The sequence below is a fragment of the Bubalus kerabau genome, chromosome 1, assembly GCF_029407905.1.
Source record: "Bubalus kerabau isolate K-KA32 ecotype Philippines breed swamp buffalo chromosome 1, PCC_UOA_SB_1v2, whole genome shotgun sequence".
NCBI lineage: Eukaryota > Metazoa > Chordata > Mammalia > Artiodactyla > Bovidae > Bubalus > Bubalus kerabau.
In genome coordinates, this window is record NC_073624.1 from 20,126,039 (window position 1) to 20,198,127 (window position 72,089).

Consider the following 72,089-nt stretch of genomic DNA (forward strand, 5'->3'; position numbering starts at 1 on the left):
AGAGCCTGGTGGGCTTACAGTCATAGGGTCACAAAGAGTTGGACACAACTGAAATGATTTAGCACACAGCACAGTAAGAAGAAAATTACTTTTTAAACCAAACTAGAAAAATATATATGTAAATAAGAACACTGTCAGATGAAAAAACATCATATTGTATTTATGAAACTCTAAAAGACAGAAAGCTCATTCAGAAATTCTTAGAATCAAAAATAAGGAGTTAAGACAAATTCAAATCAGCAATATTCTTTTTTATTTAATACCCTTGAAAATCTTATCTACAACTTTTTAGTCATCACATTCACCAAATTAATTTTTTTTAAATTCAGCAGCAGTCTTTTGAATACCAGGAGACAAAGGACTGTATTGTGATCTTCAGTGTTGATCCTTGCTCACTCAATAGTCCAGGTCTTCTTCAAGCTGGCTGAACTAAAGACACAAATAGAATAATGTTACTTTTCTCTTCATACGCATATACACACATGTAGAAGAATTACATTATAATTTAATATAATGTATTATATTACCTCTGTCTCGCTCTCACATACACATACTCATTTGCTCACTTACTCACATATATTAAAAACCATACTACTTTCCTAAAGAGGAAACTTAAATGCAATGATCTTCAAACTTCAGTATGCTTAAGAATTATTTCTACTCCAGAGAACTACAGTACAGAAAGGCCATTTTGAAATGCACCCTAGTGTGATTCTGAAGCAGTGACTTAGTAGTGATTACTCTTTAAGGAAAAAGTAGTTTGTTATCTATTATTTATTTATTATTTGTTATTATTTATTTATGAGATAAATATCATATATCAGAATAATACTCATATGTTTGACATTACTAACCAAAAGTCATTCATAGTCCTCAGTTTACAATCTGTTAGAATTTTTAATTGTTTCTTTACTTGTACACACATGACAGTTTTACAAATGCAAACATTATGTTTAGTTGTGTTCAGTAACATGAACACAAAAGTGGAATGATGTTATTAAATTTTGAGCACGATTTTTTCTTTTTTAGCTGGCTGCACCATAATTTTTCCAGCCACTACTACCCCTACTGATTGGCATTCACTTTGTGTCTAGCTTTGGGGCGGTACTAAAAAGGCTGCTTAAAGGAATTCTTGTATATTTGTTCTTATATATTAATAGCTTTATCTGTATGAAAGAAATTTTTAGGGGTAGATTGTTGGGTCAAAAGATCTGAGAAGCATGTTTTTTTTTTCAAATTAATAAAAGTTTCTAAGTTTCTCTCTCATAAGGCTACTACACATCTTGTTTCCAACAGCAACATTTGAAGTTACATTTTCCTCTGTATCCCCACCAACAAGAAATGCTGGTGCTGCTTTAAGTTTTTGTTGGTCTGATTTATATAAAGAATAGCTCATTGTTAATCATACTTTGAATTGCCCAGACATATTGTGAGCATTTTAAAATTATTTAATAGAGATTTATAATTCACTTTGTGAGAACTGCTTTTTTCATATCTTTGCCCAATGATTTATTACATGCTTTGTCTTAACAATTGCTTTTTATATATGCTGCTGCTTAGTTGCTAAGTCGTGTCCGACTCTTCACAACCACATGGACTGTAGCCTGCCAGGCTCCTCTGTCCATGGGATTTCCCAGGCAAGAATACTGGAGGCAAGAATACTGCCATTTCCTTCTCCAGGGGATCTTCCCGACCCAGGGATTAACTCGAGTCTCCTGCTTAGCAGGTGGATTCTCTACTACTGAGCCACCTGAGAAGCCTTTTATATATATAGTATGATACTGTATATATAGTATACATATATTAACACTTTATCCTGTATACAGTTTATGACAACTCTATGTGTCTATAAGCATGATAATAACATTTTACATTTACATAGTTTTAAGTCTAACTTTTATTCTTTGTCTCACTCTGTATTTCTCATATGCCATATAAAATATCAGTACAAAAACCCATACTTCTGCTATATATCATTCCAGAGGAATAGTCCTCCCAAAATTGTTTAACAAAATAGAAAATGTACCCACTAATTCATTTCACCATCTTTTCTTTTTTATGTATAACAACAAATTTCTTGCCTTATTCACTTTTTTATTTTTTTCTTTTCTTATGAAAACATTTTTCTTATGAAAACAAATTATAAAAGCAAATCTGATTGTATCTTGCCTGAACTTAATCTTCCAAAGCTTACCACCTCCCCAGCAGTCCCCGAAATAAAATATGAACAGGAAATACAACAGATAAGACTATTTGTTATTGGGCTCTATGAAGCCTTTCCTGTCTAGACACTCATCACATCCCTCCCCTGACATGGCCTCTCTGTACACCCACACAGAAACTGTGAGATGTTTCATCAAATAGCCATGTCTTTGTCAATAGTATATTTTATCTCTGCATCTTCAGTGCTCAGGACACCACTTGTCACCAAACATACTTTCAATATGTTTTTGAATGAAAGCTTACCACTCCCCAAAGGTGTGATTCTCTTTTATGCCACATTTTAAATTTTTTTTTTTGGAGTATAGTTGTTTTACAATGTTGTGTTTGTTTCTATTGTACAGTGAATCAGCTCTACGTACACATATATCCCCCCCCTTTTTTTTCTTTTTTTTTTGGATTTCCTTCCCATTTAGGTCACCACAGAGCACTGAGCAGAGTTCCCTGTGCTATACAGTCAGTTCTCATTATCCGCTTTATACATGGTAACAATAGTGTATATAGGTTAATCCCAATTTCCCAATTCATCCCACCCTCCTTTCTCTGCTCCCCACCCCATGCCACACTTTGTACATGCCATGTTCTTTCCCTAGAATGGCCCATCTTTCAGTCACCAGATGTTAAATTTGATCATCACATCTTCACGATCTCTCCAAACTCTCAGGCAAGCTTTCCATATGCCTATAGTATCTTTTACTATCTTTATCCTAGCATGCATTATACACCTGTAGACACGTCTTGTCTCTTTTCTGAAATGACTCTTATAATATCTTTAGAAGAGTTATTCATATTTACTTCCCCAGCTTCTCCTTAGCAACATAATAAACCACTGTTATTGCTTAAGATATATGTAACTAAAGGACAGACAAGGGTCATTTATAAAAATTTGTGGCAGGGACTTCCATGGTAGCATAGTGGATAAGAATCCGCCTGTCCATGCAGGGGACATGGGTTCCATCCCTGATCTGGGAAGATCCCACATACCATGGAGCAGCTAAGCCCACATGCCACAACCACTGAGCCCGTATGCTGCAACTACTGAAGCCCATCCTAGAGCCTGAGCTCTGCACCAAGAGAAGCCACAGTGAGAAGCTGTGTACTGCAGTGAAGAGTAGCCCCCACTTCCGGCAACTAGAGAAAGCCTGCACAAAGCAACGAAGACTCAGCACAGCCAAAAATACATGAATAAAAAAAATTAATTTCTTAAAAAACTGTTGCATATTCTGAATATGGATATACATACAAACATAAACATATATGGACATGCATATGTATATACATTCTTTCTTTCTTCTTAATACCAGAGGCATTCTCAAAAGGAATGTGACTGCTTTGAACAACGATGAATAAATTCTTCTTACCTCACCAGGTTACAATTCCCTTTCTCTTTTTCATTGTATGTCAACATGATCTCCTTTTTCATCCAAAAATAGGAAGAGATTTAGACACAGAAATTAGTCCAGCATCATTAAAACCATCTTACCCATTGGAATTTTCTGAAAGGAAGAAAATAATTACTGGGAAATAAATCAGACCTCCCCTCATGTGCCTCGGAAGCTCTTTGAACATTTAAAAACATTGTTCACAATTAGGAAGGCAAACAGTGTCAATTAAGAGGCACAGAAAGTCTTTCCCATGTCTTATATATATTTCTTTGAGTTTTGGCAAATACCAATTCCTTTGCACTGAAGAAGTGAGGCAGATCCCTCTCAGATGGTAAGGAATATTGAGAAGGCATTGAGTCTTCATAAAGTGGATATTGGGTTTTTTAAAGATGTTTATTATTATTGTACTGTATTGTATTGCATTGTATTTTTTAGCCACAGGGCATGCAAGATATTAGTTCTGGGATCGAACACATGCCCCCTGCTGTGGAAGCACAGAGTCTTAACCACTGGGCCACCAGGGAAGTCCTTGGGATATTTTTTACAACCCAGCAGAGTTATGCCTCCTAGAGGCAGAATTGGTGATCTGGTGCTAAACAGAAGTCAGAGAATAAAGAAAGAAGCTTAATGTAATGGGAAATAAGGCTAGTCCCATGAATAGGAATGGCTTCTGATGGGATAAAGACACAGAAAGCTTAAACTTTCAGAAAAATGTAAATTAGAGAAAGGATCGTAGCAGGAAGTGGAAATGGAAGAAACTATGAAAGAGATATGAAAGGTTTAATCTTTCGAAGATCAGTTTCTGTTTTAATATAAAGATGTGCAAGTCATAATATCCTACAATGTAGTTCCTCTGTCAGAAATCATCATGGACCTCTTAGCCAGAGGTCTTCATGATTGCAATTTCTATGAATAATGAATACATATTCATTATTAAATATTCAGTAATGAATATATCTAAGAATAATGCTTAGTTCATTCCTGCCTTTCTTCCTTTTGTGCATCACAGGCTTCTTATTATGTTTGAGATTTCTTTTCACTACTATGTGAAGTAGAATGCCTCTCAGCCTAAGCTGCAGTTCAGTCTGAACCCCAGGGCTATGGACCCTCTAAGAACCCACAGACCTGAGGAATTATATAGGTCCAGATCATCTGCTTTTAGGCAAGAATTCATCTCCCGGTATTGAATTTCGTGGACAGAGTTCTCTCCTCTTGAGGAAACTGACAAAAGAGGTCATAGGTTAAGAGTCAGGGGGGCATAATAAAACTTTCCCTCCCTCTGTATGCTTTTTCTCAGCAGTGCAAGCACACCCAATCATCACCTAAGCCCTTGTCCTGTTTCCATTCTATTCTACTACCAAGCTTCACCCTTGTGAAGCCACAAACACAAATGCAATAGCAATGAAACTAAACCAGGTATCCCATTGCCATCTTATTACTACCCAGTTTCTTCTCCCAAGGCAGCCAGCATTCTTGCATAATTTACTGGAGATTCATCTAAAATCTTTATAAAACTTATCCTTCCCTGTTCATTCTCACTATAAAGTCTTTTTCATCTTTCATCTCAACTATTTCAAAATCCTATCTTTGTCAATAACGTGGTTCTCTTTCAGCCCCTCAGATGTCCAAACAGAACTTTCTAAGAGCCTGTCTGACTACTCTGTCCACTATACCATACTCTTTAATGACTATTAATCTTCTTACCGGAAAATACAGAACTTCACTACTTGTTTCTTCCCCTTTCTTCAGCCTCATCAGGAACTTCTGTCCTTGAACTCACGTTTTACTTACCCCCACAAAAACACCAAATGTGTCATCTTTTAAGCTTCTCTACACTCGCAAATATTTTTTTCTCTCCCTGAAATGCACTCACTAAGTTCTTTGCTCTATATCTTCAAAATTTGTCTCAAAATCTCCTAGAAGCCTCTGATACTCTTTTTTCAGTTAATTAATGTATTTTCTGGGCCCCCTTTGTTCTTTATTCATGTTACTATATAATAATACATTGCAACTTATTTGTTTACATATATTTCTCTTTCGCTAGACTGGAAATTACAAAAAGACAAGAACATTGGAATATCCATGTCTGAGTCATCTTCAGAACTTAGCATGTTGCTTAACAGAACAGTAAATTTAGTAATAAGTATCGGAGAAGGCAATGGCACCCCACTCCAGTACTCTTGCCTGGAAAATCCCATGGATGGAGGAGCCTGGAGGGCTGCAGTCCATGGGGTCGCTGAGGGTCGGACACGACTGAGCGACTTCACTTTCACTTTTCACTTTCATGCATTGGGGAAGGAAATGGCAACCCACTCCACTGATCTTGCCTGGAGAATCCCAGGGACGGGGGAGCCTGTTGGGCTGCCGTCTATGGGGTCTCACAGAGTCGGATACGACTAAAGTGACTTAGCAGCATAGAGTAAGAGCAAATAAATGTTTGGGCAGTAAAGGATTCATCATGCATCACACAAGCATACTCATTCTAAACAATCGATTCTATAAAGTTCAATTAAAGATGTAGATAGACTATTTGCTGTTGTTTTTAGTTGCTAAGTTGTACCTGACTCTTGAACTCCATGGACTATAGCCTGCTAGGCTCCTCTGTCCATTGAATTTTCCAGGCAAGAATATTGGAGTGGATTGCGTTTCTCTCTCCAGGGGATCTTCCTGACCCAGGGACTGAACCCTCATCTCCTGCATTGGCAGGCAGATTCTTTACCACTGAGCCACCAGGGAAGCCCATAGCTACATTACAATAATCATCAATACAAGCAGTACCCCTTTTCTTTTCTGAATTTTTGTTTCTTCTTTTGGGGAAACTGCTTAAATCTCTTCTAGGTTTCCTCTTTGTGGCCATTTGATACTTGAATCTAATTTTTGTTGTTGTTGTTGTATTATTCCAAGAAATTTTTTATGCCATAGAAATATTAGAGACATGATAATTTGGCTCAGACCTGCAAGCCGCTGTCTCTGTCTTCGCCTCAGAATCCACAAGAGGGTTGCGATGAGAAAGGCCAACAGAATGACCCCAAGGACTCCAAGTGCAACAGTGGATGAGTGACCTGAGCACAGGGAAACACCACAAGAGGTAATAACATCTTAGTTAAAAGACCTGGGTCCCCAGTTACTATCCCTTTTCTAGGTCAACTACAGGATTGCTGAAATGAATTTCAGCTTCTTAGAGCTTCTGACCCAGAACATCTTAATAAGAGGGATTCTAAATAATGCAGACAACCAGTCCCATCCTCAGAAACCCCTTGATATACCTGCGGCCTTTACTGATCCTTTGCTCTCTGCAATTTCTGTAGGAGAAAAGAGGAGAGACTCAATTCTGGCAGTTACATACGGAACAGTTATATCTGTTTCCTGTCTGGGGATTTAGCCTCTCAATCAAGTAAACTACTCCTTCCCACCCAAAATTAGAGACCCCTAGTTTTTCCTCCCTCTGCACACGGACACATGTAAGCTAAATGCTTTTCCTCAGTGAAAGTCGCTCAGGCGTGTCTGACTCTCTGCGACCCCACGGACTGTAGACTGCCAGGCTCCTCTGTCCAAGGAATTCTCCAGGCAGGAATACTGGAGTGGGTTGCCCTTCCCAACCCGGGGATAGAATCCAGGTGTCCTACATTGAAGGCAGATTCTTTACCATCTGAAGACCAATGTATAACAACACGAAGGATTCTCTCCCCACCAGGTCGCTGGGTTGGTATTTCTGGTCCTTACACAATGCACTTCCCTGCCCACCCTCTCCTTGTTGCCGCCATCGGAGATTCCAGACCCCTTGCGCTCACCTGAGCACTTCACAGAGGCATCCTCCTTGTGCCCGCAGTCACTGTGTCCCCAGTATCTGGCAGGACAATCCCACAGGGAGGACTCATTGCCCTTGCACTTCACTTCATTGAGCCATATGGGCCCAGTTCCCTGGCCGAACGCTGCCTCTTTTCCTGCCTCCAGAGCTAAGCCACAGCCCAGCTGGCGACACACCACCTGGGCATCGTTAAGGTCCCAGGAGTCGTCACACACTGTGCCCCAGGAACCTCCGTGCCAGACCTCCACGCGTCCAGAACAATTAGTGGTTCCTTCCTGAAGCCTTATTTTATCTGAAAAATCAGAGACATCTTGATCATTTCTGAGATGATAAAAGCTCCCAGGAGGTCACAGGAGAAAACAAAAATTTGAAACTCTTTTTAAAAATCTGTTTTAAAAGATTTTTTAAAAATCTGTTTGCTTATTGAATGTGCATTTGGAATTTTACAACATTCATCTTTCATGGAAGTCCATGTCCTTCCAACAAACTGGGTGTATTAAATATTTCATCCTGGACATTAGAACGTTAGTGTGACTTAGTAAATGTCAATGAGATAAAGTTAGCATTGTAAATGTATTAGGTTGGTTAAAACTTTTGTTCCATAATTATACACAAATGAACTTTTTGGCCAACTCAGTATAAATCCTCTCAAACTGACAGATAAATAGAAATCTTCTTCTGGTTTAAGAAGGTGTAGAACAGGGAGATAGTTCAGGATTGATCTCTCTGCTTCTCTCCTTACATTGAGTGTAACAAGATATTATTTGAAAGAAAAATGGAGCAACTCAATAGTCAAATACTGAATTATATATTCTCTGATCCTAATTTGTTCACAGAGAAAGCACAACTGAATAAAACTTTTGAGAAGGCCATCAGAGTATGATCATCTTTGAGAAAATGGTCACTGATCCTGAATATCCAAAGGCCAAATTAAATAAACTCCGTTACATCATCCAGGTAGAATAAGGGTTAACCAAACCTTACTCATTCTGAGTTAGATCAGGAGATAAGAGTGGAGCAACAGAATGAGATTGTCACACAGGCGCACAGATACTCACCAGCACATGTGATCCAGGTCTCCTCTGAGGGGCTGGCCAGTCTCCTCTTCCACGGAGATGATGGGCACTGCCATAAGGTTTCAGGTCCCTTAGGACACTGGACATTGTCCACCCACATGTACCTGTTCTCCACCTTGTCTGAAGGTGCTGGTCTGATACTCCCTTTGTCAGCACAGCCGAGCTGCCTGCATACCACCCCCACCGTGGTTGCAGACATGTCGCTCTTGCCCACGCTGCCCCAAGCTCCATTGTAAAAAACTTCCAGGCGCCCTGCACAGGTCTCGCTGCTGCTGTCACTGATGAGTCTGAGAGACATGAACTCTGGGGTGAAATAAATAGCAGTTTTGCCTCTTTCCTGAAGATCTAGAGGACTCTCTTCATTTACTCTGATGTGTGCATGTTTTAAAAAATAGGTCAGTGTGCTTCCCTGGTGGCTCAGATGGTAAGAATCTGCCTGTAGTGCAGGAGACTGGGGTTCAATCCCTGGATTGGGAAGATCCCCTGGAGAAGGCAATGGCTACCTACTCCAATATTTTTGCCTGAGAATTCCATGGACAGAGGAGCCTGGCTGGGTATAGTCCATGGAGTTGCAAAGAGGTGGGCATGACTGAGCAAGTAACACTAACATGATCTAACAGGATATGCCATTATTAGAAATTCTTTGGTAACTTCTTCATGATTTGGTACAGTCAGCAAAAACAAGACCAAGAGCTGAACTGTGGCTCAGATCATGAACTCCTTATTGCCAAATTCAGACTGAAATTGAAGAAAGTAGGGAAAACCACTAGACCATTCAGGTATGACCTAAATCAAATCCCTTATGATTATACAGTGGAAATAAGAAATAGATTTAAGGGACTAGATCTGATAGAGTGCCTGATGAACTATGGACGGAGGTTCATGACATTGTACAGGAGACAGGGATCAAGACCATTCCCATGGAAAAGAAATGCAAAAAAGCAAAATAGTTGTCTGAGGAGGCCTTACAAATAGCTGTGGAAAGAAGAGAAGTGAAAAGCAAAGGAGAAAAGGAAAGATATAAGCATCTGAATACAGAGTTCCAAAGAATAGCAAGGAGAGATAAGAAAGCCTTCCTAAGCAATTAATGCAAAGAAATAGAGGAAAACAACAAGAATAGGAAAAACTAGAGATCTCTTCAAGAAAATTAGAGATACCAAGGGAACATTTCATGCAAAGATGGGCTCAATAAAGGACGGAAATGCTATGGACCTAACAGAAGCAGAAGATGTTAAGAAGATGTGGCAAGAATACACAGAAGAACTGTACCAAAAAAATCTTCATGACCAAGATAATTACAGTGGTGTGATCACTCACCTAGAGCCAGACATCCTGGAATGTGAAGTCAAGTGGGCCTTAGAAAGCATCACTACGAACAAAGCTAGTGGAGGTGATGGAATTCCAGTGGAGCTATTTCAAATCCTGAAAGATGATGCTGTGAAAGTGCTGCACTCAATATGCCAGCAAAGTTGGAAAACTCACCAGTGGCCACAGGACTGGAAAAGGTCAGTTTTCATTCCAATCCCCAAAAAAAGGCAATGCCAAAGAATGCTCAAACTACCACACAGTTGCACTCATCTCACACGCTTGTAAAGTAATGCTCAAAATTCTCCAAGCCAGGCTTCAGCAATACGTGAACCATGAACTTCCAGATGTTCAAGCTGGTTTTAGAAAAGGCAGAGGAACCAGAGATCAAATTGCCAACATCCACTGGATCATCGAAAAAGCAAGAGAGTTCCAGAAAAACATCTATTTCTGCTTTATTGACTATGTCAAAGCCTTTGACTGTGTGGATCACAATAAACTGTGGAAAATTCTGAAAGAGATGGGAATACCCGACTACCTGACCTGTCTCTTGAGAAACCTATATGCAGGTCAGGAAGCCACAGTTAGAACTGGACATGGAACAACAGACTGGTTCCAAATAGGAAAAGGAGTACATCAAGGCTGTATACTGTCACCCTGCTTATTCAACTTATATGCAGAGTACATCATGAGAAACACTGGGTTGGAAGAAGCACAAGCTGGAATCAAGATTGCTAGGAGAAATATCAATAACCTCAGATATGCAGATGACATCACCCTTATGGCAGAAAGTGAAAAGGAACTAAAAAGCCTCTTGATGAAAGTGAAAGAGGAGAGTGAAAAAGTTGGCTTAAAGCTGAACATTCAGAAAACGAAGATCATGGCATCTGGTCCCATCACTTCATGGGAAATAGATAGGGAAACAGTGGAAAATGTGTCAGACTTTATTTTGGGGGGCTCCAAAATCACTGCAGATAGTGATTGCAGCCATGAAATTAAAAGACACTTACTCCCTGGAAGGAAAGTTATGACCAACCTAGATAGCATATTCAAAAGCAGAGACATTACTTTGTCAACAAAGGTCTGTTTAGTCAAGGCTATGGTTTTTCCAGTGGTCATATATGGATGTGAGAGTTGGACTGTGAAGAAAGCTGAGTGCCGAAGAATTGATGCTTTTGAACTATGGTGTTGGAGAAAACTCTTGAGAGTCCCTTGGACTGCAAGGAGATCCAACCAGTCCATCCTAAAGGAGACCAGTCCTGGGTGTTCATTGGAAGGACTGATGCTGAGGCTGAAACTCCAATACTTTGGCCACCTCATGTGAAGAGTTTTCTCATTGGAAAAGACCCTGATGCTGGGAGGGATTGGGGGCAGGAAGAGAAGGGGACGACAGAGGATGAGATGGCTGGATGGCATCACCGACTCGATGCACATGAGTTTGAGTGAACTCCGGGAGCTGGTGATGGACAGGGAGGCCTGGTGTGCTGCAATTCATGGGGTCGCAAAGAGTCAGACACGACTGAGCAACTGAACTGGACTGAACTGATGATTTAGTAGATTTTCTTAAAATATTTGTTCTATAAATACTTTCAGGTTTTCTAATCTTGGATTTTGTAATTAGGGACCTCTAAAATGCCAACAATGACTCTAAGTTGACATCTAAACCTCAATCAAAAGTTTACTCAGAGCCTTTAATGAATTACACAGTTTGGGTTTTTTCCTCTCTAAATTACTGTAATTTTGACTTTGTAACCCTGATCTGTTCATTTTTGGACAATTGTCCTTGACAGTTAAAATTTAGTGAGATACTCAGACACTCAAACCAATGTTTTGCATGCATTACCTTAAAATACAATAGTTCCCTTTCTGACACTTTGAAAAGTGAAAGTGAAAGTTGCTCAGTTGTGTCCGACTCTGTGTGACCTTAGAGACTATACAGACCAGAATACTGAGGTGGGTAACCTATCCCTTCTCCAGGGAATCTTCCTGACCCAAGAATCAAACCGGGTCTCCTGCACTGCAAATGGATTCTTTACCAGCTGAGGTAGTTTTGTTTTGTATATCGTCTACCATATTTATGTCATTAAATGTGAGAGCAAAATCACATCTGGCATTTAGAATTTTTCATTTTGCTAAGTCATAGCACCATTTTCCCCCCAATACATTACAATTGAGTACATTTCTCTAGTTCACAATGCTTTCCAATATCTTATCGTGTGTGCAAAACAAGAGCAGTATCTCATTGTGATTCTTTGTCTGTCATAAAAAATTACTTGGGCATGGCGGTCTTTTTATCTATAGAATGTGGTACCAAATGTATTTCTTTTTCTCCTTTAAAAAAAAGAAAAGTTTTATTTATTTTTGGCTATCCTGAGTCTTTATTGCTGCACATGGGCTTCGTGTGGTTGCAATGAGCTGGGGCTACTCTCTAGTTGCAGTGTGTGGGCTTCTAATTTTGGTGGCTTCTCTTGTTAAGGGGCATGGGCTTTAGAGGGTGGGCTCAGTAGCTGTGGTACATGGGCTTAGTTGCCCTGTGGATGTGGAATCTTCTCAGACCAGAGATCAAACCCATGTCTCCTGCAGTAGCAGGCATATTTTCAACCACTGGACCACCAGGGAAGTCCTCTTCTTGTCATTTTTAATCTACCTTATTAATACAGTAATCATTGTGTGGTACACTGAATCCTTAACCAACATCCAGCACTCTGTATGTTTATAAAAGAATTTCTCATTATTAGTTTTACTGTCATTTTCATGACATGCAAACTCACTTCTGAATTTTCCTCTTTCTGATGTCATACTACATACTACATACTTACATACTGCATACTACATACTACCTTGCACGTGTGTGTCTGTGTGCTTTCTCGGTCATGTCTGACTCTGCAACTCATGGACTATAGCCCACCAGGCTCCTCTGTCCATGAGATTCTTCAGGCAAGAATATTGGAATGGGTAGACATTCCCTTCTCCAGGGAAACTTCCGCACCCAGGGATCAAACCCAGGTTTCTTGCATCTTTACTGACTGAGCCACCAGAGAAGCCCACTTTGCACCTGAGGTAGCACTAATGCATCAGATCCACACTTCTGGCAGTCTGAATCTCACAATTGTTCCCTCTGAACCTGTAGTTCAAGGAGTTTGCTCAGATTAATATCCTCCGTACCCACCACCCCACCTCAGCCATTTCTTCCAAAACTGTAACCAGTTGTAATTTTGCAGAACTCACCTGAGCAGATAACTCCTGCATCCTCCTTATGCCTGCAGTTCTGCCGCCCCCAGCCATGGGAACGGCACTGAGAAATGCGAGATTCTTTTCCATTACAGTTCACCTCATCCAGCCAGATGGGCCCTGATCCTTCCCCAAAATGAGCAGAACCCGTGGCATTAATGGCCACACCGCAGCCCAGCTGCCTGCACACCACGTGGGCATCATCCAGGTCCCAGCTGTCATCACAGATGGTGCCCCAGGAGCCCTCATGAAACACTTCTATTCTCCCGGCACAACGCCCACCTCCATTTACCAGGCGGAGCTGTCCACTCCCTGAAAGAGCAAATGAAACAGTGATAAATGCATTTCTGAGGATTTGGAAGTTATTCTCATGGTTCGGTCACCGATTCTCACCTATGCAAGGAACACCATTTTCTTCCAAAACAACGGCGCTTTCCGGATCCGAAGATGATGAATTGCATGGATATAGTGTCTGACTCCGATTTCCTGCAAGCACCAAACATTATCCATCACAAGAGATACAAAAGGATGGAATGAAGAGAGGAGGTCAATTGGTATGCTAGATAGATGAACTCAGGACAAACATAGCTTTAGAGAAAGGTGTCTGGGTCAACCAGGCTAAGAATTAATCAGATCCTCTGAGAAGGCACATGTGTGCCTGTGCTAAGTTACTTTAGTCATGACTGACTCTCTGCGACCCCATGGCCTGTGCCCACTAGGCTCCTCATCCATGGGATTCTCCAGGCAAGAATAGTGGAGTGGATTGCCATGCCTTCCTCCAGGGGATCTCCCTGACCCAGGGAAAACCTGTGTCTCTTATGTCTCCTGCATTGGCAGCTGGGTTCTTCACCACTGGCACCACCTGGGAAGCCTGAGAAGTTACATGGTAAGTCCTAAATGGGATTCCCTGATGGCTCACATGGTAATGAATCTGCCTGCAAGGCAGGAGACCTGGGTTCAATCCCTGGATCAGGAAAATCCTCTGGAGAAGGGAATGGCTACCCACTCCAGTATTCTTGTCTGGAGAGTTCTCATGGACAAAGGAGCCTGGTGGGCAGAGTCCATGGAGTTGCAAAGAGTCAGACATGATTGAACGACTGACCCACACACATAAGCTCTATGTAACTATGAGGTCCATGAAAATCAAGTTTACTTTCCACTAAAAAGACAAATGAAGTTAATATACTGGTACACCTCTCATAATCTCTCAAAGTAGATCATTTCCTTTTACTCCCATTCTTTGCTATAGGTACACCCGCTCCTTTTTGGAAGTATAGTTGATTAACAATGTTGTTAATTCCTGTTAATTCAGCAAAGTGATTCGGTTATACATATATATATATTCTTTTTTTAATACTCTTTGGTTTATCATAGGATATTTTTATTGGAGTATAATTGTTTTTTAATGTTGTGTTAGTTTCTGCTATACAACAACATGAATCAGCTCTAAGTATACATACATCCCCTCCCTCTTGAGTCTCCCTCCCACAACCCCCATCCCACCCCTCTAGGTCATCAGAGAGCAACAAACTGAACTCTCTGTGTTAAACAGTATCTTCCCACTAGCTATCTTTTTTACACATGGTAGTGTATATACATCAATGCTGCTCTCTCAGTTCGTCCCACTCTCCTTCCCCGCCCCCCGCCCCCGCCCCGCTTATACCCACTCTTAAGGCACACCACCATGGGAGAGGCTTCTCACTGACTGCCCTTTATTCTCTTACCTGAGCAGATTACAGAGGCCACTTGCCCTTCAGGACACAGCGATGCACCCAGAGCAGTTACAGGACAATCACCCATGTGCTGTTCTGTCCCAGTGCAGTGGAACATGTGTCTCCAGGGCTGCCCACTTCCTTTCCCAAAAGGTGCTTTTCCTGGGATAGAAGTAGCAACTCCACATTTAAGCTGCTGGCACAAAACGTGAGCATCTTCCATGTCCCAGTGAGAGTTGCAGAGAGGTCCCCAGGTCCCAAGAATCTTGACCTCCACTCTTCCTTCACACGGGGTATTGCCACCCACCAAGCGAACTTCTGTGTATCCTGGAAGGAGACAGGGCTTTAATAAGATGTCTGTGACTACCTAACCCTACCCTCTTCACAATATGGGGACAAAATGAACATGTTGTCTGGGTCTCACTTGAGCAGACTACTCCAATGTCCTTGCTGTGGCTACACGTTCCATCTGGGCGGGGTGCAACAGGGCAGAGTGAAAGATGGGACTCGCTGCCCTCACAGTGGAATTCTTCAGCCCAGATCTGTCCATTTCCTTCTCCAAAGTGGGCTCCCCCCAGGATGGAGACAACGCTGCCGCACTCTAATTCCCTGCATAGCACGTTGGCCGATTCCAGAGAGAAGTCAGAATCACAGATGGTGCCCCAAGTGTCACCATGTTTCACTTCAACACGACCGGAGCAGGGAATGTCCCCTCCGACTAGTCTGGGTTCCCTGTGGGCTGAAAAATAATATTTTAGTGAGATTCCAAGATCTTCCCTTCTGCTGGGAGTGAGGCAAGGAGTCAAAAGTGAGAAAAGGAAGCCATTCTTTGCTCTTGGATTTTCTGCCTGGAGTTGGGCTTAACAATTTCCAGACCTCCCCATCCTTCACTGGACTACCGTATCAGATAATTCTGGAACTTTGCTTCATAGAACCCATAATTTCTGGAGCATGATTACTCTATCCTTTCAGTATTTTGCCTGTATTATCCATCACTTTGGAGCCCACAGATAATGTGTGTTCATTCTCTCTACATTTTATCACTGTATGCACCCACTGCAATCTGGAGTCTGCCCCAACCGTTTCAAGTGGTTCTAGGTAAGACTTTTAATATATCTACGTCCTATTTCCAAAATGAAAAACAGACTTATTCTTTGATATCTCTCATACTTGATACATGAGATACTCTTTTCCCCCTGTTTTCTCCTCCTTCCTGCCTGACAGTGCTTTATCAGAACCTGTCACGTGTTCCCCAATCAAAGTTCTGTCCTCAGCTTTCTCATCTCCTCAGTGGGCATTTTCTCTCAACTGCCAGTAAATATGCTTTCATCTATATATTTCTCTTTAAATTTATAGTCATAAGCAGATCTATTTGGACATTTCGAACTTAAGGTGTTCCAAATTGAATTAATTATGCACTGACAAGGCCACCATAGTCTTTATTCAATTAATGGTATCCAGGACCAAATTAGAACCATCTGAAATTGAACCCCTGTGTTTATCTCCTCAGAAATAATGGTAATAATGATAGCAATGAAGATTAAGTGAACACCTACTATATATGTATATTTGTATGTGGCATTTTGGGCTTCTCTGGAGGCTCAGTGGTAAAGAATCTGCCTGGAGACCCAGCAGCAGACCCGGGTTCAATCCCTGGGTCGGGAAGATTCCCTGGAGAAGGAAATGGCAAGCCACTCCAGTATTCTGCCTGAGAAATCCCACGGACAGAGGAGTCTAGCAGGCTACAGCCCCTAGGGTCATAAAGAGTTAGACACAACTTAGCAACTAAACAACAACAAAAAATATGGCATCTTAGTATTTATTTAGCAATCACTATTTCATCCTTATTATTGCCTTAGGGTATAATTATTAAGACAAGGAAACTAAAATGCACAGAAGTGAAGTAATTTGCTAAGGTCACACAGCAGGTTAATGAAGGGACAGGATTTGAAGCCAGGCAGTATACTATAGAGCCTAGACTCTTGACCCTCACAACACACTGCACATGTGAAAGCCACCTGCACCAGCTGACTGACTCTCCAGCACTTTTTTTCTCCATACTTACTGCCACTACTTTGATGTAATTTGTCACCATACGTCATGTAGACTTCTGCAATAGCTTCCAAAGGGGTCTCCTTGCTTTTAAGTCCTCTTTCCAATAAATTTATGTCATGACCACAAATACTAAATTTCAAATATTTTCACATAATTTCTGTCTAGGAGAAGTCAATGTTTCTTTACTGTGCATACAATAATTCATCTTTTCAACAAATATTATTAAGCACTTACAATGTTTTAGGCATTTGGATGGGCTAAAAAATCTATCACAGATTTCAGTCTCTCAGTAAGGATAGATAATTCTAGTACTACTAATAATAATCATAACCATAGTAGCTAACATACATTGATCACTTGCTGTGCAATTCCCATGAAGGAGTAGATATTATTACCACCATTTTTTTTTTTTGAGGAAACTGTAGCAGAAAACTTTGGCAGCTTCCCCAATAGCACTCATCTATTCAAATTAAGAAGACATAATAAGCATTATTTTAGCATACTCAAAAAAACTCTATGATGTCACTTTAAAAGCCTTAACATCTATTACTCTGCCAATCATACTTGTTACCCCAGCCTAAAGCTTTTTCAAGCTTCTGTGTCTCTGCAGACACTTTTTGCTCTACTTATATTTCCCAAACTTATGTTTGGGGGACAAAGTTACTTCTTTCAAGGATGCTCAATTTTTCACTGATTTCTCTCTCCTTCAAGAACACATAATTTAGTAGAAGATATACATGTTCATGTAATGAGTCCAAAACTAGATACATGTTTTAGATACAAAGCTAAGGAAGGAGTTATCAGTTCTATTTGGGCCTTTGTAAGAAAACTATAAAGAATACCATAAATCTGAACTGAGCTTTGAAAAAAGATGAGAAGTTTGCCAAGTAAATGATATGTGATATGGCATTTAAAGAATACAATCATGAGACAGGATGATCTAATTGAGGGATTATGAATAATTTAGTATGGATGGATTTTAAAAGGTAAAGAAAAGACATACAAGCTATATACCTGAAAAAATGGAGCTCAGGCTTTAAGGGCATGCTTCACTAGTTTGAGAGCCACTCATCAAGATAAGTAAGAGCTGCTTTTAGCATTTGTTGTTCAGTCTCTAAATTGTGTCCAACTCTCAGCAACTAGGAGGTAATTCAAGTTACATGGAAGATACAAAGTATTTTCTTTAATTCATCTTAAAAGAGAGGAAAGAAAGAAGAGGCATATGGAATTGGGATTTCTAAAAGGCATAAGTCTTTTAGAGATGCCTGCTGTCAAATATGACTACTCCTTTTTTTAAATATCACTAATTCTTAAGATCCCTTGACATTACTATCAGCATGACACAGATATACCATCAGCTCTTGCCAATTTCCTAAAATGTTCTAGATCTGATGATATTCTCTATTATAGCAATATAGAATAACTCAGCCGTGCAAAAATTTCACCACTTATCCATTCAATATGTTTGAAGCAAGCTCCATCCAAATTTGAGTTGAATAACATGTTGCTTTTTAAACAGAGCTAAGACTTTACAGCAAATAATGCCTCTACAACACAGTGACTGGAGTTGAGTTTAATTTTGTTGAATCATTATTTGAGAATGAAATTACTCTAAGATATCATTAACTCTTATTCATATGATCCTATTCCACTTTTGGACAGACCTAAGTCTTTGGATAAAAAGAGTTTTCTTAGATTTTTTCTTTTTTCTTTCTTTTTTTTTTTTTTTTTTTAGATTTTTTCTTTTAACCTCTTGCTCTCTCTAGACTGATCTTGAGCAAATAAAATACAACCAGTGAAAAACAACTTCCCCCTCAAAAAAGCAAAACAAATAGATATCCTCCTATTTCCTTAGTCCTAAAACATTTGAGTCCAAAGCAAAAGAGAAATCCTTCTTCTAGAAATGACTTGGAGACTCCATCCTCAGCTTTATTTCATTAAGTCTGCTAGTAACACATTAGTCTACACCACAGAATGGCTTCCTTATACCATTTACTCTGAGTACATGATTAGAATATTGGTAATTTACTCCTTTAAGGGATTTTTTTTTCCTGTTACGCCTATGACTGCATTTTTTAAAATGTATTTTTAAATTGGAGTATAATTGTTTTACAATGTTGTGTTAGTTTCTGCTGTACACAACATGAATCAGCTATAAGTATATATATATATATATATCCCCTCCCCCTTGAACCTTCCTCCCACCCCAACCCCCATCCCACCCCTCCAGGTCAACACAGAGCACTGGGCTGAGCTCCCTGCGCTGTACAGCAGCTTCCTACCAGCTATCTATTTTATACATGGTAGTGTATACATGTTAATGCTACTCTCTCAATTCATCCCACCCTCTCCTTCACACCCTGGGTCCACAAGTCCAGTCTCCACATCTGTGCTATGACTGCATTTTAACATAAAAGCCATTAACTGAATTTTTGTGCCTGGATTTAGCCCCTTTAATCAATAAATTAAACTTTCCCTGACATCAGTAACTAAATCTATTTTTATTTCTTTCTGAAGAAATGAAGAACAAATATAAGAAATAATTAGAGGTATTTCCTTTTGTTCGGTAATAGATACAATACAGTTTAAAGAAGCACTAATGCATTTTCATCATTTATTCCTTTCCAGTCTCTGAAAAAGTATAGCTCATTCTAATCTCAAAATCATCTTTCAGATTTTAGTAAAATAAAACAAAATTCAAATGAACAAGTTATTACATTCAAAAGTGCTCTACAGCACCTATACAGTCATCACAAACAAAATGTCTGGGATTCAAAGCAATTTTGTGCCCAAAACTCTTAGACATCTTTGTAGCTATCTTGTCTAAACTACAAGTCAGGGGTAAACAGTTGCTTTGTCTTTCTAGTCTTCCTGCTTTACTGAGTTTTTCTGGCCCCTATTAACCACAATGCCTTATGCTTTATAAAAGTCTAAGAATTTAAACAGACTATGGAATTTGTAGTTTGAACTTGACAGACACAGAGATGGTATTTCCATCATTTTTTTCCTGAAAATCTTCTGAAAGAATCAAGTAAATCAAAAAATAAAATTACAAACTCTATTTCTAGTAAAACAAGGACAGAGCTAAAGTCTTGGCCCAAAAATTAGTAGAAGGGTTTCAAATGCTACAGAAATATAATAAGAGAGTTTACAAAAGAAAGCAAAGTGCACATATGGCAGATAGCAAACAAAAATATGATTTTGTAAAGGGAGGGAACCCATGTTAAGTTGCAAATTTATGCTATTTGGGATTTTTATTATATGCAGCTAAATAGAATCCTGGGCTTCCCTGGTGGCTCCGACAGTAAAGAATCTACCTGTAATGCAGGAGACCTAGGTTCGATCCCCGGATCAAGAAGATCCGCTGGAGAAGGAAATGGCAACCCACTCCAATATTCTTGCCTGGGAAAGCCCATGGACAGAGGAGCCTACAAGCTACAGTCCACTGAGTCACAAGAGTCAGACACGACCTAGCAACTGAACCACCAATAGAATCCTATATAATTCAGAATGGGTTATCACAAATAAGGTACTCTAGTAATAAAACCTAAATTTTGGATGTGGTTGGACAGAACTCATGGCTATAATATACTGATAACATAGATATTGTAGGCTGGAAAGCTAATAAGTATTGTTATCCGTGGAAAAATATCTGGACAGATATCACACTGAAAAGAAAATTATATGTTCACTAAAGATGAAAAATGGATAACATATTGGGAAAAGTGTAAAAAAGGGAAAGTATATAAAAAAAGAAAAAAAAAATCCTCCTTGCCACTTTTAACATTTAGTAGAGAGATGGGCTGAGACTAGAAGCCAGTAGACTACAAAAAGAAGTGGAAGGAAAAATACTAATTTTGTGAGGGAGACATCCTCTGCCTGCAGCTACTGCGTGCATGCTAAGTCACATCAGTTGTGTCTGACTCCATGACCCCATGGACATAGCCGCCCCAGCCCCTCTGTCCATGGGATTCTCCAGGCAAGAATACTGGAGACGGTTGCCATGCCCTCCTCCAGGGGCTCTTCTGGACCCAGGGATAGAACCTGAGTTTCTTGCATCTCCTGATTGGAAGCTGATTATTTACTGCTGAGCCACCAGGAAAGCTGCCTACAGCTATTAGATATAGTTAATTGAGAGTCCTGTAATTTGAAACTTGCAGAATTGAAAAAAAAAAAAACCTAAGTATCCTGTCCCCTAAATTAAGGTAGTGATAAAACTTCAGATTTAGCAGAAAATAAAATTGATGCTCTGCATATAAAGACAATGAGCCTACCAGCAAAGATGGGATTTACGTGTTGCCTTCCCTCTCAAACCCATGGTTTCAAATGACCTTAGGGCAGTGGCTAATAAATTGAGAGGAAGGGTCTGATCACAGGATAGATCAAAATATGTAATTTATTTTTTGATGGTGGTTATTTTCACATGACGTTGGGTTAAAGCAAATAGGCAAGAAATCTACTAAGTTTGAAGAGAATATTTTGCTGAATTTGAGGGTGACTGATATCAGTTAATGAATACTCAACCCTAAACCAACCCAAGGGTCCCTAAATCAGCATCAGCATGAAGTGGGTTGCGAAAGGTGTGCAGCCTCTGGATGGATATACTCTCGAAACTGAACACAAAGCTGATGATGAGAACAACACACTAGGAAGTACTCCTCTGAGAAGAGCACCTGGGCACATGAAGAACAGAGCACAGACAGCAGCTTCTCAGAGGGCAGAACCTGGTCCATCAGATTGGCTCACCACACTCCCTCACCTGCAGGGCAACTCATTGTTCTTGTCCAGTTGTTGTTTAGTCATTAAATCATGTCCAATTCTTTGCAACCCCATGGACTGTAGCCACCAGGCTCCTCTGTCCATGAGATTTCCCTGGAAAGAATAGTAGAGTGGGTTGCCATTTCCTTCTCCGGGGGATCGTCCCAACCCAGAGATTGAACCTCTGTGTCCTGCATTGGTAGGCAGATTCTTTACCTACCACTGAGCCACCAGGAAAGCCCTCTTGTCCAGTAGAATATGATAATTACTTTGGAAGAACAGCTCTAGGTGTGTCTTGGTGAACACCTTGTTGTTAAAGAGGCATCACTTATCAACAAGTGATTAACATAAAATGCTAGGGATTGTCCACAAGACTAGCCAATCACAGACCACTTTTGAGTTTTTTAAAGAAGTTGCATGAAATACATAAAAATGTTCAGAAGGCACAGCCAAGATGACAGAGGAGGAGGATCCTGAGTCATCTCTTCACATGAGCACACCAAAGTAACAACTGCTTATGAGAAAGACCAAAGTCTAGCAGAGAAGATCTTCTACAACTAAAGGTATAAAGAAAGAATCACAACAAGAGAAGCAGGAGGGGCAGGGCACAGTATAGTCAAGGCCCATAGACCCAGGTATGCAACCACCAAATAAGAAGATAATTGCAGTTGCAGAGGTTCTCCCCAAAGATCAAGGAATTCCCCAACCAGTGGTCCTGCACCAGGAAGATAAGCTCCCAGGACGTTTGACTTTGAAAGCCAGCAGGGCTTACTTTTGGGAAAGCCAGAGGGCTGTGGGAAATAGAGACTCCACTCTTAAGGGACACACACAAAATCCCACCCACTCTGGGACCCAGGGCAGAAGCAGTCAATTTGAAAGAAGCCTGGGCCAGACCCACCTGCTGATCTTGGAAAGTCTTCTGGAGAGGCGGGATGTGATTGAACTTACCCTGGGGACCCAGATACTGACAGCAGCCATTTTGGGGAGCTCCTTCTACCATGAGGACACTGGTATTAGAAGAAGTCATTTTGGAATCCTCCCTTTAGCTTATTAGCACCAAGACCCAGACCCAGTCACCAGCCTGTCAGTACCAGAAGTGGGACACCTGAGGCCAAGAAACTAAACAGGCAGGGATGCACACCCCTACTGCTGTCCCCTATTAGCTGCCTTGAGACTCCCTGAGCCCACAGACACCCTGGGACATGGCCCTGCCCACTAGAGGGCCAGGACTCAGCCCCACATACCAGGAAACTGGCACTAGCACAGGGACCCCCCCGGGACCTGAAGCCAGAGCCCCAGTTTCACCACCCCCATGCTCTGGTGAGCTGACACTAACCTAGGGACACCCTGGGAACTGGCCCTGCCCACCAGCTGACCGATTTAAGCTCCAGGACCCTGGGCTCTGCAGCCAGAGATCCCAGGACCCAGCTCTACCCAACAGAGGGCTAGTGCTAGCCCTGGGACAAGTCTTATCCCCCAGAGATCCCAGCCCCTGGACCAATGCAACCCTACAACCAGCATTCCCTGGGCCCTGGCCCTGTCCACCAGCAGGCCAACACCAGCTCTGGGATTCCTGGGCCCTGCAGCAGGGGACCCCAGGAGCTGACTCTGCCACTGGACTGGCACTAGCCCCAGGACATGGCTTCACGCACCAGTAGGTAAACACCAACCCTAAAATCCCTTGGGCATTGGCCCTACCAACAAGCAGGTGGACACCAACTCTGAAACAGATTGGACCTCTCAGCCAGCTGCCCCAGGAACCAGCTCTACTCACCAGCAAGCTTTCACTAGATCTGGGAACACTGTCTCCCCCACACTCACTGTAAAATTTGGTTCAAACCACAAGTAGAACATCACTAGCTCTGAAACACCCCTGGTCTCTGCAACCAGCTACCCATGACCCAGTCCCACCAAGCAGTGGGACAGCTTTTGCACAAGGCCGAGTCTAGCAAACAACCAGACTAGGGCCCAGCCATGCCTACCAGACCACTGACAGTAGTCAGCCAACCACAATAGAAGGACTTGTGCTGTCAACGTATGGGGCAAACTAGAGCACATAGCTCTGGTAACCCAAAGGGAGTATGCTGCTGGGAGCATAGAACATTTCCCATAGAAGGTAATTTCTCCAAAGTTGGGAAATGTCACCAACCTACCACCTACATAGAACTGAAAACAGCAAATCAGGCAAAATGAGGCAACAGAGGAACATGTTCCAAACAAGGAACAAGACAAAACCCCAAAATAAGAACAGTGAAGTGTATATAGGCAATCTCAGTTCAGTTCACTTCAGTTCAGCCACTAAGTCATGTCCGACTCTTTGCAAACCCATGGACTACAGCATATCAAGCTTCCCTGACAATCACCAACTCCTGGAGCTTGCTCAAACTCATGTCCATTCAGTCGGTGATGCCATCCAACCAGCTCATCTTCTGTCATCCTCTTCTCCTCCTGCCTTCAATCTTTCCCAGCATCAGGGTCTTTTCAAATGAGTCAGCTCTTTGCATCAGGTGGCCAAGGTATTGGAGTTCCAGCTTCAGCATCAGTCTTTCCAATGCATATTCAGGACTGATTTGCTTTAGGATGAACTGGTTGGATCTCCTTGCAGTCCAAGGGACTCTCAAGAGTCTTCTCCCAACACCACAGTTGAAAAGCATCAATTCTTTGACACTCAGCTTTCTTTATAGTCCAACTCTCACAACCATACATGACTACTGGAAAAACCATAGCCTTGACTAGATGGACCTTTGTTGGTAAAGTAATGTCTCTGCTTTTGAATATGCTATCTAGGTTGGTCATAACTTTTCTTCCAAGGAGCAAGCATCTTTTAATTTCATGGCTGCAGTCACCATCTGCAATGATTTTGGAGCCCAAGAAAGGAAAGTCTCTCACTGTTTGCACTGTTTCCCCATCTATTTGCCATGAAGTGATGGAACTGGATGTCATGGTCTTAGTTTTTTTAATGTTGAGTTTTAAGCCAGCCTTTTCACTCTCCTCTTTCATCAAAAGGCTCTTTAGTTCCTCTTCCCTTTCTGCCATAAAGGTGGTGTCATCTGCATATCTGAGGTTATTGATATTTCTCCCAACAATCTTGATTCCAGCTTGTGCTTCATCCAGCCCAGCATTTTGCATGATGTATTCTGCATATAAGTTAAATAAGCAGGGTGACAATATACAGCCTTGATGTACTCCTTTCCCAGTTCGGAACCAGTCTGCTGTTCCATGTCCAGCTCTAACTGTTGCTTCTTGACCTGCATACAGATTTCTCAGGAGGCAGGTAAGATGCTCTGGTATTCCCATCTCTTGAAGAATTTTCCACTGTTTGTTGTGATCGACACAGTGAAAGACTTTGGCATAATCAATAAAGCAGAAGTAGATATTTTTCTGGAATTATGTTGCTTTTTCTGTGATCCAGCAGATGTTGGCAATTTGATCTCTGGTTCCTCTACCTTTTCTAAACCCAGCTTGAACATCTGCAAGTTTGTGGTTCACGTACTGTTGAAGCCTGGCTTGGAAAATTTTGAGCATTATTTTGCTAGTGTGTGAGAGGAGTGCAATTGTGTGGTAGTTTGAACATTCTTTGGCATTGCCCCTCTTTGGAATTGGAATGAAAACTGAACTTTTCCAGTCCTGTGGCCACTGCTGAGTTTCCAAATTTGCTGGCATATTGAGTGCAGCACTTTCACAACATCATCTTTCAGGATTTGGAATAGCTCAACTGGAATTCCATCACTTCCACTATCTGTGTTCATAGTGATGCTTTCTAAGGCCCACTTGACTTCACATTCCAGGATGTCTGGCTCTAGGTGAGCAATCACATCATCGTGGTTAAATGGATCATGAAGATCTTTTTTGTACAGTTCTTCTGTGTATTCTTGCCACGTCTTCTTAATATCTTCTGCTTCTGTTAGGTCCATACCATTTCTGTCTTTATTGTGCCCATCTTTGCATGAAATATTCCATTGGTATCTCTAGTTTTCTTGAAGAGATCTCTAGTCCTTCCCATTCTATTGTCTATATAGATTTTATAATATCTTTATATATATATATATAAGCAATTTACCTGATATCATATGCAATGGTGAAAAAGCTGAATGCATTTTCTCTAAGATCAGGAACAAGGCAAGGATGCCCACTCTTGCCATTTTTATTTGACATATATCTAAAGTTCTATCCACAGCAATTTAGACAAGGGGAAGAAATAGAAGGAATCCAAACTAGAAAGGAAGAAGTAATGCTGTCACTGTTTGCAGACAAGATGACACTGTGCATAGAAAATCCTAAAGTCACTACCAAAAAATTACTAGAGTTCATCAGTGAATTCGGTGAAGTTGCAGGATACAGAATGAATATACAGAAATCTGTTGCCTTTCTATATACTAACAATAAGCTATCAGAAAGAGAAATTAAGGAAACAGTTCCATTTACCATCACATCTAAAGGGCTTCCCAGGTGGCGTTAGTCAAAAAGAATCCACCTGCCAACGCAGGAGACACAAGAGGCACAGATTTGATCTTGGATCAAGAAGATCCCCTGGAGTAGGAAAGGACAACCCACTCCAGTACTCTTGCCTGGAAAATTCCATGGACATAGGAGCATGGCAGGGTACAGTCCATGGGCCCACAAAGAATCAGACATGACTGAACAACTGAGCATATACATACATACATACATACATACAAAAAGAATAGCATACCTAGGAATAAACCTACCTAAGGAGGCAAGAGCCCTGTATTCTGAAAACTACAAGACACTGATGAAAGAAATTGAAGATGACTCAAACAGATGGAAAGATACACTTTGTTCTTAGACTGGAAGAATCAGTTTGGTTAAATATGGTTAAAAGGACCATACTCCCAAGGTAATCTACAGATTCAATGCAATCCCTATCAAATTACTGATGGCATTTTTTACAGAATTAAGCAATAAATTTTAAATTTGTATGGAAGCACAACAGATACCAAATAGCCAAAACAATCTTGAGAAAGAAGAATAAAGCTGGAAGAATCAGGCTGTCTAACTTCAGACTATACTACAAAGTTACAGTCATCAAAACAGCATGGTACTGAGACAAAAGCAGACACAGAGATTAATGGAACTGGATAGAAAGCCCAGAAATAAACCCATACATTTATTGCCAATTAATCTATCACAAAGGAGACAACAATATACAATGGAGAAAAGATAGTCTCTTAAATAATAGTGCTGGGAAAACTGGACAGCTCCATGTAAAAGAATGAAATTGGAATGCAACTTCTTTACAGGTTGATTGAAAGTCTTACCTGAGCAAGTAACTTTGGCTTCATCATAGTGTTCACAACTAAGCCCACCCCATTGCCAGTTCTTGCAGTCCCAGATAGAAGTCTCATTTCCATTGCAGTTGCTTAAAAACAGCCATGTGTTTGTTGCCTGAATTTTGGAATAAACTTGATAGGATGTTTTGAGTGCAGATCCACATCCCAGCTGCTTGCAAACCACATCAGCTTCTTTCAGTCCCCAGCTTCTGTCACACACTTTCCCTATCAGTTTCTGAATTTCCACCTCCACTGTCCCAGCACAGCGGCTGCCTCCACCTTTGAGTCTCAGTTCGAGATCTGATCCATCTGCAAAAGAAACATAAACTTAGGCCATAGATACATATAGCGGTTAACTACCATAGGGTACTTTTTTCAATCTTGTTCCTTCTCAGATACTGAGACACTAGAAATTCTGGCTTGCCTACTTCCTGGCTTTTAGAAGAGCAGCATAGACCATGAATTTGGTTAGAAATGGAGCTATAGTTTTAAAACTTGTAGATTTAGAATTTGAAGTGTGGTCCCTAATAGCAGTTGAAACAATTTTTATAGAAAACAGAGACAGACAACCCTCCAAACTAGTCAAATAAAGAATGTGTTAAAGATTCCTCATACCTGAAAAGAATTCCTAACAAGGAAATCATTAGCTAGTTCTCTCTCTCTCTCACACCTCTTACACCTATTCCTACTCCTAAAGAACACAGACCCTTCCTTCTCTGTTTTTCTTGTTTTAACTTACCAGAACAGGTCACACCAGCATCTTCATTATGATTGCAGTAATGCTTTCCCCATTCGTGATGTCTGCACTGCCAGATAGCAGATTCATGTCCTTGGCAGGAAACACTGTCAAGCCAAATGTGTCCAGTTCCCTCACTGGCATTGACTCTGCCAACGGCAGTGATGGCCGTCGGACATCCCAATTGCTGACACGCTACAGCAGCATCATCACTGTCCCAGCCATCATCACACACTGTCCCCCATTCTCCTTGGAATCTCACTTCTAATCTTCCTGAACACTTGGTGACTCCATCTACCAGTCTCAGGCTCAGGTCAGCTCCCTCTGTAAGAGGGAAACAAAGCCAGTCAGTGATAAAGAAACAAGCATGAGGATGCTCTAAACAGCTCCACCTGAGATGAGATAAGAAAAAGGCAGGGGGCGGGGGAAGGGGGGGGACATAAGCAGAGACAGAGAAAATAATGATATATTCCCACTGAAAATCAGTAAAGATGGAAGTAGGAGCAGATCAGGCAAGAAGACAGTGTTAGTGGGAACCTGGGGTACAGCACAGGAGCTCAAATCAGTGCTCTGTGATGACCTGGAGGGCTGGGATGAAGATGAGAGTGGGAGGGAGGCTCAAGAGGGAGGGGATATATGTATACATACAGCTGATTCACTTTGTTGTGCAGCAGAAACTAGCACAAGATTGTAAAACAATCATACTCCAATTTAAAAATAAGAAGACAGGATTTTTTATGAATTAGGAGTTTGGGACTAGCAGATGCAAACCATTTTATATCAAATGGATAAATAGCAAGGTCTTATTGTATAGCACAGAGAACTATATTCAGTATCCTATAATAAATCATAACAGAAAAGGTCAATCAATCAATTAAGAAAAAAGAATACAGAACTTTTCACTGTGGAGAGCATGCATTACAGGAAGAGTTTCTAACAGGAGGCCAAGGAACTGAAATTTATCTAGAATCTGCTTGTTTAAATACCACAGATGTTTTTGTTGGTTTTTTTTTCCCCTGTTAAATACATACTTACAGATGCCTAGGTGCTTACATAAATATATATATATATATATATATATATATATATATATTTGCTGCAATACTTAACACTCACTTTTGGCTCTGACTGCATTACCTACCCAGACTATTTGGCTTGTATTACCATGCCTGACCCCTTTCTGACCATGTCCATAGTTTAAAAGCAATGCAAAGAGAGAAGGGACTTCATCATTACTCCTTTCACTTTCCCCCAATCAACACTCCTCAAAGACTAGCACTTGATTCTGAGTAATATCCTATAATAAATAAATTGGGTTTTTCCTCTGGCACTTTTAGTTTCTTTCTTTCTTTTTTTTTTTTTTTTTTTTGGTCACAGTGCTGTTTATTGTGATTCCTCAGCTTGTAACAAACACACTGAGAAGAAACATGCTGACTGGAGACCTGAGTGAAGGAAACCGGAAGGTACATACTGTATTTTTTCTACCCCAAATCCCTTTCACTTTCTTCAGCTAAAAAAAACCCATCTTTTCTGTAGGAATCCCATTCTTTGTGGTTCAGACTGTACATGATCACACTGTTCAACAAGAAAAAAGCCACCTTGGGAATCCCCTGGTAGTCCAGTGGTTAGCACTGTGAGCTTCCACTGCATGGGGCCTAGGTTTCATACTTGGTCAGAGAACTAAGATCCCCATAAGACAAACAGCATGGTTTCAAAAAAAAAAAAAAAAAAAGGCAATTCAAGAAATAAAAGAAGAGCCAGAACCTTGATGATATTGTTTAAGTGCTGAATCCATTCATGGATGGAGCCAACTGTACCTCCTGTATTTCCCAGTTTTCTGAGTCAGTATTCCCTTATTTTAAAGCTAGTTTGAATTGAATTTCCTTCATTTGAAAAAAAAAAAATAAAACCTGGTGAATACAAGAACATTTTTACCCTGGTTATAATTTCCTAAATATCCCCTGGGGTCCAAGACTTACTAGGTCTTCAAATGAGGCATTCAATTGAAGAAAGGAGAGTGACATTTTTGTACACACAAAACCATGTCCCAGACCTTAATCAAGGATGGAACGTGAAAGTCCCTAGAAAGACACAATGCCTGCTCACAGTGTAGTAGTAGCGTAAATGAGGTTTTAATAGATAACCAGTTTTTTAAATCATTTGATTCTGTGAATTTGAACTAATAGTTTGGTGAAGGGTGGGTCAATGTGGCTAAAGAGGAGGCTTTTATAGGTAGAGGATAATAATAGGGGTGACTTTCTTCTAAAACATCCAGAAAGTATCATTTTCTAGTTAACCTGGTTTCTTTTCCTTTCTTTTTTTGGAGGGATGAGGGAATAGACTGTTCTCTGAATACTTCCTTCTATCCTCACAACTTGGATCTCAATTTCATGGCTCATCCTCCCTCCCTAAACTATTTATCCTAATTTCAGTGAATGGTAAAAAAAAAAAAAAAAAAATTCCTCACGGGCTTCCCCATGGCTCAGTGGTAAAGAATTTGCAGGAGACTCAGGTTCCATCTCTAGGCTTGAGGATCCCCTGGAGATGGAAATGGGAACCCACTCCAGTATTCTTGCCTGAAGAATTCCATAGATAGAGGAGCCTGGTGGGCTACAGTGCATGGAGGTACAAAAGAGTCGGACACAACTAAGTGACTGAACAATAACAACAACAACAAGAAAAACCCACAAGTATCAGAACTGCATCCTGAAATTGGTGATAATGAGGCAATAAAAGAAGAAGACTTTCCTTATTGTGCGGGGAGCTGCCTGTGAGAACGGGGTCCTTTGTCCGAAGGACACAGCTCTGGGAGCTGCCTCAGTCCTTGAGGGTTTGCTTGCAAACATAGCTCTCTGTCCCGCCACCCCAGAGATTAGGCGCTTATTTACTGCAGACACCTGGAGTTCTGTGCAAACTTCTCACGCACAGAGAAATGTTATCTGGTGTAAGAAATAATAACAGGGTGCCATTCCCATGCTCTCAAGATTTCTTGTGACTGTTTGTAAGATGTATAGGTCAACAAAGAAAATGTTAACTGTCTTATCTTTCTCACACTCTTCTGTATAAATATGAGATGCTGAATAAAGTTGGTGTCAGACTGCGTCCCTCCGTGGAGACGTGTCTGAACCTCTCGACCCCATCTTTGTTGTAGATTTCTCTTGCTTTAGTTTCCTTTTTCAGCCCCGCTGTGCACGTTCTCGGGACCTGATTGACTCTGCCGGCTGGCACCGGCATCATTGTAGTTTTCATTTGCGTTTCTCTACTAATTAGTGACACTGAGCATCTTTTCATGTACTTCTTGGTCATCTGCATGTTGTACAGGAAAAAAACAACACAGCATTGTAAAGCAACTATACTCCAATAAAAAAAAATTTTTTTTAATAGTAAGAGAAAAAAAAAAAGAAGCACATTTCATTATGTTTTTAAGAGTTCAAGCCTTTGAGACTTTTACCCCCATTTTTGTCCTCTCAGAGAGAACGGAACAAACCCAGAGCAGTCCTTACCTAAGCAAATCACTCCGGCATCTTCAGCGTGATCACAGTTGTGCTTTCCCCATCCTTCGTGTCTGCAGTTCCAGATAGCTGACTCATTTCCATGGCATACCAGATCATCAAACCAGATTGGCCCAGACCCTTCTCCAAAATTAGCTGAGCCAGAGAAACTGACAGCACTTCCACATCCAAGCTGTTTACAAACCACAGAAGCGTGATCCAAGTTGAAGTTATCGTCACACACTGTTCCCCACTGGCCCTGGAATTTGATCTCTATTCTTCCTGAGCACCGGCTTCCTCCATTCATCAGCCTCATCTCCAAATCAGATCCATCTAGAGCGGAGAAAAGGCCAGAATTCAGAAGTGATATTTATTCTAAATGATCTTAGAGAATAGTATTCCTCTGGTCTCTTGAGACTTGCTGCTGTCCTTAAAAATGATACCTCGTTGTGGATGCTGCTCCAGTTCACATGTTGAAAGATTTTGATCTTTGAAAATTAACTAATGATTAGGACTTTCATCTGTATCAACTGACCCCCAGAAAAATCTTTTATGGATTAAAATTTACTTTTTGCTTTGTTTCCCTCTATTACTAAGACATAGTAAACATGTCTATGTAGAAATAAATAGTAGAAGGAGAATGTAAAGGAAAAAAAACAGTCTAGTATCAAAGCCTACCCTCTTTACTGTTATGTATGTGATGATAACAGAATTTCCAAGAAGTAGATGCTCTGAGAATTGAGCATTGATCAGGGTGGAGAATCTCAGAAATATGGACTCTGAAACTTCAGAAATATGAACTTGGAAACCTCATGAAACTCGTGAGTCCCTGACTACTCATCCCTTTCTATTATTATGCACAAGTTGAAGCTTTAGGTGTATAAAGTTCAAAAACTAAATTTGATTGCCATTGTCCTTATATAAAGGATCCTTAGCAAAGTTATGAAAAACAGAACACAGGAGATAAAAGTACTACACTGAGGTCTTGGCTTAAATAGTCAACACCATCAACAGCAATAATTAATAGTTAGAGCCTGGCAAGATTTATTATGATTTTTAACTTCACTGTAGATGCTTGATGTAGCTCTTACAATTATTACTTATCTTTCCCTGCAAAATGATTAACAATGAAAGACAACAAGAAAAGAAAGAAGAGAAAGGAAGAGGAGAACAGAGAAAGAGAAGGAAGAAGAAAGAGAAATGAGTTGTCTAGATAATGAGAAGCAGTGAGCCATGAGGAAACTAATGCTAATTTTTAGCACCTATGACCTACCTGTCAGTGTACCAGTAGCTTTACATGTGTTATATTATTGACTATTCAGAAGCTGAAGTTTAGAAAGATTTACAACTTACTTAAAATAATAGCATTAAGGAGTAGTTGAGGAGTTGTCTAGATACTAGTTACTCCCATGAAACCGCAGTGCCTGGGTAAAGATTGCTGTTGTTTAGTCACTAGGTTGTGTCCGACTCTTTGTGACCCCATGGACTGTAGCCCGCTAGACTTCTCTGTCCCTGGGATTTCCCAGGCAAGAATACTGTAGTGCGTTGCCATTTCCTTCTCCAGGGGAACTTCCCAAGGGATCAAATCCATGTCTCTTGCACTGGCAGGCAGCTTCTTTACCACTAAGCCACCAGGGAAGCCTGGATAGAGATTAATCCTTTCTGATATCAGTCCTATGGAGGAGATGGTCTCTAACAGAAAGGCTGGGCAGCGAGAGGATTGCCTAAACTTCAATGACATGAGCAAAGAGAAATTGGAAGCTCAGGAATCTGAACTGGATCAGAAACATGACCTTGGGTTTTATCTGCAGAAAGGTCTGGGTTACCATAATAGCAAGTGAGATGAAACTTATGAAATATTTTATAAATTAAAAGTACCATGTAAATGGAATGAATAGCATTGCACAGTGTAAAAAGCAATTCTACTTTGCAAAATATCCTTCCTCCAACAAAACAGATTAGTGCTAGGAGTACTTACTTCTTGACTTGGTAAACTGATTATCAGTTAATGGGCAAACGGTCATGATTTATGAGGCAATACACGAAAGCAGCATTTTATGGGGAAAGGGGTCAAGGAATCAAGTTAGATATGATTTAGGAAATGGCAACCCACTCCGGTATTCTTTCCTAGAAAATTCCATGGACAGAGGAGCCTGGCAGGCTGCAGTCCCAGGGGTCACAAAGAGTCATACATGATTAAGCAACTGAGCACAGAATGTTACAGTAGGATTACTTAATATAAAATTGAAGCTAATCGCTTCCTCATTGACTGTAGTATTCAGAATCTCTTTTGATTTTTTTTTTTTTAGTATGGGTCTTGTCATACATTTTCTGGTCTTTAACAATGAATTGGGTCCTTTGCATACCTGGATCATTTTATACCTAGATTACTTACAGAAAACTGGCCTTTTCATTTTTAACCCATCTATAAGATTTTTTCCCACCAAGCATTTCATGTCAAGGTTTGACTTACACAAGTCTTACCTGAGCAGGTGACTCCTACATCCTGTTGGTGAGTACAGTTATGCTTTCCCCACCCCTCATGTTTGCAGTCCCAGAGAGCTGATTCATTGCCTCGACAAGACACATGATCCATCCAAATGCGCCCAGTGCCTGCACTGGAATTGGTCCATCCTGTGGCTTTGATGACAGTTGGACATCCCAGCTGCTTACAAACGACAGAGACAGCAGCCAAGTCCCAGCCGTTGTTGCACACAGTTCCCCACTCTTCCTGGACTTTCACCTCCACTCTCCCAGAACACTTGGTTTGACCAGCCGCCAGCCTCAGTTCCTTGTCTGTTCCCCCTGGAACAGGTAAAGGCAGCAATTGGTCAAGATCCAAAAGCAAGTAAAATGATTATTCCTTAGATTACTTATTTATTTTTCAAAGCCAGTTTTGAGAAACATTTCTGAACCTATCTATGTTACAGTAGGAGACTGTCATTTCATAGGAATTCAAAACCAAACATCAGTGTCACAGGCTTCAAATGAAGCCATGACACAGAAGCAGTAAAGCTGGGTAATTCAATACCATATGGTGTCTTTATTTTATGGCTGAGATTCTTTATAACATCAATGTATATAATCCTATGGATAGTTTACCATAAAAATAAGATATTGCAAAATTTTATAGGAATAAGCTATGTAAGTTTCTCCAAAATCCTAAGATTAGTGGAAAGAAGGCTAATAGTGAAAATGAAAGACTGATTATCTGGAATTCAGTAACTATTTCACACACGTATGCAAAATACCATGAATTTTTTAATTAATTTTTTAATTGGAGGCTAATTACTTTACACTAATGTGGTCATTTTGCCATACATCGATATGAATCTGCCACGGGTGTACTTGTGTCCCCCCATCCTGAAATCCCTTCCCTCCTCCCTCCCCACCCCATCCCTCTGGGTTGTCCCTGAGCACTGGCTTTGAGTGCCCTGCTTCACGCATCAACTTGCACTGGTCATCTATTTTACATATGGAAATATCATAAATTCTTAAAATGCTAGTTGAAATCTACTGAACTTAGCTACCCAAATGGAAACTGAAATGGAGATATTTTCCTATTATCTTCTACCATAAAAAATCCCCTCTCCCCTACTCCTTCCAAGGGTCTTAACCACTGCCTTGTGATTATTTTAGCTAACATAGAAACCTGTGGTTCTTGATATATATCTGGCTTCCCTGAACACATTTTAAGATAAATTTTGGCATTTGAGTTTTCAAAGTGTTCCTAAAATTCCCTCATTCCAACAGTTCTGACGTTTCTCCTCCTCTGTATTGTTCCCTATTTTTTAGTTAGACATTACTTCAGATCTTTAAGGAATATGCATTTTTCCAGTGAGCATTTATTAAAAAAAAAAAGCTGTACTAACATTTTGGGCAAGCAGGGTCACATCATTAAGTACTCATTTTGTGCTTTTAATATCCTGATCCTTCAAAACACCATGAAGCTTGCTTTTAGATGCTATTTAGCCTTCAGGAGAATGATTTGCTTGTCAGTGATTCTCATCACAGTGTGCAAAGATTGTGAGTAAATTTGACAAAGTACTCACCAAGAGCACTGGTGACCAAAGAGGCATAGAGAACTGAGACCACAGCAAGAGTGAAGGGACCGAAGTGGACAGAACACCTTTTAAAACCTGTGGAAAGAAATAAAAGAAGGTAAAATTATAGTCTTTCCAACCAAAGAGGCTTTAGAGCAGGCAGTTGCTTTCAGAGGTTTGAAATTAACAAAGAAAGTCAAACCAAGGCAGAAAACCCTCCTCCTAAATGGCAAGGCAGGCAGGCAGGAAAATTTTATATCCAGGATCATACAGCAACAGTGAAGTAGCTTTGAAAATGTCCATGGTTACAGGCAACCAAGAAGTAAAGGATTAGAAGAGAGTTGGAGATGCAAAAAGAATTGCAAGAGTGAGTCTTAGCACCTGGAAAACTGAAAAGACATTGATGAAACTTAGAAGTGGGCACTTCTCCCATTGGGTACAGAACAATATTCAACCTTTGATATTCTCATCTCCAAGCCTACCTGATTCACATTATTCAATGGAAAGTTCCATGAGGAAATAAATTATACCTATAATGTTTACCAGCTTCACCAGTACCTGGCACAGTGCCTGCTAAATTCTAATTGAACACTGCAACTGGAGGAAACAGTGACAAAGATTATATTTGAAAGTCCCCATTATCGGACCTTGTGGGCTTCCCAGGTGATGCAGTTATAAAGAATCCACCTGCCAGTGCAGAAGACACAGGTTTGATCCCTGGGTCAGGAAGATCCCCTGGAGGAGGAAATGGCAACCCACTCCAGTATTCCTGCCTGAAAAATCCCATGGACAGAGAAGCCTGGAGGGCTACAGTCCAGGGGGTCACAAAGAGTCAGACACCACGGAGCGACCAAGCATGCACACACGCACATGCCATTGGATCTAATCTCCAAAAATAGCCTAAAATGCTCTATCACTCTCACTTCTCCTTCTTACTCTCATCCTACAGTAATTTTAAAGTAAAAATGCTATGACACAGAATTGTGCACTTATTACCTATGTTTTCATGTGGTAAGGTTTCAAGTTTAAAAGCTTGAAAAAAAAGTAAGAATGCTAAATGAATTTAATGCATCCACATAAATCATGAAGTAGATTTTAACACTCAGGGGTGTCATTCTAAATGCCCTCTAGGGAATCAACTTTTCATCAATAAGCATTCTTACTTGTTCTATCCTTTCTAACAACTATTCGTTTTATACTCAATACAATTCAGTTAATTTTAGTTCCTTACGTAGTTGTTCCTCAGTGGTTTTACAGAACTGATGCCAAATCTAATCCTTATTTCATACCTTCAATTTTGAACCTATGGAATATACAGGTACTTCTTGATAGGCTTCTTGCTCTTTCCCATAACTTACCCTCCTGATGCCCATCATTATTAAATCAGATCCACTGACTTTCAGAATATTACTATACTCCATTAAAGAGTAGACAGAACAAATGATAAGCTTTACCAGCAGATCCAGAGTTGTCATGTAGCACCATTCTGAGTTTGTCCATTCCAAAGTTTTATGATGCTTAAATCTTCTTGTATTGGTCCCTTGAAGAATTGGTCTTGGAATGGTCCCTTGAAGAAGAGGACCACTAGGAATTCTAAAAATCATTTCACTTCCACACACACACACAAAAAAAGAAGGCCTTCATAATGGAGGTGGAGTCAACCAGAAAAGGGAAGTAATTAAAAGAGAGAGGTTCCTTTTTGTCCTCATGTTTTCTTCAATTTGGGCCATGAAACAAAGAAAACTGAGAAACATTCACTACAGATTTACAAAAATTAAAGGGGAAATACTAACTCAAATATGGTTGTCATTGAACATAAAATTTTTGCACTCTGTTTTGGATGAATATATTTGAAACAAAAATAATAATTGTTTTGAGATGAAATTATGTCAAAAAAAACTAAGGTAAGGGACTTCCCTGGTGGTTCAGTGGTTAAGACTCTGCCTGCCAATGCAGGGGTCATAGGTTCAGTCCCTGGTCAGGGAAGATACCACATGCCTCGGAGCAATGAAGCCCATGTACCCCAACTACTGAGCCAGAGCTCTAGAGCCCATGAGCCATACCTACTGAAGCCTGTGCTCCACAACAAGAGAAGCCACCATAATGAGAAGCCGGCACATCACAACAGAGTAGCCTCCTCTTGCTGCAACCAGAGAAAGCCCACACAGAGCAATGAAGACCCAGCGGAGCCAAAAATAAATAAATAAATAAGAATAAAACACTTAGCAATGAATTTAAAAAAAAAAAAAAAAACAAAGTAAAATGGGCAAAACATAATTAAATCACTAAAGCTTGATTGCATAGCCACTTTTATTATTATTTCCATAATCAAAAGTGTCTCATGAATAATTTTGTGCAGATTATCCATATACAGCACTTGAATTTCTTTTCTTTTTTAAAAAATTTTATTGGAGCATAGTTTACTTGAATTTGTTTTCTTGTTTAAAAAATTTTATTGGAGTACAGATTTATAATGTTAAGTTCTTCTGTACAGCAAAGTGAATCAGTTATACACACACACACATATATATATGCCCACTCTTTTTTAGATTCTTTTCTCATATAAGTCATTGGAGAGTACTGAGAAGAGTTCCCTGTGCTATACAGCAGGTCCTAATTATTATCTGTTCTATATATAGTAATGTATATATATCAATACAAACTTACCAATTTATCTCTCCCCACACCTCCTCTTTCCACCCTGCTAACCATAAGTTAGTTTTCTACATCTGGGACTCTATTTCTGTTTTGTAAAGAAGTTCATTTGGACCATTTTTTATAGAGTTCACATATAAGTGATATCATGTATTTGTCTTTTTGTGTCTGACTTAACTTCACTCAGTATGGCAATATATATATATGCATTAAACTTCCTAAAAATCTTTCCACAATGAATATTCTAAGCCCCTTTGGCTTCACTGGTAAATTCTAACAAATATTTAAGGGAAAAAAATAATACCAATTCTAAACAAACATTTCTAGAAAACAAAGAGTAGTGACTCCTTTCCAACATGTTCTATGAGGCCAATATAACTTCATATCAAAACCAGAAAAAGACATTATAAGGAAGGAAAATTACATAGGAATATCTCTAACGGACATATATGCAAAACTCTGGACAAAATAGTAACAAATTATATCTAGAAATATATAAAATAATAATATATCATGACCAAGCAGGATTCATCCCATAAATATAATGTTAGTTTAACATTCAAAAATTAAAATTGTGTATCTCATTATATAAGACTCTTAACAGAAAAATTATTCAATCAACTTGATAGATGTAAAAAAGCCTTTCACAAAATGTAACATCAGTTCCCAATAAAAACTTAGTGAACTAGGTGTGTAAAGGGCATCTATGAAAAGCCTACAACTAAAATCATATTTAATGCTCAAAGACTGAATGCTTTCTCCTTAAGATCAAAAGACCAAAATGTTAATTTTAATCATTTCTATTTGACATGGTACTGGAGATAGCATCCAGGACAATCAGGCAAGATAAAGAAATAAAAAACATTCATGTTGAAAAGGAAGTAAAACAGTCTTTTTCTTGGCACATAACATGATCATCTGTGTAAGACATATAATAAAATCTACAAAAAACTACTAGAATTAATCATTGAGTTAAGCAAGGTTGCAGGATACATGATCAATATACAAAAATCACATAACAAAAAAATCAGAAGTTAAAATTTAAAAGTAAATTCCATTTGTAGTAGTATCAAAATTATACAAAATATTGAGTAAACTTGACCAAAAATGTGAAAGTCCTATATACTCCAAACTACACAATATTCTTGAAAGAATATTAGAAATTAAAGAATTAAAATTAGAAATATTATTAGTTATAATAATATTAAAATAATAATAATATTATTTCTAATATCTAATATTAGAAATTAAAGAATTAAAATTCTTGAAAGAAATTAAAGAAGATTTAAATAATTGGGTTAATTTAAATAATTCTTGGGTTAGAAGACTTTATTGTTAAGATTTCAGTGCTTCACAATTTGAATTCTAAATTCAGTATAACCAAAATCAATATCCTAGTAGGCATTTTTTTCATAAAAACTGGCAAATTGATTTTAAATTTTATTTAGAAATGCAAGGGGTCGGAAAATCCCATGGACGGAGGAGCCTGGTAGGCTGCAGTGCATGCTGTCGCGAAGAGTCGGACACGGCTGAGCGACTTCACTTTCACTTTTCACTTTCATGCATTGGAGAAGGAAATGGCAACCCACTCCAGTGTTCTTGCCTGGAGAATCCCAGGGACGGCAGAGCCTGATGGGCTGCTGTCTATGGGGTCGCACAGAGTCGGACACGACTAAAGTGACTTAGCAGCAGCAGCAGCAAAACAGACATAACAAATTTCGAAGTGATGAACATGTTGGAAGATTAACACTAGCCTATTTCGAGATTTTTTTTTTTATAAAACTGCCATAATGAAGACAGTGTTGTATTAACATAATCAACACATATATGAATGATTGATTTTTGACAAAGTATAATATTTTCAACAAATGGTGCTGAACAGTTGGTTATTCATATTGCAGCAAGATGAATTTCAATCCTTACACCATATACAAAAATGGATCATGGACATAAATATAAAACCTAAAATTTTTTAAATATTAAACATCTCAAAGGTTTTAGTTAAGAGAACTGGTAACACATGTTCATTTAGTGACCTGTACATGAATGTTTACGTGAGTTTTACTTGCAATGGACAAAAACTAGAAACAAACAAACAAAAAAAATGTCCTTCAACTGGTGAATGGGAAAACGAGCAGTGGAATTAATATTCAACGTCACAAAGGAATGAACTGATGACACATGTGACAACAGGAATCAGTCTTCTACTTTGTGAACTCATTTAGAATTCTGGGAAATACAAACTAATCTTTTGTGACCGGAAGGAGTGGTTGCTTAAGTCGTTTTTATACTGGGGGTAAAAATGATGAAACTTTTGAAGGATAATTGATATGTTCCTTGTCTTGATTGCTTTGATGGTTTCACAGGTACACACCTGTTTATCAAAACTAAAAAACTGATAACTTTAAGTATGTGAGCTTAGTATCCATCAATTATACCTCAATAAAACTGTTTAGAAAATCTTGATGAACACTTTTTGCTGTAAGATAAAGAAAAGGAAAAACTCTGACATTAGCCCATCTTTCAGGTTTACAACAATACATGGTTCAAGTTGAATCCTTGATAGGAATCAGGTTTGAGGAAAACTGAAGATGTGAAGAACTTTGAATGGACCTGAAAGTTAGAAGATAATTTCATAGGAAAACTTTGATATTTTATATGAGCTTCTGCATGGCAAACAGAAGAAGGAAGAGGAATAGAGACAGAAGTAGTACCAGATTTTGGAACTCATTTTGGATTTTGGAAAAGATTTTGGGCTTGTTAGCAAAGTCTTTGTGTATCTGAGAAATACATATTCTCATTGTATTCCTTCTCTAAATGAAGTCATTAGCTTTGTTAGAACCACCTAGTGTTTCTATAACTAAATAAACTTCTGTATTGTTCTTTAAAAAAATCTCTACATATAAATTGCAGATAGTATTATTATATAAGTCATGGAACAAACTCGTGCTTTACTCAGCCTTTACCACCCTACTGTTGAGAATATCTGTGTTCTCTTCCTAATTTGCCTAAGTTACAGTTTCTTTGCAATGCTGAGCAAGGTCAACTTTTTCTTTTTTTATGTTCTACCAATCACTGAATAAACAGTCCATTGATTATCTAGTCTTTGTTTGCAGTTCATGGTGAATGATTACCCAGACCTTATTATCCTTTGTGATAGAGTGCCAGGACTCTTTTGGTTTCGAACTCTTCAACTGCTATTTTTCAGTTTTTCTGAAAAGTTCTTTGTCCCACATATCTGATTTTTTCCTCAAAACCCCAGACTATAATGTCTTCTGACTTCATTGTGCTCTGTATATTAATTAACTCAATATTGTCCTTTATTGTCCAAAAGATTGCCTTTCCTAATATTCTGACATGTTGAGCACAAATTTAAGCTTTATGCTAGCAAACTCATCATTTACATTAAACATATAAAATGTGGCTGTTGGCATAATGTGATGCTTGCTGTGTACAAATATTAATAGTTCATTGCAGGCTGCATATTGACCAACAGTCAGCTTTGATTCCATCATACTCTGATATTTTTTCCTTAACTCTAGTAATTGGACTTCTGCTTTTGTTCATGCCTTGTTAAAGATTTTGTCTTGCACCAATTCCAGTAATTTGTACCAATGATCCACTTATGCTTCACTTTCTATCTTGGCTTCTTCTCCAAATCACCAAGTGCTTCAGGACTGGGGGTCCTGTCTTTCAACAGATATTTCTGAGATTGAAGCAAGATGTTGTTTTTGTACCATTTGATTACCAGCCAGAGACTGGATATCTTTCTCTTTACTCCATCCAACAATTGCTATGGCTAACCTACATAAGTGGAGAAGGAAATGGCTACCCACTCCAGTATTCTTGCCTGGAGAATCCCATGGATGGAGGAGCCTGGCGGGCTACAGTCCATGGGGCCGCAAGAGTCAGACATGACTTAGCGATTAAACCACCACCACAACCTACATAAAAATCACAATTTTATGGTTTACAACTAGCCTAGATTACTCCCGTATTGAATATAAATTGTTTTCCTTTACTGAGTAACATTATGGATGCCTACATTTTATGGTCCCCCTGAAAATTATCATTTGTTTAGCCTTTCATTTGTTCTTTTTAAGCTAGTCAACACAACTACACTCTTTGTACACAGATATTGAATACAATATGGATAATTGAACACTAATCTTTATTCTTTTTCTCAATCATTTCTTGCTCTTTCTCTAAATTTCCTGTAATATAAGCTCTTTGCTTTAACTCTAGACTCTAATCTATTCCTGGTAGCTGAGATTTCACATTAGTGCTTGACATCCTCAACATTTGATATTTGAGTTTCCCAATATTTTTCAGCAAAGACTTGTAATTCCAACTTTTTCCTGTTAAGAGTTTTCTGTGAGAATGCAATTTTTGTTCACAATTTGCTTTTCCTTTCACTCAACTAAACTCAATACAATATGGTTTCCACTCCATATTTTATATTTTTGCACTTACTAAGTAAATATATTTAAATGTCTACTTGTATTAAATGACTTCCCTGGTGGCTCAGATGGTAAAGTGTCTGCCTCCAATGTGGGAGACCTGGCTTCGATCCCTGGGTCGGGAAGATCCCCTGGAGAAGGAAATGGCAACCCACTCCAGTATTCTTGCCTGGAAAATCCCATGGATACAGTCCACATGGTCGCAAAGAGTCGGACACGACTGAGCAACTTCACTTTGCTTTTGTATTAAATATTCTGTTAGTTTCTTAGCATATATTAGGAGTTAATTCATTCCAGGCATCTAATTTCATTGAGCATATATTCTAGTAGGAATAATAGACATAAACATAAGCAAATTAAGTGTTCTATGTGATATAGAGGGCAAGAACAGAGCAAGTGGACTTAATCTCTTACAACCAAGTCTAGAGGGTTTGTATTACATCCAGGCAAAAGTGTCCTATGAACTGAGCTCTGAAGGATAAGTTAGCTAGCTATGGTAAGAGAGTCAAAGATTCCCCAGGCAGGAGGGAAAGTGTGTTTCTAGTTCATCAGGTAAGAAACAGAGTGTGACACTGAAAGAGTCACAAATCCAGTATGACTGCAACACAGAAACTGAGGATGAAATTGGCATTTGATGAGCTTAGAGGCAGGGCAGGAAGAGATCTCACAGAACACTCAAAGCCATGATAAAAATTTTTTCTTAAGGGCATATAGAAGATCCTGAGTGGTAGCCAACAAGACAGTAAAATGGTAAAATTTCTCTTTTCAACAGTTACTCTATTGTTATTCATTCGCTAAGCCATGTCCAAATCTTTGCATTGGACTGCAGCACGCCAGCCTCCTCTGTTCTTCACTATCTCCCAATGGATGCGTGTTAAGTCACTTCAGTTGTGTCTGACACTTTGCAACCTCATGGACCATAGCCCGACAGGCTCCTTTGTCCAAGGGATTCTCCAGGCAAGAATACTGGAGTGGGTTGCCATGTCCTCTTCCAGGGGATCTTCCTGAACCAGGGATCAAACCCGTCTCTTATGTCTCCTGATTGGCAAGCAAGTTCTTTACAACTAGCACCACCTGGGAAGCCCCTTCACTATCTCCTCGAGTTTGCTCAAACTCATGTCCATTGAGTCAGTAATGCTATCTAACCGTCTCATTCTCTGCTACTGGCTTTTCTTTTGCCTACAAAAGCTTTCCCAGCATCAGGGTCTTTTCCAATGAGCAGTCTTCGCATCAGGTGGACAAAGTATTGGAGCTTCAACTTCGGCATCAGTCCTTCCAATGAGTATTCAGGGTTGACTTCCTTTAGGATTGACTGGCTTGATCTCTTTGCAGTCCAAGGGACTCTCAAGAATCATCACCAGTACCACAATTTGAAAGCATCAATTCCTCACCTCTTAGCCTTCTTTATAGTCCAACTCTCATATCCAACACTCTAAAGTAGTACATGACTACTGGAAAAACCGTAGCTTATTCTGGCTACATTATAAAAAAAAGAGCTTGCAAAAGGCCAAAAGTAGATGTAATAATGCAAGATAGGAGACTTTATTGGAGCTCATTAATATTTGACATATGGTATGGATGTTGGGATGTAGTGGTGGCTTCAACAGTGTTTATTTATTTCCAGAAGTAAACACTTGACTAAATAAGATGTGCACATGCACCAATAATGACAATATGCCATGGCAAAAGGATAACACTGATTCTTTTATGTCTGTTGAGATCCAAGAATAGAGGAAGAAAAAAAAAAAAAACAAGTGGATATGGGCTAAATACATTCTGGTAGCCTAGAATATAAACTTCAAGACTGATGGTGAGAGGATAAAAGAATTCAAGATTAGGTTTGAACAACTGATAAGGTTATCATTAGCTATGATAAAGACACTGGATGGAGAAAAGGCAGATTTGGAATAAAAGGTAGTAAGTTCAAAATAGGCCACGTGACATTTAAAATCTCTTTGAAACATCCAAGAGGATGCAATGAGCAAAAAATACATATGCAGTGAATAATCATGGAAGAGAAATCTTGACTGGAGATGTAAGTTTGGGAAAATGAGGTGGAAATTGAAGACCCAGAAATCAAAGAGATCACTTACCATGGGTAATGACACACATCTGAGAAACCCTATGAAGTGGTTAAATAAATAAAACAGAAAATGTTCTCCAAAAAAGAGAGGAGAAATGCTCAGACATACATGAGAAAGTCCTAGAAAATGAAACATTATAGTCAAGAAAATAAAGTATTAGGAACAAACAAACAAAAAGATAATAATCCATGTGTCAAATAATGTTGGTATATCAAATAAGATAAGGACTGGCAAGAGTTTTTTGACTTGTGATGTAGATCCAGGTTAATAATGAGTTTGGTGAAACCTCCCTGTCTGAGTCTTATTTCAGGGGCCAGATTACCTTCGAAAAGGGTGCTGAATGCCCCAGAAGAAACATAAATAACTCTGCCTCAATATGTATCCTATAGACAATCTATTTCTAAGTAACTATGGTCTGTGACCATAGGTGAGATGAGACCAGGTCCTCCTTCCCTGACCTGATTATCCCAACAATAGCTCATATGGGAAAACACTCTCTATCCCTCACTTCTTAATTGTAGATCCTTAACCAGGACACTGCATGTGTTTACCATATATACCTATTTTTGTTGAATAATGAATAACTTTAATACCTAGTGGCTTAAAGCAATAAAAATAATAATAATGAGTTCGGTGAGAAAAGCTTCAGTGAAGTAGTTTTTTTCTTCTGTGAAATATGAAAAAGTGTCATAGCACAGATTGTGGTAGAATGAGCTGAATGACAGAACTGAGGACCCAAGTGATGACTGAGAGAGTTTAAAACAGTTAATATCAGCCATTTTTTCATCAGAGATCACAGCCCAGGGAGATAAACTAGACCAGAACAAAATCCGAAGACAATGTCTCTCTGGGTCACTCACTCAGAAGTTCCCTACCTGTTGTGTAACAATTCATCATCCTTACTAATTTCAGAAGCAACTACACTGCAGTCCTACCAAGAAAAGGGCCACTTTTCATTATTTCCATCCTACTTTTTTTTAAACTAGATTACTGTATAAATGATGTCTTCTATCCCCTTGAAAACATTCTAAAGAAACATGATAGATGATAATTCACTTAATCTTCAACCAGCCACTGCACTTTATGGGAACAGATACAGTAAAAATTTGACTGAAAAGTAAGTTAAGGGTGAGTGGTTTCAGAAAGAGGTATATGTGTCTTAAAGAAACATCAAAAAGTTCAACTTGTGTCGTCTTAGAAATTAAACAAGGAAGACACTTGACACCAGACAAGTGAAGATAAAAATAGCAACATAAAACAGATGGAAGCTCCTACATGGTAGTGTTAATGTCAGTAGTCTATTGACATTATATATATATTATATATAATTAATATAATTATTATATATATATGTATCTCCAAGAAACAGGAAAGGATGTATGGATTTAACCAATGTCCTTTTCTGAGAAGTAAATGGAATCACCATGAACATGAGTTTGAATTTTGGACCTTCTTGGTTAAACTGCTAAAAGGAGGGAAGAGAAATGTAAGCCTTGCTATTCTGCTACAGTACTTGAAAGCTCATTCAAGTTTCTTGCATCCTAAAAAAACATCTTTTAAAATCTTCATGCATATTTGAGGCTTATACGCGGCACCATAACAGTCTAAATCTTAGTTCTCAGTATGTGAGAAATACAGTTTAGAAAGTTTTGACTATTTACTTTTATTTTTAAAACCATTTATTTAGGAAAATGGTTCCACAGATTTTTATCTGCTTTTTCTTTTATTTCAGCCCCTTTCACAAGTGCTCAAATCAAACATGAACTTTTACCTTCTAGTCACTTTTGCCAAAGCCTTTCCTGCAAATTATGACTATGTAAAAATAAATTTCAACAGTTTTCCTAGAATTAGTTTCAGGCATTGAAAATTTCACCTTTGGGTGAGAAGACATTTACAAAATTTAACCATCTGGATCAAATGATTATTGAAATTCGTGTCTAACTTTACTTCTTCATACATAAGAGTAAAATATACATGCAGAGAAAGCAACTTGACCTAGGGAAAAATTATTAATATATCTGAATTAAAGAACCTGCCTGCCACTGCAGGAGACTGTAAGAGATGCGGGCTCATTTCCTGGGTCGGAAAGATCCCCTGGAGGAGTGTATGACAACCCACTCCAGTATTCTTGCCTGGAGAATCCCATGGACAGAGGAGCCTGGTGAGCTACGGTCCATAGGGTCACAAAAAGAGTCAGACATGACCAAAGGGACTTAGCAGGCACACACGCATTATTGTGTTAAAAGTTGTTCCCAGAGAGCCTACCAGAGGGTAGAGTTTCACTGCATTTCTAAAGGTGTCTTTTGAGCTAAATACCTTGGCTTTCACAGCTGGATTATTTCATGGCCAAGTTGTTCATGATAATAAATTCAATTTTCAATCCATTTTATATGATTTATAATTAAAAGAATTTAAAAGCAGGATATAAAAGTAGATCATCTTAAAATTAGGCCCAAAAAATAGCATTGTCTAATGACTGACCAAACAAGAGAGGATTCGGACATATGACCTAGCAAGCGATCCATGAGTAGTAAAAACAAAAACATAGGCTATGGGGCTGGAGTAGAGCCCATTGTAGCCATTAGGCAAGAATGCAGGAGGGAGGGTACTTACTTTGGTTTATCAAGATTTGCTGGTGCACAAAATAGCAGGACTCCCAGTGTGAGAAGGTTACAGGCTAAGACATCCAGAAGAGAAAACATATATTTCCTTGCCACAGAATCGTACAGTCTGGAAAATGGGTATTAACATTGGAAAGAATTAAATTTTGTTTTTGGTAAAATGAATTGGGAGATTAGGACTGACATATATACACTAACATATGTAACATAGACAGCTAGTAGGAATCTGCTATAAAGCCCAGGGAGCTCAGCTGGGTGCTCTGTGATGACCTTGAGGGTGGGATTGGAGGTGGGGGCAGGGGTGGGAGGGAGGCTCAAGAGGGAGAGGATATATGTAACACATATGGCTGATTCACTTCATTGTACAGCAGAGACCAACACAAGGTTGTAAAGCAATTATACTCCAATAAAAATAAATAAAATTAAGGAACAGTTACTCTAAAAATCAGATATTGAACATGAGGAAGGAAAATGTGTTCCCAGGGACAAAGCGGAATAGTAAATACTGAATTCTGACATGGAAAGAACAAAGAGAAGGAAACCAAGACTTTGGAGAAAGGCAAGCCAATCTCGTCTCCTAACAATTGCGGATGACTCATTCCTTCAGTTCAGTTCAGTTCAGTTGCTCAGTCGTAGCCAACTCTGCAACCCCATGGATTGCAACACGCCAGGCTTCCCTGTCCTTCACCAATTCCCGGAGCTTATTCAAACTCATGTTCATTGAGTCAGTGATGCCATTCAACCAGCTTATCCTCTGTTGTACCCTTCTCCTCCTGCCTTCAATCTTTCCCAGCATCAGGGTCTTTTCAAATGAGTCAGTTCTTCACATCAAGTGGCCAAAGTATTGGAGCTTCAGCTTCAGCATCAGTCCTTCCAATGAATATTCAGGGTTGATTTCCTTTAGAATTGACTGGTTTGATGTCCTTGCAGTCCAAGGGACTCTCAAGAGTCTTCTCCAACACCATAGTTCAAAAGCATCAATTCTTTGACACTCAGCTTTCTTTATGGTCCAACTCTCACATCCATAACATGACTACTGGAAAAAGCATAGATTTAACTAGACAGACCTTTGATGGCAAAGTAATGTCTGCTTTTTAATATGCTATTTAGGTTGGTTATAGCTTTTCTTCCAAGGAGCAAGTGTCTTTTAATTTCATGGCTGCAGTCACCATCTGCAGTGATTTTGGAGCCCCCCAAAATAAAGTCTCTCATTGTTTCCATTGTTTCCCCATCTATTAGCCATGAAGTGATGGGACCAGATGCCATGATCTTAGTTTCCTGAATGTTGAGCTTTAAGCCAACTTTTTCACTCTCCTCTTTCACTTTCATCAAGAGGCTCTTTAGTTCCTTTTCTCTTTCTTCCATAAGGATGGTGTCACCTGCATATCTGAGGTTATTGATATTTCTTCTGGCAATCTTCATTCCAGCTTGTGCTTCATCCAGCCCAGCATTTTCCATGATGTACTCTGCATATAAGTTAAATAAGCAGGATGACAGTATACAGCCTTGACATACTCCTTTCCCTATTCAGAACCAGTCTGCTGTTCCATGTCAGTTCTAACTGTTGCTTCTTGACCTGCATACGGATTTCTCAGGAGGCAGGTAAAGTAGCCTAGTATTCACATCTCTTTAAGACTTTTCCACAGCTTGTTGTGATCCACACAGTCAAAGGCTTTGGTGTAGTCAATAAAGCCATAGTCAAAAATTCATTCTTTACCCAGGTAATGTGCTGTATTTTTAATTTTCTCTTGCCTGCTACCTTGTGAAATAATGAATAATTTTTTATTTTGCAGATGAGAATGCCGAGGCTTAAATAAGTTAAATGGTTTATCCAACATGATTTATTATGAAGAAGAACAAAGATCAACACTGTGACATTCTGGCTGCATGCCCATTTTCCTTTCCATTTAAGTATATCTAGAGTTAGAAAGAGATTCCAGAAGTTACAGGAAAGCAAATTACACAATGCCTTTCTATCATGAAGAACATAATCCCAGGCACCAGAAACATGCATTTCAGATGAAGAAATTGTAAAGAAAGGAACATTTGAAATTCAAGCAAAGCTTAAATCCTTAGAAAAGTGCTGATACAAATGGGCAAATCCAATTTGGTGAACTTCTGAGATATTTGTATATTTTCTTGTTGTTAATGCTCCCTGTGTAAGGATTTTGTCATTTACAGTAAAAAAAAAAAAAGAATCATTTCTCTTATTCTTTATAGAAAAAAGAAGAGTAGTAAGAATTAGGTGACTACCAAACAGATTCTTCCTAATGGCTTCCAAAAGTGGTTTGTGAACTACTTATTCATTCTTGTGAAATTACTTTATATATTGTCAGCAGAGAGATGAATGATTTCATAAAAGGATTCTTCTGAGAAAAGGGCTATGTTCTTCCCTTTTTGACCACAGCTGTTTGTGAAAACCAGGAACATCACACCCAGTTACTTGCAGAAAACCTCAGTCTTTTATAATTGTAAGAAGGGTACAAAGTGTACACAGTACAGACTTTCCTCTTTTGTTTAGTATTAAACCCCTAAGTCCATGATATTTGAGAATTCACTCATAGGCATAGAACCAGAAGAAACAAATGGACAAGTATGCAAATATAAATATGCATAGTTATTTAGAATAGTGAAAGTTTTTAAATAAATGTATGTCTAATAAGAGACAAATGTCAATAAAATTTAGAACATCCATTCAATGGAATAGTATTCAACTGTTCAAAAATAATAATGTCAGTTTCTGTGAACTGACTGGAAATACCCAGGCTATAAGTGAGAAGCAGGAATATTTCATACAATACAATATGATAACATTTTACAAATATCTGCAAATATTTGTGTTTATATATGTATATCTATGCATATACTTAAAATTCTGAATCAATAAAATTGAATTGTATTTATGACTGATTGACACAAAATATTTTCTTTTTATATTAAAAGAAAAGGAGTATGGAATTCCATGGTGGTTCAGTGGCTGAAACTCAGTGGTCCCAACACAAGGGACCCAGGTTCAATCCCCGGTCAGGGAACTAGATCCTACATACTGCAACTACAAGATTCACAAGCTGCAAGTAAGACCTGGCACAGCCAAATAAATTTAAATTCTTTAAGTAAAGGAGTATTTTTATAGTGTTATGTGAATCCCAACCATTATAGCTTATTTTTTTGATTACTTAAGAAATATTTACTGAACACACAGTAGAAGCTATAATCTGGGACAGATGGTATGCATTCATAGATGAACACCATAAATAAGAAGATCAACAGCTACAACAGTCTGGCATGGATTTTGTTGGCAGTGTATATGAGCACTTTGAGACCATGGGTAGGTGTTTTTCAGTCACTCAGTCATATCTGACTTTTTGTGACCCCATGAACTGCAGCACACCAGACTTCCCTGTCCTTCACCATCTTCCAGCGCTTGCTCAAAGTCATGTCCATTGAGTCGGTGATACAATCTAACCAGTTCATCCTCTGTCATCCTCTTATCCTCCTGCCTTCTATCTTTCCCAGCATCAGGGTCTTTTCCAGTGAGTTGGCTTTTTGCGTTAGGTGGCCAAAGTGTTGGAGCTTCAGCTTCAGCATCAGTCCTTCCAATGAATATTAAGAATTGATTTCCTTTAGGACTGACTGGTTTTAATCTCCTTGCTGTCCAAGGGACTCTTAAGAGTCTTCACCAACACCAAATTCAAAAGCATCAATCCTTTGGCACTCAGCCTTCTTTACGGTCCAACTCTTATGGATAAGTATGTCCTAACTTGACTCTGGGAGGGATTGGGGGCAGGAGGAGAAGGGGACAACAGAGGACAAGATGGCTGGATGGCATCACCGACTCGATGGACGTGGGTTTGGGTGAACTCCGGGAGTTGGTGATGGACAGGGAGGCCTGGCATGCTGCAGTTCATGGGGTCACAAAGAGTCAGACACAACTGAGCGACTGAATTGAACTGAACTGAACTTGACATAAAGGGGATCAAGAAAGCTCTTTCTTAGGCTAAATCTGAAACTGCATCAATAATCGTCATTTAGAAACGGGAGGAAATACTTGTATAATAGATATAATTAGTGCAAAGGCTTTGAGTCATGTGCAAATATGACACTAAGGAACCTGGAAGTTGGATGAATAAAATGCAAATTATCTAAAGGTGTGGAAGGAGTTACATCTGGAAGCTAAGGAGAAAAGGACAAGCAAGCAGTTTTGACTTTGCATGGAAGAAGGTGGGGATTTAATGAAAGAGTTTAGTCAGGGAAATACAGCTTTATATGAAAGATAGAATGATCACACAGAAAGAGAATGAAGAACAGTATTGAAAGTAGGCTGTGTATTCCAAGTGGGCACAAAAAATACCCACACATCTAAAGTCAGCTTTCCTTTCCATACTCAATGTACTAAGTTGCTTCAGTCGTGTCCAACTCTTTGTGACCCCATGGACTGTAGCCTGAAAGCTCCTCTGTCCATAGGATTTTCCAGGCATCTTTACCACCAGTACCACCTGGGAAGCGCCCTTTCATACTCACTGTACTCAAACGTTTATAATTTGAGCCTCTACCCTGTGATCCATCTAGGAATTCAGTCTATGAATTTCTCAAACTCTTCAATGGATGTTTACATGTTTTGATTACTTCTCAATCTACCTCTCCTTCTTCTATACCTCTGTTCTCTTATACATGTTTCTTCCTAATATTACTGTTAATTGTTCTTAACAAAGATTTCAAGAAATCATTAGGAAAACAAAACTGAAAACTTAAAATTGAGTATCAGATGCTTTCCTTTGTGTCTGTTAAGCTTGTCCTGTCCCAGGGCTTCTGCTAACATCCTGCTAGTCTTCTCTGTCTATGGGATTCTCCAGGAAAGAATACTGGAGTGGATTGTCATGCCCTTCTCTAGAGGATCTTCCCGACCCAGGGATCGAACCCTGGTCTCCTACATTGTAGGCAGATTCTTTACCGTTTGAGCTACATGGGAGTCCTAACATCCTGTCATGTTTCTGCAACTTGTTTCTACTCAAATCAGAGATGTGTATCTAACACCACTTCTTTACAGGTCCCAGCACCCCACTCCAGTACTCTTGCCTGGAAAATCCCATGGATGGAGGAGCCTGGAAGGCTGCAATCCATGGGGTCGCTGAGGATCGGACACGACTGAGCGACTTCACTTCCACTTTTCACTTTCATGCATTGGAGAAGGAAATGGCAACCCACTCCAGTGTTATTGCCTGGAGAATCCCAGGGACAGGGGAGCCTGGTGGGCTGCCGTCTATGGGGTCACACAGAGTCGGACACGACTGAAGTGACTTAGCAGCAGCAGGGCTTCCAAGAGTAAGAAAAATTAAAATAGTGATAATCCATCTTTATTTAACCAAAATAACCTTGACACACATTGAGGATAATTATTTTGTTTTATTTGCAGAGCTTTTCCTACTAGTTTCTGCTATGTCTTTAGCTTTTATAATCAAGAGGTTCATTGATGGGTTTTGTCAAACAAATCAGCCCCTACAGATGACTTCTGCAATTCCTAGAATGTTGAAGAAACTATAGACATCTTTGAAATCAGTAAATTTTGCTGTATTTGCTGCACAAGTAATTTGAGAAAGAAATGTTAAGAGAGAGTTAAAGCAGAAGTGGTGCACAATGAGAGGACACTGTAGCTAACATATATTAGAACAAATAAAATAGATCTGGTGATGGATGAGGGTATTAACAGACTTCCCAGGTGGAACTAGTGTTAAAGAACCCATCTGCCAATGCAGGAGACTTAAGGTTTGATCCCTGGGTAGGGAACACCCCTTGGAGGAGAGTGTGGCAACCCACTTCAGTATTCTTGCCTGGAGAATCCCATGGACAGAGGAGCCTGGTGGGCTAGAGTCCATAGTGTCTCAAAGAGTTGAATCCAACTGAAGTCATTTAGCACCCATGCATGCACACACTAGGGTGCTAATGGAGTGGTGTAGATGACTTCTACACCATGAACTTCCAGATGTTCAAGCTGGATTTAGAAAAAGCAGAGGAACCAGCGATCAAATTGCCAACATCTGTTGGATCATCAAAAAAGCAAGAGAGTTCCAAAAAAATATCTACTTCTGCTTTATTGATTATGCCAAAGCCTTTGACTGGGTGGATCACAACAAGCAGTGGAAATTTCTTCAAGAGATGGGAATACCAGACTACCTGACCTGCCTCCTGAGAAATTTGTATGCAGGTCAAGGAGCAATAGTTAGAACTGAACATGGAACAACAGACTGGTTCCAAATAGGGAAAGGAGTAGGTCAAGGTTGTATATTGTCACCCTGCTTATTTAACTTATATGCAGAGTACATCATGCGAAATGCCAGGCTGGATGAAACACAAGCTGAAATCAAGATTGCCGGAAGAAATATCAATAACCTCAGATATGCAGATGACACCACCCTTATGGCAGAAAGTGAAGAAGAACTAAAGAGCCGCTTGATGAAAGTGAAAGTGGAGAGTGAAAAAGTTGGCTTAAAGCTCAACATTCAAAAACTAAGATCATGGCATCTAGTCTCATTACTTCACAGGAAATAGATGGGGAAACAATGGAAACAGTGAGAGACTTTATTTTCTTGAGCTCCAAGATCACTGCAGATGGTGACTGCAGCCAAGAAATTAAAAGACACTTGCTCCTTGGAAGAGAAGCTATGACCAACCTAGACAGCATACTAAAAAACAGAGACATTACTTTGCCAATGAAGGTCCATCTAGCCAAAGCTATAGTTTTTCCAGTAGTCACATATGGATGTGAGAGTTGGACTATAAGGAAAGCTGAGCACCAAAGAACTGATGCTTTTGAACCGTGGTGTTGGAGAAGACTCTTGAGAGTCCCTTGGACTGCAAGGAGATCCAACCAGTGAATCCTAGGGGAAATCAACCCTGAATTTTCTTTGGAAGGACTGATACTGAAACTGAAACCCCAATACTTTGGCCACCTGATGAGAAGAACTGACTCATTTGAAAAGACTCTGATGCTGGGAAAGATTGAAGGCAGGAGAAGAAGGGGATGACAGAGGATGAGATGGTTGGATGGCATCACCGACTTGATGGACATGAATTTGAGCAAGCTCCAGGAGCTGGTGATGGACAGGGAGGCCTGGAGTGCTGCAGTCCATGGTGTCACAAAGAGTGGAACACGACTAAGGGACTGAACTGAACTGAGGTGACGTCTAGGTTTTCTGCCAACCAGCTAGATCAAAGGGGAAGAAAGTTTGAGATATTAGACCTAACTACAGTTATTGGTACCTGAAAATCTTCAGAGTATGGCTAAAAAGCATGAATGTGAGTTGGACCATAATGAAGGCTGAGCACTGAAGAACTGATGCTTTCAAACTGTGGTGTCGGTGAAGACTCTTAACAGTCCCTTGAACTGAAAGGAGATTAAGCCAGTCAGTCCTAAAGGAAATCAACCCTGAATATTCATTGGAGGGACTGATGCTGAAGCTGAAGCTCCAATACTTTGGCCACCTGATGAGAAGAGCCCACTCATTAGAAAAGACCCTTTTACTGGGAAAGATTGGAGGCAGGAGGAGAAGGGGACAACAGAGGATGAACTGGTTGAATGGCATTACCAACTCAATGGATATGAGTTTGAGCAAGCTCCAGGAGATGGTGAAGGACAGGGAAGCCTGGTGTTATGCAACCCATGGGGTCGCAAAGAGTCTGATACAACTGAGCAACTGAACAACAACAACAAATGGATAAAAAGAGAGGAGTCGTTCATGTAGATTATAATCTATCAATCAAATCAATTTATTAATACACAGAGAAATGAGTGCCGAAATAGTAACCACCAAAACTCAATTGATAAAAAGTTAAAATGTGGTGGGTAAGTTTAAAGATACTTTAAGAACAAACAAAAAATGATTTACTTTAATTATTCTGTGACTGCTTTTATGATCAAGATAAATGACATCTGTTATGTTAATCAAGAACTTAACTTCTAGGAAAAATTTGTTAGAGAACCAGTAGCAACAGCCAGTAAGAAATGAGCCAACAAAGGCTGCTATGTAAGTCTGAATGGGATATTTCTGGGAACTGATTCTAATTCAGATTCAAACTCAGCTCTAATTCTTGGTGAACAGTCAACTTCATAAAGAAGATAAAGAAGGTGATCTGAAAAAGACATTAAAATTTTTCAGTGGAATTCTCTAATGAAAAGTGTTACTAGGTATTACAGGAGGTAAGCAGGGAGAATCCATAGGTTACCCATATGGCTCATACGTTTTCACTATCACATTAAAGGTATTTGATAGCAGTATCACCTACTTTCAGGGTTTCTTCTTGGAAGGAAACTGCCTGCAATGCAGGAGACCCTGGTTTGACTCCTGAAGATCAGGAAGATATCCTGAAAAGGGAATGGCTACCCACTCAAGTATTCTTGCCTGGAAAATTCCATAGACAGAGGAGCCTGGCAAGCTACAGTCCATGGAGTCGCAAAGAGTCAGACACAACTGAGTGACTTCCTTTCACTTTCATTCACCTACTTTCAGTCCTTCTGACCAAAATTTTTGGAGTCGTCATTGATTCCTTTCTCCCATATCTTATATCCAATTCTTTCAGAAATCCTATTTGCATTACTTTAAAAATATGTCTCCATCTATTGCAATGACCCTGGCATTGCATCTGATCCATAGAATCCTGCCTCAGCCTCCTGACTCTCTCTACTCCTCCCTAGTATCTATTCTCAACAAGATAATTATAACAAATCTTTTAAATTCCAAACCAGATCGTGTCCTTCACTTATTCAAAATTTTCCAAAGGCCCTCTAACTCACTCAGAGTAAAAGTTGAACTACTTAAAAGGATCTAAGGGGACTAACTAGCTCCCACCATCACTTCCATCACCCCTTTCTTACTTCTCTGAATCTACTTCTATTCTTTTCCTACTCATTAATCTTCACCAGATGTAGAAGACGCTACACATGGACATCACCAGATGGTCAACACCGAAATCAGATTGATTATATTCTTTGCAGCCAAAGATGGAGAAGCTCTAAACAGTCAACAAAAACAAGACCAGGAGCTGACTGTGGCTCAGATCATGAACTCCTTATTGCCAAATTCAGACTGAAATTGAAAAGTGCAGAAAACCACTAGACCATTCAGGTATGGCCTAAATCAAATCCTTTATGATTATACAGTGGAAGTGAGAAATAGATTTAAGGGACTAGATCTGATAGATAGAGTGCCTGATGAACTATGGACTGAGGTTCGTGACATTGTACAGGAGACAGGGATCAAGACCATTCCCATGGGAAAAAAAAATGCAAAAAAACAAAATGGCTGTCTGGGGAGGCTTTACAAATAGATATGAAAGAAGAGAAGTGAAAAGCAAAGGAGAAAAGGAAAGATATAAGCATCTGAATGCAGAATTCCAAAGAACAGCAAGAAGAGAAAAGAAAGCCTTCCTCAGCAATCAATGCAAAGAAATAGAGGAAAACAACAGAATGGGAAAGACTAGAGATCTCTTCAAGAAAATTAGAGATACCAAGGGAACATTTCATGCAAAGATGGGCTCAATAAAGGACAGAAATGGTATGGACCTAACAGAAGCAGAAGATATTAAGAAGAGGTGGCAAGAATACACAGAAGAACTGTACAAAAGAGATCTTCATGACCCAGATAATCACAATGGTGTGATCACTCACCTAGAGCCAGACATCCTGGAATGTGAAGTCAAGTGGGCCTTAGAAAGCATCACTATGAACACAGATAGTGGAGGTGATGGAATTCCAGTTGAGCTATTTCAAATCCTGAAAGATGATGCTGTGAAAGTGCTGCACTCAATATGCCAGCAAAGTTGGAAAACTCAGCAGTGGCCACAGGACTGGAAAAGGTCAGTTTTCATTCCAATCCCAAAGAAAGGTAATGCCAAAGAATGCTCAAACTACTGCACAATTGCACTCATCTCACACGCTAGTAAAGTAATGCTCAAAATTCTCCAAGCCAGGCTTCAGCAATACGTGAACCATGAACTTCCAGATGTTCTAGCTGGTTTTAGAAAAAGCAGAGGAACCAGAGATCAAATTGCCAACATCGCTGGATCATCGAAAAAGCAAGAGAGTTCCAGAAAAACATATATTTCTGCTTTATTGACTATGCCAAAGTCTTTGACTGTGGGGATCACAATAAACTGTGGAAAATTCTTCAAGGGATGGGAATACCAGACCACCTGACCTGCCTCTTGAGAAACATATATGCAGGTCAGGAAGCAACAGTTAGAACTGGACATGGAACAACAAACTGGTTTCAAATAGGAAAAGGAGTATGCCAAGGCTGTATATTGTCACCCTGCTTATTTAACTTATATGCAGAGTACATCATGAGAAACCCTGAGCTGGAAGAAGCACAAGCTGGAATCAAGATTTCCAGGAGAAATATCAATCACCTCAGATGTGCAGATGACACCACCCTTATGGCAGAAAGTGAAGAGGAACTAAAAAGCCTCTTGATGGAAGTGCAAGTGGAGAGTGAAAAAGTGGGCTTAAAACTCAACATTCAGAAAACGAAGAGCATGGCATCTGGTCCCATCACTTCATGGGAAATAGATAGGGAAACAGTGGAAACAGTGTCAGACTTTATTTTGGGGGGCTCCAAAATCACTGCAGATGATGACTGCAGCCATGAAATTAAAAGACACTTGCTCCTTGGAAGAAAAGCTATGACCAACCTAGATAGCATATTCAAAAGCAGAGACATTACTTTGTCAACAAAGGTCCATCTAGTCAAAGCTATGATTTTTCCAGTGGTCATGTATGGATGTGAGAGTTGGACTATAAAGAAAACTCAGCGCCGAAGAATTGATGCTTTTGAACTGTGGTGTTGGAGAAAACTCTTGAGAATCCCTTGGACTGCAAGGATATCCAACCAGTCCATCCTAAAGGAGATCAGTCCTGAGTGTTCATTGGAGGGACTGATGTTGAAGCTGAAACTCCAATATTTTCGCCACCTGATGCAAAGAGCTGATTCATTTGAAAAGACACTGATGCTGGGAAAGATTGAAGGCAGTAGGAGAAGGAGATGACAGAGGATGAGATGGTTGGATGGCATTACCAACTCAATGGACATGAGTTTGAGTGAACTCCGGGAGTTGGTGATGGACAGGGAGGCCTGGTGTGCTCTGGCCCATGGGGTCGTAGAGTCAGACATGACCGAGCAACTGAACTGAACTGAATTGAACTACTACTATGTAATAAATAGATTAACAAGGACCTATTGTATGGCACAAGAAACTATTCAATATCTTGTAATAACCTAAAATGAAAAATAATCTGAAAAAGAATATGTATAACTGAATTACTATGCTGTATACCTTAATCTGGAGAAGGCAATGGCACCCCACTCCAGTACTCTTACCTGGAAAATCCCATGGACGGAGGAGCCTGGTAGGCTCTAGTCCATGGGGTCACTAAGAGTTGGGCACGACTGAGCGACTTCACTTTCACTTTTCACTCTCATGCATTGGAGAAGGAAATGGCAACCCACTCCAGTATTCTTGCCTGGAGAATCCCAGGGACGGGGGAGCCTGGTGGGCTGCCGTCTATGGGGTCACACAGAGTCGGACACGACTGAAGCGACTTAGCAGCATACCTTAATCTAACACAAAATTTTAAATCAACCATACATCAACAAAGAAACAAGAAAACTACTTGGTACATTTTCTGAGTAGACTAACAAGATTCAACTACAGCTTTTTCTTTATTTAAACTTTAATCTTACATTGGAGCATAGCTGACATTCAATTATAACTTTTTTCTTAATAGGTTAGTGATAAATATTCTAATTAGTATCATTCATAATAGTCTGTCTATTATACAGAACTTCCAATGGCCATTATACAGAACAACTGTCTCATTTAATCTAAAAACTTTAACTATGTTTTGCTAATTTTCTCAATATTTCTGTGTTGCTTTGATTACTTGGTATTAATACTGGGTTGGGAATGCTGGGGAGATACATGTAATACTGTACTCCACTTTTGAAACATTATTAAATTTCATTATTAGTAATATTCTTTGGACATTCAAAAGTATTTATCTAGAGATGTCATCACTAATTGAGGCATTTAGATCCTGTGCCTTTGTAGGAATTGTACTCTACATAGTTAATAAACATTTCACTGATGGACAAAGTATAAAGTAAATAAAAAAATTATTTCTGTGAGGATGAAGCATCCAAGAAAAGTGAGGGGTAAAAAAGATGTTATTGGATTTAATGTGAATAGGAATTGAAAAAGATTAGCCAAACAGCTAAAAATTTACACAGACCCTACGTAAAGATTGCTCAAAAAATTGTGCTTAAGTTCTGACTCTATTTGAGGGAATCTGAAATTGGTTACCTTAAATAGTGCTCTATAGATGTAAGAGTACTCAAGAAAATTATTCTTGAGTTCTATAACTGAATCACTGGCAGAACTATAGCCAGTGAAACCAATCAAAAAGGAAGAGCCTTGCCCTTATATTAAAAAAAAAATGAAGAATGAATGTACAGATTTCAGTTGGTTATATAAGTTCTCACACATTTAATTTCTCAGTCATCTGGAAGTTTAGTTGGAAACATGATGTCCATTTTCTCTTAAATATCTACATAAAACAAAAGTATTTCCCATTTTTGATTGTTGGTGTTTTCTAAAAATAATGGCATTCTCTTTCACAAACACACTGCATTTATGAAAATCAGGAGAAATTTTAAAAATCAAGAGATTAACATGGGTATAAATAACTAGTCTTTTATTTGATGTACAGATCTTAATCACATTTTGCTGATTTTCTCTACAATATCTTCTGTAGACAAAGAAAATCCCGGATCATGTGTTGCTTTGATTACTTGGTTAAGTGATGTCTACCAGCTTTCTCCACTACATACTTTAGTAACTTGTGAAAAGATACTTTGAAAGTGAAAATTGCTCAGTCTTGTCCGACTTTTACGATCTCATGGACTATACAGTCCTTGGAGTTCTCCAGGCCAGAGTACTGGAGTGGGTAGCCTTTCCCTTCTCCAGGGGATCTTCCTGACCCAGGAACTGAACTTGGGTCTCCTGCATTGCAGGCAAATTCTTTGCCAACTGAGCTATGAGGGAACTTCAGTAATTTGTGAAAAGATGCTTTGAGAATATGTAGATATCCTCTTCTCCCAACCCAACTACCACTGAGCCTATTATGCAGTGTCATTTCATTTAGTTGCAATGTTTCCTTTAATCTGAAGTAGTTATGCAATCTTTATTTTTATTTGAGTATTCTATTTTTGAAGTTATTTTGTAAAACAGTTATTTGTAATCATTTTTTAAAATACTGTAAAATATTTACAACATTGTAAATTAACTATAATAGATAAGTAATAGATAATAGTTATCTGTTAATATTAGATAAATAAAAAGATATAGATAATATTACTATAATCCAATTAGTAATAATAATTTAAAATTTTGTATCAGTTTCACATGTACAGCAAAGTGATTCAGTTATATATATATATATATATATATATATGTACCTATTCTTTTTCAGATTCTTTTCACATATAGGTTATTACAAGGTATTGAGTAGAGTTCCCTGTGCTATACAGCAGGTCCTTGCTGATTATATATTTTATATATAGTGGTATGTATATGTTAGGCTTCCCAGGTGGCCCAGTGGTAAAGAATCCACCTCTAATACAGGGAATGCAAAAGATGAGGGTGCAATCTCTGGATCAGGAACATCCCCTGGAAAAGGAAATGGCAACCCACTCCAGTATTCTTGCTCGGAAAATCCCATGGACAGAAGCCTGGTGGGCTATAGTCTATGGGGTTGCAAAGAGTCAGACATGACTGAAGCAACTTTACTAAGAAAACATAATTTTTGTCAGAACTTATTTAAAGAGGGCTAGCTATATAAGGTTTTATTAGTAGTGAATTAGCCTGAGCTCACATCAATTGTCTCATCTTCTGCTGCAGTTCATGAAGACCTAACTATCATTTGTGAAAGACTGCCAGCACTCCCTTGGTTTCATATTCTTCAACTGTTACTTTTTAGCTTTTCTGTGAAGCTCTTTGTCCCTAAAATCTGATTTTTTTTCCTCAAAACCCCAGAGTGCAATGTCTTCTGTTTCTTTGTGCTCTACATCTTAATTAACTCAATACTGTACTTTTTCTCAGATTATCTTGCCTAATGTTTTAGCATTGTTGCTGTTCAGTAGCCCAGTCGTGTTCGACTCTTTGTGACCCCCATGGACAGCAGCACGCCAGGCCTCCCTGTCCCTCACCACCTCCCAAAGTTGGCCCAAGTTCATGTCCATTGCATGGGTGGTGCCATCCAACCTCTGTTTCCCCTCCTCTTCCTGCCTTCAATCTTTCCCAGCATCAGGGACTTTTCCAATGAGCCAACGGTTCTCATCAGATGACTTGGCATAGAACTGAATGTTCTAGCATACTGAGTACAAATTTTAAGCTTCACACTAGCAAACTTATCGTTTACACTGGACATATAAAGTGTGGATCTTGGCATAATGTGATGCCTATTGTGTACAAATAGTTCATTGCAGACTACTTATTGATCAACAGTTGGCTTTTATTTCATCATACTCTGATTTTTTCCCCTAATTTTAGTAATTGGACTTCTGCTTTTGTTCATGTCTTGTGAAAGTTTTTGTCATGCACCAATTCCAGTAATTTGTTCCAGATAATCCACTTACACTTCACTTACTATCTTGACTTCTTCAAATCACCAAGTGCTTCAGGACTGGGGGTCTTGCCTTCCAACAGATACTTCTTAGACAGAAGCAAGATATTGTCTTTGCACCATTTTATTACCAGCCAGAGACTGGGTATCTTTCTCTCTACTGTATCCAACAATTGTTATGGTTAACTTACATAATCCCTGGTGACACATTGGTAAAGAGTCCATCTGCCAATGTAGGAGAGACAGGTTCTATTCCTGGGTCAGAAACATCCCCTGGAGTAGGAAATAGCAACTCACTCCAGTATTCTTGCTTGGAAAATTCCATGGACAGAGGAGCCTGGTGGGATACAGTTGATAGTGTCACAAAGGGCATGCACAAAAGCAACCTATATAATATCACAATTTCATACTTTACAGCTGGCCTAGATTACTACCATGTTGAATATAAATTGTTTTACTCTTGTTATTGCTGTTCAGTTGATAAGTTGTGTCCAACTCTTTGTGACCCCACAGACTGCAGCATACCAGTCTCTCTTGTCCTCCACTATCTCCCAGAGTTCACTCAAACTCATGTCCGTTGATTCGGTGATGCCATCCAACCATATCATCCCCCTCCACCCCCTTCTCCTTTTGCCTTTGATCTTTCCCAGCATTAGTGTCTTTTCCAAGGAGTCAGCTCTTTGCATCAGGTGTCTAAAATATTGGAGCTTCAGCATCCATTCTTCCAATGAAAATTTAGGATTGATTTCCTTTAGGATTGACTGGTTTGATCTCCTTGAAGCCGAAGGGACTCTCAAGAGTCTTCTCCAGCTCCACAATTAGAAAGCATCAATTCATTGCTCAACCTTCTTTATGGTAAGTCATTCATCTAGTCAAGGCTATGGTTTTTCCTGTGGTCATGTATGGATATGAGAGTTGGACTGTGAAGAAGGCTGAGCGCTGAAGAACTGATGCTTTTGAACTACAAGGAGATCCAACCAGTCCATTCTAAAGGAGATCAGCCCTGGGATTTCTTTGGAAGGAATAATGCTAAAGCTGAAACTCCAGTACTTTGGCCACCTCATGCGAAGAGTTGACTCATTGGAAAAAACTCTGATGCTGGGAGGGATTGGGGGCAAGAGGAGAAGGGGACGACAGAGGATGAGATGGCTGGATGGCATCACCGACTCGATGGACATGAGTCTGAGTGAACTCCGGGAGTTGGTGATAGACAGGGAGGCCTGGCGTGCTGCAATTCATGGGGTCGCAAAGAGTCGGACACGACTGAGCGACTGATCTGATCTGATCTGATGGATGCCCCTAAACTTCCCTGGTAGCTCAGATGGTAAAGAATCTGCCTACGATGTGGGAGACCTGGACTTGATCCCTGAGTTGGGAAAATCCCCTGGAGGAGGGCATGGAAACCCATTCCAGTATTCTTGCCTGGAGAATCCCATGACAGAGGAGCCTGGTGGGCTACAGTCAATAGTGTCAGAGTTGGACATGACTGAGGACTAAGCACAGTATACATGGGTGCCCCTACGTGTATATGGTCCCCCTGAAAATTATAATATCATTTGATCAGCCTTTCATTCACTCTTTAAGCTAGTCAAACACAACTACACTCTATGTACACAGCAACTATTGAATACTTTATGGATAATCCAACACTGAGCGTTATTCTTATTCTCAATCTTTTGTTGCTCTTTCTCCACATTTTCTGTAATATAAACTCTTTGCTTTAAATCTGGACTCCAATTTTATCCCTGGTAGTTAAGACTTCACTTTAGCACTTGATATCTATTGCATTGATATTTGTTTTCCAATGTTCTTCAGCAAAGACTTACAATTCCAGCTTTTCCCTGTTAGGAGTTCTTTGTCAGAAAGTAGTTTATGTTCACAATTTGCTTTTCCCTTCATCCAACCAAACTCAATACAGTATAGTTTTGACTCCATATTTTATGTTTTTGTATTTAATTAACAATGACTTACTTTTGATGGTGTCTGAAAGAACTAGAAAAAAAATTGTATAAGCACCATATATTTATGATCTCATGTTAGGACTGCCCAGATCTATCCAGAACTAGTAAGTATATTTCCAGTCCTATAAGCTATCAAGAGCCCATAAGAATAAAAAACAGTCATGAACAATATGTCTAAGATCAAATATCTTAATCCATGTAAGAGAGACATAGTCAGCTTCCTCCCTTTTCTCCTAATAACATTTCTGCTATTTGTCTGGTGATAGCCAGTGAAATGAACTAGGAATAAAGGAAGGATTTAATAACATGTGAACTAATGGTCAAAGAAATTTACTTACATGAATATTTGTCAAGATCCACTGTTCAGATATGAATTTCAGCTAAAATAAGATTAGTTGCCATCATGATGCTTCTAATTACTAATCAGGAGTAGAAAATTAATTGGGGTATGGCCACATCCCTGTGAATGATGGGAGTGTATTGTAATTTTCTAAGCATCCTATAAGTTGAATACACCAAAAATCAGACAGATGCATAGGACGGCATTCTATGTAAATTCTGAGATGAAAAATAGCTAACCTATCGTCTAAAGGAGTAAAACACTGGACTCAGATTTACCTTCTGCAACAGATGACAATAGCTAAAGAGTAAGGACTTGTTGGAAAAAAATGTTTATATCCCATTAATTCTACTCGAGCAAGCCATTTGTCACATATGAAGACAGCAGAATGTTTTAGTTATGTAACATTTTAGAATATGTACATCTACTTACAATGCCCAAGATTATTTTATAAAGAAGAAACATAAGTGACTGATTAAGAAAGATATGGGAAGCAGAACAGGGGAAAGCATAAGGGGACAGAAGAAAATGTATGTCAGCAGGACTAGTGGCTAAGCCCTTCTGGAATCAGCAAAACAGCTTGGGAGGAAGTGCTGAGTTTATTATTCAGGAGAATTTGTGGTTGAATTTTTCACCTCTTGCCATGCTTTTCTTCCTTCCCCAGCCCTCCTTCCCTGGCTACTGTCTCTAGGGTTAGCCAGGAAGGAGAAAGTTGGCATGAAGAGGAAGTCAGTATGAAAGCAATGAGGAAATGGAGTCAATGCAAGGGCTATGATCTCTTCCTAAACAGAGAAAGGAAGTAAAAACATGCAATTCTGAGTTATAACAATTAAAAAGAGGGCTGTGATTTGGGGTGTACAGACGATTAATCTTCCATGCCAGTTTTTGCATTTAAGCATAAGTTGTTGTTGTTTAGTTGCTAAGCTGTGTCTGACTCTTTTGTGACCCAATAGATTGTAGCCCGCCAGTCTCATCTGTCCATGGGATTTCTCAGGCAAGAATACTGCAGTGGGTTGCCATTTCCTTCCCCACCCAGGGATCGAACCTGTGTTTCCTGCATTGCAGGTGGATTCTTTACCAATGAGCCACCAGGGAAGCCCCAAGCCTGTTTAGTTAACTTGAGTTAAAAATGACTGGTTCTTGGGACTCCCTGGTGGCCCAGTGGTTAAGATTCTGAGCTCCCAGTGCAGGGGGTCTGAGTTCAATCCCTGGTCAGGGAACTAGATCCCACCTGCTACAACCAAGAGTTTGTATGCCAAAACCAAGGATTCACATGCTGCAACCAAAAGTCCTCATGCCACAAATAGGACCTGGCACAGCCAAGTAAGTAAATATTTTTGAAAAATTACTGGTTCTTACCCAACATGGGAGATAGAAAAGGAATGGCAGCAAGAGTTGAACACAGGACCAAATTAAGACTTTCAGATTGTTTCAAGATCTGGAGTCACTATGGTGCTCTTTCATACACATAATTCAAAACAAAAAATATACTGAACATTCCAACATGAATAAGGAATTAAAAAAAATATATATGGATTATTGCCTAACAATTAATCCTTCAAAGGTTTGTTTTCATTTAAAACATGAAAAAGTTTTCTTCAATTAGAATTGTATGGAAAAATTTGTATGTGTGTTGTGCCTTGGGTGTTCTTTGGAAGGAATGATGCTAAACCTGAAACTCCAGTACTTTGGCCACCTCATGTGAAAAGTTGACTCATTTGAAAAGACTCTGATGCTGGGAGGGATTGGGGGCAGGAGGAAAAGGAGATGACAGAGGATGAGATGGCTGGATGGCATCACCAACTCGATGGATGTGAGTTTGAGTGAACTCCGGGAGATGGTGATGGCAGGGAGGCCTGGCACGCTGCGATTCATGGGGTCACAAAGAGTCGGACACGACTGAGCGACTGAACTGGACTGAACTGAACTGTGTCTGTGTGCAAATCTGTATATTTCTTCTTGATTCCCATCAGTGAAATTCACACAGCCTCAGCTGTTTCATAACTTGCCTTGCTCCAGGATTTCCTCATCCTTTCCCTTAGGTTATGCCTTTATATTCTTATTTGATTCACCCTCTCCTCTTAGAAAGTGAAAGTGTTAGTCACTCAGTCACGTCAAACTCTTTACGAAACTATGGACTCTAACCCACCGGGCTCCTCTGTCCACGGGATTCTCCAGGCAAGAATACTGAAGTGGGTTGTCATTCCCTTCTCCAGGGGATCTTCCCAACCCAGGGATCGAACCCAGATCTCCAACATTGCAGGTGGATTCTTTACCATTTGAGCCATCTCTGTCTGTTCTCTCTCAAATGTCATACTCCTGTCAGTTAATAACACATCTTGAATGTATTCTTTACAGCCTGTTTACCTCTTTCTTCAGTCTCCTAGACTTACAAAGCCTTGACTTGGCAATGAAGGTAGCTCCTTTCCTGACTCCTTTTGCTCTAGCCTTATACTGTTCCAGGTCTGTGTCTCAATGAGACAGGTGACAATGAATATGCCTTGTCCTACCTTTGTGATCCTTCAAATTATCCGTGCCATCTACAAATACTGTTAATATTAAATGAGGCAATGATTATAAAGTGCTTACTATACTGTCTGAGAAAGATTAGACAAGCATTAAAATGTGCCTCTGGTTGTTTGACATGGAGCTAACAGGCAGAGACAGAGCTGCACGTGAGTTTTATGCTATTAATACTCACCCCAATTTTTTTTTTCCATTGGATTTAAGTACCTATAGTCAAGCTATATAGTGCATGAGGTTCTCATGGCAAGTATACTGGGGTGGTTTGCCATTCCCTGCTCCAGGATGACTGTGAGACCTGGACCATAAAGAAGGCAGAACACCAAAGAATTGATGCTGTCAAACTGTAGTGCTGGAGAAGACCCCTGAAAGTCCTTTGGACTGCAAGGAGATCAAACTAGTCAAACTTAGAGGAAATCAACCCTGAATATTCATTAGAAGGACTGATGCTGAAGCTCTAGTATTTTGGTCACATAATGCAAAGAGCTGACTCATTGGAAAAGTCCCTGATGCTGGGAAAGACGGAGGGCAGAGGATGAGATGGCTGGATGGCATCGCTGATGCTATGGTCATGAACTTGGGCAAACTTCAGGAGATGATGAGAGACAGGGAGGCCTGGTGTGCTGCAGTCCATGGGGTAACAAAGAGTTGGACATAACTGGGCAACTGAATGACAACAGTCAGGTTAAAAAAATAGTGTTTATTCCCTAAGGGAAGTGTTCAGATATAACTTTTTCAATGTCAATAATGAAAAATACACTCTGAAAATTTAAGCAATTTGAATATTTGTTTCTTCTCTTTTCTCCTCACTGTGTTACATAATTTCTAAATAAAGATTTTAGAATCAGGGAATTATTATTATTGTTATTATAATCACTAATCTTTCTTAGGATTATCCACTTCTCTTTAAAGAACTATTTTTCATACTCACATAATTTTTTTTTTTTTGTAGTGCCCTGCAGCATTGTAAAATATTGCTTTCCAGATCAAAGATTGAACCTGTGTCCCCTGTGTTGGGAGCACAGAGTCTCAACACTGGACTTCCAGGGAAGTCCCTATACGCACATAATTTTATTATGCTAGATAAAGTCATTATTTAGACTTAATCCTCATATTTAACTGGTTTTATTGCTCACCATCCCTTTAATATTTCTTTTAGATTCTTACAATTTTTTCCTTCATTTTAAGGCAGTAAGATACGCATAATACAAAGTTTGCCATTTTAATGACTTTTAAGTGTGCAACTCGGTGGCGTTAAGAATATTTGTAGTGTTAGTTTAACCATCACCACTGTTTCAAGAACTTTTTTTTTAATTTTACAATATTGTATTGGTTTTGCCATATATCAACATGAATCCGCCACAGGTATGTATACACGTGTTCCCCATCCTGAACCCTCCTCTCTCCTCCCTCCCGGTACCATCCCTCTGGGTCATCCCAGTGCACCAGCCCCAAGCATCCAGTATCGTGCATCGAACCTGGACTAGCGACTCGTTTCATATATGATATTATACATGTTTCAATGCCATTCTCCCAAATCATCCCACCCTCTCCCTCTCCCACAGAGTCCACAAGACTGTTCTATACATCAGTGTCTCTTTTGCTGTCTCGTATACAGGGTTATTGTTACCATCTTTCTAAATTCCATATATATGTGCTAGTACACTGTATTGGTGTTTTTCTTTCTGGCTTACTTCACTCTGTATAGTAGGCTCCAGTTTCATCCACCTCATTAGAACTAATTCAAATGTATTCTTTTTAATGGCTGAGTAATACTCCATTGTGTATATGTACCACAGCTTTCTTATCCATTCATCTGCTGATAGACATCTAGGCTGCTTCCATGTCCTGGCTATTATAAACAGTGTTGCGATGAACATTGGGGTACACGTGTCTCTTTCAATTCTGGTTTCCTCAGTGTGTATGCCCAGCAGTGGGATTGCTGGGTCATAAGGCAGTTCTATTTCCAGTTTTTTAAGGAATCTCCACACTGTTCTCCATAGTGGTTGTACTAGTTTGCATTCCCACCAACAGTGTAAGAGGGTTCCCTTTTCTCCACACCCTCTCCAGCATTTATTGCTTGTAGAATTTTGGATCTCAGCCATTCTGACTGGCTTGAAATGGTACCTCATAGTGGTTTCGATTTGCATTTCTCTGATAATGAGTGATGTTGGGCATCTTTTCAAGAACTTTTTAAAAATCACTGCAAACAATAAAGTCTACTCCTTAAGGAATGACTCACCAGCGCCCCCTATCTCAGTTCCTTGTAATTTCTATTCTACTGTCTGTCAATTTGCCTAGTCTAAATGGGTGAATTTAACTCAGATGACCATTATATCTACTACCGTGGGCAGGAATCCCTTAGAAGAAATGGAGTAGCCATCATAGTCAACAAAAGAGTCTGAAATGCAGCACTTGGAGTACTCCATTCGTTTCCAGTTTCCAAGGCAAACCATTCAATATCACAGTAATCCAAGTCTATGCCCCGACCAGTAACACTGAAGAAGCCGAAGTCAAACAGTTCTATGAGAACCTACAAGACCTTCTAGAAGTAACACCCAAAACAGATGTCTTTTGCATTATAGGGGACTGGAATCCAAAAGTAGGAAGTCAAGAAAAACCTGCAGTATCAGGCAAATTTGGTCTTGGAGTACAGAATGAAGACGGGCAAAGGTTAATATAGTTCTTCCAAGAGAACTCACTGATCATAGCAAACACCCTCTTCCAACAACACAAGAGAAATCTCTACACATGGACATCACCAGATGGTCAACACCGAAATCAGATTGATTATATTCTTTGCAGCCAAAGATGGAGAAGCTCTATACAGTCAACAAAAACAAGACCAGGAGCTGACTGTGGCTCAGATCTTGAATTCTTGAATTCCTTATTGCCAAATTCAGACTGAAATTGAAGAAAGTGGAGAAAACCACTAGACCATTCAGGTATGACCTAAATCAAATCCCTTATGACTATACAGTGGAAGTGAGAAATAGATTTAAGGGACTAGATCTGATAGACAGAGTGCCTGATGAATTATGGATGGAGGTTCAGGACATTGTACAGGAGACAGGAATCAAGACCATCCCCAAGAAAAAGAAATGCAAAAAAAGCGAAATGACTGTCTGAGGAGGCCTTATAAATAGCTGTGAAAAGAAGGGAAGTGAAAGCAAAGGAGAAAAGGCAAGATATATTTGAATGCAGAGTTCCAAAGAATAGCAAAGAGAGATAAGGAAGCTTTCCTCAGTGATCAGTGCAAAGAAATAGAGGAAAACAATAGAATGGGCAAGACTAGAGATCTCCTCAAGAAAATTAGAGATACCAAGGGAACATTTCATGCAAAGATGGGCTCAATAAAGGACGGAAGTGGTAGGGACCTAACAGAAGCAGAGGATATTAAGAAGAGGTGGTAAGAATACACAAAAGAACTGTACAAAAAGATCTTCATGACCCAGATAATCACGATGGTGTGATCACTCACCTAGAGCCAGACATCCTGGAATGTGAAGTCAAATGGGCCTTAGGAAGCATCACTATGAACACAGATAGTGGAGGTGATGGAATTCCAGTTGAGCTATTTCAAATTCTGGAAGATGATGCTGTGAAAGTGCTGCACTCAAAATGTCAGCAAATTTGGAAAACTCAGCAGTGGCCATAGGACTGGAAAGAGAGTTTTCATTCCAATCCCAAAGATAGGCAATGCCAAAGAATGCTCAAACTACCACACAATTGCACTCATCTCATATGCTAGTAAAGGATTGCTTAAAATTCTCCAAGCCAGGCTTCAGCAATATGTGAACCATGAACTTCCAGATGTTCAAGCTGGTTTTAGAAAAGGCAGAGGAAACAGAGATCAAATTGCCAACACACACTGGATCATCAAAAAAGCAAGAGAGTTCCAGAAAAACATCTATTTCTGCTTTATTGACTATGCCAAAGCCTTAGACTATGTGGATCACAATAAACTGGAAAATTCTGGAAGAGATGGGAATACCAGACCACCTGACCTGCCTCTTGAGAAACGTATATGCAGGTCAGGAAGCAACAGTTAGAACTGGACATGGAACAACAGATTGGTTCCAAATAGGAAAAGGAGTACATCAAGGCTGTATATTGTCACCCTACTTATTTAACTTATATGCAGAGTACATCATGAGAAGTGCTGGGCTGGAGGAAGCACAATTGAAATCAAGATTGCCAGGAGAAATATCAATAACCTCAGATATGCAGATGACACCACCCTTATGGCAGAAAGGGAAGAAGAACTAAAGAGCCTCTTGATGAAAATGAAAGAGGGGAGTGAAAAAGTCGACTTGAAGCTCAACATTCCGAAAACTAAGATCATGGCATCTGGTCCCATCACTTCATGGCAAAACGATGGGGAAAGCGTGGGAACAGTGGCTGACTTTATTTTGGGGGGCTCCAAAATCACTGCAGATGGTGATTGCAGCCATGAAATTAAAAGACACTTACTCCTTGGAAGGAAAGTTATGACCAACCTAGACAGCATATTAAAAAGCGGAGACATTACTTTGTCAACAAAGGTCCATCTAGTCAAGACTATGGTTTTTCCAGTGGTCATGTATGGATGTGAGAATTGGACTGTGAAGAAAGCTGAGCACCGAAGAATTGATGCTTTTGAACTGTGGTGTTGGAGAAGACTCTTGAGAGTCCCTTGGACTGCAAGGAGATCCAACCAGTCCATCATAAAGGAAATCAGTCCTGGGTGTTCATTGGAAGGACTGATGTTGAAGCTGAAACTCCAGTACTTTGGCCACCTGATGCGAGGAGCTGACTCATTTGAAAAGACCCTGATGCTGGGAAAGATTGAGGGCAGGAGGAGAAGGGGACAACGGAGGATGAGATGGTTGGATGGCATCACCGACTCAATGGACATGGGTTTGGGTGAACTCTGGGAGTTAGTGAGGCCTGGCGTGCTGCGATTCATGGGGTCACAAAGAGTCAGACACAACCGAGCGACTGAACTGAATAAAATACCTTCCCCAGTGTCTCAGCGGTAAAGAATCTTGTATGCAATGCGAGACACTGAGGAGATATGGGTTCTATTCTTGGGTCCAGAAGATCCCCTGGAGGAGGAAATGGCAACCCACTCTAGTAATCTTGTCTGAAAATTCCCATGGAGAGGAATCTGATGGGCTACAGTCCTTGGGGTCACAAAAAGTCAGACACAGCTAAGCACACACAAGTACCTCATATGATGTGGAGTCACACTACATTGTCCATTTATGTCTTTGAATTTGAGCAAACTCTGGGCGATAGTGGAGAACAGAAGGCCCTGGCATGCCACGGTCCAGGGGAGTCCCAAAGAGTTGGACATGTCTTAGCAACTAAACAACAACACCATGTCTAGTTTATACCACTTAGCATGATGCTTTCAATGTTCATGAACATTACAGAATGTATCACAACTTTATTCATTTTTATGGCTAAATCATATTCCATTGTAGTTTTCCTTTAGTATTTGGTCAAACAAAATATGTATTCGACTGTATTATTTTCTTAAGTTTTAAATTTACTTGATTTCTATTTTTATTGAGGTAACACTGTTTTATAACAGTGTGTAAGTTTCATGTGCACAACATTATAGTTTGACTTCTACATACACAATTCCATGCTCATCACCAGGAATCTAGTTTCCCTCC

The 72,089-nt window shown here is 39.6% G+C and overlaps 1 protein-coding gene across 1 annotated transcript; it reads right to left on the bottom strand.

Annotated features, from left to right (window-relative positions):
* Positions 1-243: 243 nt before the first annotated feature.
* Positions 244-36,741, bottom strand: LOC129644249 (scavenger receptor cysteine-rich type 1 protein M130). Its single transcript, XM_055569787.1, has 17 exons — positions 36,566-36,741; positions 35,121-35,207; positions 33,553-33,873; positions 31,081-31,401; positions 27,581-27,901; positions 26,830-27,150; positions 15,162-15,476; positions 14,750-15,064; positions 13,419-13,511; positions 13,023-13,337; positions 8,472-8,792; positions 7,397-7,705; positions 6,872-6,907; positions 6,560-6,667; positions 4,731-4,826; positions 3,582-3,634; positions 244-429 (listed from the first exon to the last, which is right to left on the bottom strand). Exons 1-16 carry the CDS (start codon positions 36,609-36,611, stop codon positions 3,612-3,614), a joined length of 3,348 nt encoding a protein of 1,115 aa, XP_055425762.1. The 5' UTR covers positions 36,612-36,741; the 3' UTR covers positions 244-429; positions 3,582-3,611.
* Positions 36,742-72,089: the final 35,348 nt, after the last annotated feature.

Coding starts and splice junctions, on each gene's coding strand:
- LOC129644249 (XM_055569787.1), bottom strand. CDS start 36,611: ATGGACAAACTCAGAATGGTGCTACATGACAACTCTGGATCTGCTG. Junction 13,512..14,749: donor GGCCTCTGTAATCTGCTCAG/GTAAGAGAATAA, acceptor TGGTGCTTGCAG/GAAATCGGAGTCAGACACTA. Junction 13,338..13,418: donor AAATGGTGTTCCTTGCATAG/GTGAGAATCGGT, acceptor TTGCTCTTTCAG/GGAGTGGACAGCTCCGCCTG.